Raw genomic sequence first — 60,948 nt, 5'->3', positions numbered from 1 at the left:
CTATGGTGCTTGGGCTGCTGCTGGGACAACTTGCCTGCTGGTAAAGCCCTTTTAGGTAGGTCAACGGGCATCAGACAAACTTGCATCCATCCAGCTGGTGGTAGGTGCCGGAAGGCAGCTCCTTACATAGAACTCATAAAATGGTGGCGTTCATATAACAAAGACGGACCCTCTGAAGATAATTTGATGAACGTAATTTTCTATAAATATCACAAGCTTGCATCTGGTCCTATTTTCCAGGGATATAAAAAACAGCTCCTCACGCGACCCAGGTGGGACTTGAACCCACAATCCCCAGCTCCGGAGGCTGATGCCTTATCCATTAGGCCACTGGGCCAGTTGTAAAAGGTTTTGGTGCAGGACATCTCGTGTCAGGGGTCGTCAGAGATAAAGTGACCAGTCACAGAGGCACCCTTTCTGGACTTTGTCAGTACATATCAGTTATCAGGTATCTTGTTCCAATTTGTCTAACCATGACTACAACTCCCAGAATGCACTACTTTAAATCAAAACATGAACTGGAAAAGCCGTGTCCCTGTGACATTGAGCATCTGGTCATCCTAAGCAGAGGCTTCTGAAAGTGACAGATGATGTTAGCAGAGGACGAGTCCTATGGAAACCTGAAGTAGGTAGATGTGTGCATGGATGTCGTATTGCACAACCGCTGGCACCTCTTTTTAGACGGATGTGATCATGTGGTCATGAAAATGCCCCCACTAACAGTAAAAGAGGGCCAATGCCTGAAGTGGGTGACCTACTGTCCCATGCTGTATCTGGTGGGAGGCACCCGAAAATACCAAAGGATAGGAGGGCTCACGCACAGCCATGCTATGAACATATCTTTGATTTAAAAGAAACCTTCCTACTGGCAGCTTTAGCTGTCTCATCAGCCGAATGCAATAATTGTAGAAAATAAAATCCCCCTAAAAATACTCACATGTATGCCGAGTGGCTTTATGCAAAGCATGACACCTACAACTAGTTCTGGCGCTTATTCCAACAACACCTTGTACGGTTTCAACCTTAAAATTGAAGCTGATATTTACAGAGCACTGTTTGCTATGTGCTAACAATGCAGGGCTGGATGAACATCCCATAAATGACAAGACTTCTAGTGGCAGATATGAAGATGCCGGATCATAAATGGACCCCCAGGTGATGCCATCAGGGATAAGCCATGCAAGTTTATATTGAGATGAACAGATCCACCGTAACCAGAAAGAAAACTGACCAAAACAAACATGAGTATGAAACACAAGGCAAGGAAAGACTGTGGAGAAGATTTAAGGGAAGATTTACGAGCCCCTAGTGCCTCCTTTCACCACATGAGCATCATATTTTTTATTACGCTCGTGTGGCCCAACAAGGACAAAATCACAGCGCCAAATTTACAAAGTGGAACAATACATGCATTGCGCCACTTTGTAACCCTTTGCGCCAGGCATAAAGTGTGCAAAGGGGGCGCTCCCCATTAGAGGGACCAAAAAAATGACACCAAGAAATCTAGGAGATTTCTTGGCGTCATTTTTCAGCACTTTTAACTCCTGCTCAAAGCAGGCGCTAAAAGGAGGAACACCATTGTTTGCAATGTGTGTCAATGGGCTCTGCAGGATTAGCGTCAACATTTTTATTGCTAATCCTGCAAAGCTTAGAACTAGTGTAAAAAAATGTCATTCTAATTCCGTAACTATCGCCATGGTGGACCGTGTCTTAGATGGGGCTCACACATTGTAGCGTTAGGGGGGTGCTAAGGGGGGCAAGGAAAGTGGTGCTGCACTGGGTGCAGTGCCATTTTCTTTAAATCAGGCCCAAATTTCTTCAAAAATAGACACTATATAACAAACTTCTCTTTTCTATCAGTGCAGTTTTCTTCTCTTGTTCTTCTCTTCCATCGCATCTACTGCTGCAAGCAGATGCTCAGTAACAATACCGTCTTCCACTCACCAACCGATGGGTAGCCAAAAATGACTATTTTTTGTAACTACAGCAAACTGCGAGCAGAGCAAGGCATTCAGGAGGATTCACAATGCCAAATGACTAGCTGAACCGGAGCAGGAGTGTATGGATGCTGGCTACGATAGCGACTTGTACCACCAACACTCACGCTTCTAATTCACAGACTAAGAAATCCCAAAGACCCAGTGCTCCTACTACATCCTTTTCGCTTCCAGCCTGCCATAAAGAACACCCCACTGGCTGCCTCACCCGTAGGATGTACATTCCGGTGTCCCATTGTCTGGAGAAAAGGGATGTAGAATGGACGGAACATCCGCAGTACAGCACGGGGCGACTATTCGTTCAATAATTTTAAGGCCATCGGCTAAGCTGGCAAGGGGGCGGTTCATCGGCCGAGACATTGTCGGTTAGCGCCGTAGTTGTGCACATCGTTGGTGGGCAGAAGCTGCTCTGTACTGTTTGCAAACAAAGCCATGTGAGGGGGGTAGGGTGGATGTGTGTGCTTGCTTGCCTCTTCAGATGAGGTGGAGCAGACTGGAGTGAGGCCACAGGGATGGCCTTTCATCTCTCAAGCAGGAGCATGTGAAAGGACACCAGTGGCCCATAGAACACCCTTGCAAATTAAAAATAAGTAGTTAAGTAAGTAATAAATGGAGGTGGCCGAGCCGTGCCGAACGTAAGAAAGGCGCGGCTGCCATATGTAAACATAAAACCCATCTGCCACCTTGCAATAATTAAAGGAACTGGAATGCCTTACACACTCTCCAAAAACCTGGTACCACAGGAAGAAGGTGTGGTGCAAAGTCTAGAACTGCAGACTTTAGAATCAAGGACCGGGGTTTGAGTCACAGCGTCAGCTCAACATCACTTAATCTCCCCGTGCCACCAAAAAATGAATATGCCCTTCTGTAATGTAGCTGTTACTCATTAAAGGTCTCCAATACCTTCCCAGAGTTAAAACAAGTACTTAACTAAAATCAACAAGTGAACCTCTGTTCTTGCTCAGCAGCCACACTCAATAGACTAGAGAAAATTAACTAGGCAGCTTAGAGAGGGCGCAGAGAGCCCACAAAACCAAAGGTGACCAAGATAACAGCCTGATTTATAGCCTTGTTTACAGCTAAACTAAGATCAAGAATGCTTTGAGAAGCTTCCCTGAACACAAACAGGAAACAACATAAAAAAGCAGTCCCCTAAAGACAAGATACTCAGGACAAAGCATAATTATACAGTAGTTGGTGCCTGCTCCCAAAGAGAAAAAGGAGGGACTAATAGGCATGATTGACCGCTATCAAAGGAACTATTTTTAAATGACACTGAAACCAGAAAATGAAATCTCTTTAAGCCCACATACAAGTATACTAAAGTATACAAGAGGCCGTACACTTATGCTCAACCTAAAAATGAACGAGCACGAATCAGATAAAGAGATGAGAAAACCTTTCATATTTCAGATGCACAAACGTAAAGATCTAGAAAAGAGTGGGTGGCGCCCACAGGCAGGTGAGGGGTGATCAACTGTAACATTGGCACTACAGGGTCTGTGCAGGGGGTTCTGTGGGCATAGCAGTCGTGCTCGCAGCTCGTGGTGCTAAGAACCATGTCCCCTATGGTGCTTGGGCTGCTGCTGGGACAACTTGCCTGCTGGTAAAGCCCTTTTAGGTAGGTCAACGGGCATCAGACAAACTTGCATCCATCCAGCTGGTGGTAGGTGCCGGAAGGCAGCTCCTTACATAGAACTCATAAAATGGTGGCGTTCATATAACAAAGACGGACCCTCTGAAGATAATTTGATGAAAGTAATTTTCTATAAATATCACAAGCTTGCATCTGGTCCTATTTTCCAGGGATATAAAAAACAGCTCCTCACGCGACCCAGGTGGGACTTGAACCCACAATCACCAGCTCCAGAGGCAGATGCCTTATCCATTAGGCCACTGGGCCAGTTGTAAAAGGTTTTGGTGCAGGACATCTCGTGTCAGGGGTCGTCAGAGATAAAGTGACCAGTCACAGAGGCACCCTTTCTGGACTTTGTCAGTACATATCAGTTATCAGGTATCTTGTTCCAATTTGTCTAACCATGACTACAACTCCCAGAATGCACTACTTTAAATCAAAACATGAACTGGAAAAGCCGTGTCCCTGTGACATTGAGCATCTGGTCATCCTAAGCAGAGGCTTCTGAAAGTGACAGATGATGTCAGCAGAGGACGAGTCCTATGGAAACCTGAAGTAGGTAGATGTGTGCATGGATGTCGTATTGCACAACCGCTGGCACCTCTTTTTAGACGGATGTGATCATGTGGTCATGAAAATGCCCCCACTAACAGTAAAAGAGGGCCAATGCCTGAAGAGGGTGACCTACTGTCCCATGCTGTATCTGGTGGGAGGCACCCGAAAATACCAAAGGATAGGAGGGCTCACGCACAGCCATGCTATGAACATATCTTTGATTTAAAAGAAACCTTCCTACTGGCAGCTTTTGCTGTCTCGTCAGCCGAATGCAATAATTGTAGAAAATAAAATCCCCCTAAAAATACTCACATGTATGCCGAGTGGCTTTATGCAATGCATGACACCTACAACTAGTTCTGGCGCTTATTCCAACAACACCTTGTACGGTTTCAACCTTAAAATTGAAGCTGATATTTACAGAGCACTGTTTGCTATGTGCTAACAATGCAGGGCTGGATGAACATCCCATAAATGACAAGACTTCTAGTGGCAGATATGAAGATGCCGGATCATAAATGGACCCCTAGGTGATGCCATCAGGGATAAGCCATGCAAGTTTATAATGAGATGAACAGATCCACCATAACCAGAAAGAAAACTGACCAAAACAAACATGAGTATGAAACACAAGGCAAGGAAAGACTGTGGAGAAGATTTAAGGGAAGATTTACGAGCCCCTAGTGCCTCCTTTCACCACATGAGCATCATATTTTTTATTACGCTCGTGTGGCCCAGCAAGGACAAAATCACAGCGCCAAATTTACAAAGTGGAACAATACATGCATTGCGCCACTTTGTAACCCTTTGCGCCAGGCATAAAGTGTGCAAAGGGGGCGCTCCCCATAAGAGGGATAAAAAAAATGACACCAAGAAATCTAGGAGATTTCTTTGCGTCTTTTTTCGGCACTTTTAACCCCTGCTCAAAGCAGGCGCTAAAAGGAGGAACACCATTGTTTGCAATGGGTGTCAATGGGCTTTGCAGGATTAGTGTCAACATTTTTGTTGCTAATCCTGCAAAGCTTAGAGCTAGTGTAAAGAAAATTGATTCTAATTCCCTAACTATCGCCATGGTGGACCGTGTCTTAGATGGGGCTCATACATTGTAGCGTTAGGGGGGCGCTAAGGGGGGCAAGGTAAGTGGTGCTGCACTGGGTGCAGTGGCATTTTCCTTAAATCAGGCCCAAATTTCTTCAAAACATAGACACTATGTAACAAACTCCTCTTTTCTATCAGTGCAGTTTTCTTCTCTTGTTCTTCTCTTCCATCGCATCTACTGCTGGAAGCGGGTGCACAGTAACAATACCGTCTTCCACTCACCAACCGATGGGTAGCCAAAGATGACTATTTTTTGTAACTGCAGCAAACTGCAAGCAGAGCACGGCATTCAGGAGGATTCACAATGCCAAATGACTAGCTGAACCGGAGCAGGAGTGTATGGATGCTGGCTACGATAGCGACTCGTACCACCAACACTCACGCTTCTAATTCACAGACTAAGAAATCCCAAAGACACAGTGCTCCTACTACATCATTTTCGCTTCCAGCCTGCCATAAAGAACACCCCACTGGCTGCCTCACCCGTAGGATGTACATTCCGGTGTCCCATTGTCTGGAGGAAAGGGATGTAGAATGGACGGAACATCCGCAGTACAGCACGGGGCTACTATTCGTTCAATAATTTTAAGGGCATCGCCTAAGCTGGCAAGGGGGCGGTTCATCGGCCGAGAGATTGTCGGTTAGCGCCGTAGTTGTGCACATCGTTGGTGGGCAGAAGCTGCTCTGTACTGTTTGCAAACAAAGCCATGTGAGGGGGGTAGGGTGGATGTGTGTGCTTGCTTGCCTCTTCAGATGAGGTGGAGCAGACTGGAGTGAGGCCACAGGGATGGCCTTTCATCTCTCAAGCAGGAGCATGTGAAAGGACACCAGTGGCCCATAGAACACCCTTGCAAATTAAAAATAAGTAGTTAAGTAAGTAATAAATGGAGGTGGCCGAGCCGTGCCGAACGTAAGAAAGGCGCGGCTGCCATATGTAAACATAAAACCCATCTGCCACCTTGCAATAATTAAAGGAACTGGAATGCCTTACGCACTCTCCAAAAACCTGGTACAACAGGGAGAAGGTGTGGTGCAAAGTCTAGAACTGCAGACTTTAGAATCAAGGACCGGGGTTTGAGTCACAGCGTCAGCTCAACATCACTTAATCTCCCCGTGCCACCAAAAAATGACTATGCCCTTCTGTAATGTAGCTGTTACTCATTAAAGGTCTCCAATACCTTCCCAGAGTTAAAACAAGTACTTAACTAAAATCAACAAGTGAACCTCTGTTCTTGCTCAGCAGCCACACTCAATAGACTAGAGAAAATTAACTAGGCAGCTTAGAGAGGGCGCAGAGAGCCCACAAAACCAAAGGTGACCAAGATAACAGCCTGATTTATAGCCTTGTTTACAGCTAAACTAAGATCAAGAATGCTTTGAGAAGCTTCCCTGAACACAAACAGGAAACAACATAAAAAAGCAGTCCCCTAAAGACAAGATACTCAGGACAAAGCATAATTATACAGTAGTTGGTGCCTGCTCCCAAAGAGAAAAAGGAGGGACTAATAGGCATGATTGACCGCTATCAAAGGAACTATTTTTAAATGACACTGAAACCAGAAAATGAAATCTCTTTAAGCCCACATACAAGTATACTAAAGTATACAAGAGGCCGTACACTTATGCTCAACCTAAAAATGAACGAGCACGAATCAGATAAAGAGATAAGAAAACCTTTCATATTTCAGATGCACAAATGTAAAGATCTAGAAAAGAGTGGGTGGCGCCCACAGGCAGGTGGGGGGTGATCAACTGTAACATTGGCACTACAGGGTCTGTGCAGGGGGTTCTGTGGGCACAGCAGTCGTGCTCGCAGCTCGTGGTGCTAAGAACCATGTCCCCTATGGTGCTTGGGCTGCTGCTGGGACAACTTGCCTGCTGGTAAAGCCCTTTTAGGTAGGTCAAGGGGCATCAGACAAACTTGCATCCATCCAGCTGGAGGTAGGTGCCGGAAGGCAGCTCCTTACATAGAACTCATAAAATGGTGGCGTTCATATAACAAAGACGGACCCTCTGAAGATAATTTGATGAACGTAATTTTCTATAAATATCACAAGCTTGCATCTGGTCCTATTTTCCAGGGATATAAAAAACAGCTCCTCACGCGACCCAGGTGGGACTTGAACCCACAATCTCCAGCTCCGGAGGCTGATGCCTTATCCATTAGGCCACTGGGCCAGTTGTAAAAGGTTTTGGTGCAGGACATCTCGTGTCAGGGGTCGTCAGAGATAAAGTGACCAGTCACAGAGGCACCCTTTCTGGACTTTGTCAGTACATATCAGTTATCAGGTATCTTGTTCCAATTTGTCTAACCATGACTACAACTCCCAGAATGCACTACTTTAAATCAAAACATGAACTGGAAAAGCCGTGTCCCTGTGACATTGAGCATCTGGTCATCCTAAGCAGAGGCTTCTGAAAGTGACAGATGATGTCAGCAGAGGACGAGTCCTATGGAAACCTGAAGTAGGTAGATGTGTGCATGGATGTCGTATTGCACAACCGCTGGCACCTCTTTTTAGACGGATGTGATCATGTGGTCATGAAAATGCCCCCACTAACAGTAAAAGAGGGCCAATGCCTGAAGAGGGTGACCTACTGTCCCATGCTGTATCTGGTGGGAGGCACCCGAAAATACCAAAGGATAGGAGGGCTCACGCACAGCCATGCTATGAACATAAAAGAAACCTTCCTACTGGCAGCTTTAGCTGTCTCGTCAGCCGAATGCAATAATTGTAGAAAATAAAATCCCCCTAAAAATACTCACATGTATGCCGAGTGGCTTTATGCAAAGCATGACACCTACAACTAGTTCTGGTGCTTATTCCAACAACACCTTGTACGGTTTCAACCTTAAAATTGAAGCTGATATTTACAGAGCACTGTTTGCTATGTGCTAACAATGCAGGGCTGGATGAACATCCCATAAATGACAAGACTTCTAGTGGCAGATATGAAGATGCCGGATCATAAATGGACCCCTAGGTGATGCCATCAGGGATAAGCCATGCAAGTTTATAATGAGATGAACAGATCCACCGTAACCAGAAAGAAAACTGACCAAAACAAACATGAGTATGAAACACAAGGCAAGGAAAGACTGTGGAGAAGATTTAAGGGAAGATTTACGAGCCCCTAGTGCCTCCTTTCACCACATGAGCATCATATTTTTAATTACGCTCGTGTGGCCCAACAAGGACAAAATCACAGCGCCAAATTTACAAAGTGGAACAATACATGCATTGCGCCACTTTGTAACCCTTTGCGCCAGGCATAAAGTGTGCAAAGGGGGCGCTCCACATTAGAGGGACCAAAAAAATGACACCAAGAAATCTAGGAGATTTCTTTGCGTCATTTTTCGGCACTTTTAACCGATGCTCAAAGCAGGCGCTAAAAGGAGGAACACCATTGTTTGCAATGTGTGTCAATGGGCTTTGCAGGATTAGCGTCAACATTTTTATTGCTAATCCTGCAAAGCTTAGAACTAGTGTAAAAAAATGTCATTCTAATTCCGTAGCTATCGCCATGGTGGACCGTGTCTTAGATGGGGCTCACACATTGTAGCGTTAGGGGGGCGCTAAGGGGGGCAAGGAAAGTGGTGCTGCACTGGGTGCAGTGCCATTTTCTTTAAATCAGGCCCAAATTTCTTCAAAAATAGACACTATATAACAAACTCCTCTTTTCTATCAGTGCAGTTTTCTTCTCTTGTTCTTCTCTTCCATCGCATCTACTGCTGGAAGCAGATGCTCAGTAACAATACCGTCTTCCACTCACCAACCGATGGGTAGCCAACAATGACTATTTTTTGTAACTGCAGCAAACTGCGAGCAGAGCAAGGCATTCAGGAGGATTCACAATGCCAAATGACTAGCTGAACCGGAGCAGGAGTGTATGGATGCTGGCTACGATAGCGACTCGTACCACCAACACTCACGCTTCTAATTCACAGACTAAGAAATCCCAAAGACCCAGTGCTCCTACTACATCCTTTTCGCTTCCAGCCTGCCATAAAGAACACCCCACTGGCTGCCTCACCCGTAGGATGTACATTCCGGTGTACCATTGTCTGGAGAAAAGGGATGTAGAATGGACGGAACATCCGCAGTACAGCACGGGGCGACTATTCGTTCAATAATTTTAAGGGCATGGCCTAAGCTGGCAAGGGGGCGGTTCATCGGCCGAGAGATTGTCGGTTAGCGCCGTAGTTGTGCACATCGTTGGTGGGCAGAAGCTGCTCTGTACTGTTTGCAAACAAAGCCATGTGAGGGGGGTAGGGTGGATGTGTGTGCTTGCTTGCCTCTTCAGATGAGGTGGAGCAGACTGGAGTGAGGCCACAGGGATGGCCTTTCATCTCTCAAGCAGGAGCATGTGAAAGGACACCAGTGGCCCATAGAACACCCTTGCAAATTAAAAATAAGTAGTTAAGTAAGTAATAAATGGAGGTGGCCGAGCCGTGCCGAACGTAAGAAAGGCGCGGCTGCCATATGTAAACATAAAACCCATCTGCCACCTTGCAATAATTAAAGGAACTGGAATGCCTTACGCACTCTCCAAAAACCTGGTACAACAGGAAGAAGGTGTGGTGCAAAGTCTAGAACTGCAGACTTTAGAATCAAGGACCGGGGTTTGAGTCACAGCGTCAGCTCAACATCACTTAATCTCCCCGTGCCACCAAAAAATGAATATGCCCTTCTGTAATGTAGCTGTTACTCATTAAAGGTCTCCAATACCTTCCCAGAGTTAAAACAAGTACTTAACTAAAATCAACAAGTGAACCTCTGTTCTTGCTCAGCAGCCACACTCAATAGACTAGAGAAAATTAACTAGGCAGCTTAGAGAGGGCGCAGAGAGCCCACAAAACCAAAGGTGACCAAGATAACAGCCTGATTTATAGCCTTGTTTACAGCTAAACTAAGATCAAGAATGCTTTGAGAAGCTTCCCTGAACACAAACAGGAAACAACATAAAAAAGCAGTCCCCTAAAGACAAGATACTCAGGACAAAGCATAATTATACAGTAGTTGGTGCCTGCTCCCAAAGAGAAAAAGGAGGGACTAATAGGCATGATTGACCACTATCAAAGGAACTATTTTTAAATGACACTGAAACCAGAAAATGAAATCTCTTTAAGCCCACATATAAGTATACTAAAGTATACAAGAGGCCGTACACTTATGCTCAACCTAAAAATGAACGAGCACGAATCAGATAAAGAGATAAGAAAACCTTTCATATTTCAGATGCACAAACGTAAAGATCTAGAAAAGAGTGGGTGGCGCCCACAGGCAGGTGGGGGGTGATCAACTGTAACATTGGCACTACAGGGTCTGTGCAGGGGGTTCTGTGGGCACATCAGTCGTGCTCGCAGCTCGTGGTGCTAAGAACCATGTCCCCTATGGTGCTTGGGCTGCTGCTGGGACAACTTGCCTGCTGGTAAAGCCCTTTTAGGTAGGTCAACGGCCATGAGACAAACTTGCATCCATCCAGGTGGTGGTAGGTGCCGGAAGGCAGCTCCTTACATAGAACTCATAAAATGGTGGCGTTCATATAACAAAGACAGACCCTCTGAAGATAATTTGATGAACGTAATTTTCTATAAATATCACAAGCTTGCATCTGGTCCTATTTTCCAGGGATATAAAAAACAGCTCCTCACGCGACCCAGGTGGGACTTGAACCCACAATCCCCAGCTCCAGAGGCTGATGCCTTATCCATTAGGCCACTGGGCCAGTTGTAAAAGGTTTTGGTGCAGGACATCTCGTGTCAGGGGTCGTCAGAGATAAAGTGACCAGTCACAGAGGCACCCTTTCTGGACTTTGTCAGTACATATCAGTTATCAGGTATCTTGTTCCAATTTGTCTAACCATGACTACAACTCCCAGAATGCACTACTTTAAATCAAAACATGAACTGGAAAAGCCGTGTCCCTGTGACATTGAGCATCTGGTCATCCTACGCAGAGGCTTCTGAAAGTGACAGATGATGTCAGCAGAGGACGAGTCCTATGGAAACCTGAAGTAGGTAGATGTGTGCATGGATGTCGTATTGCACAACCGCTGGCACCTCTTTTTAGACGGGTGTGATCATGTGGTCATGAAAATGCCCCCACTAACAGTAAAAGAGGGCCAATGCCTGAAGAGGGTGACCTACTGTCCCATGCTGTATCTGGTGGGAGGCACCCGAAAATACCAAAGGATAGGAGGGCTCACGCACAGCCATGCTATGAACATATCTTTGATTTAAAAGAAACCTTCCTACTGGCAGCTTTTGCTGTCTCGTCAGCCGAATGCAATAATTGTAGAAAATAAAATCCCCCTAAAAATACTCACATGTATGCCGAGTGGCTTTATGCAATGCATGACACCTACAACTAGTTCTGGCGCTTATTCCAACAACACCTTGTACGGTTTCAACCTTAAAATTGAAGCTGATATTTACAGAGCACTGTTTGCTATGTGCTAACAATGCAGGGCTGGATGAACATCCCATAAATGACAAGACTTCTAGTGGCAGATATGAAGATGCCGGATCATAAATGGACCCCTAGGTGATGCCATCAGGGATAAGCCATGCAAGTTTATAATGAGATGAACAGATCCACCATAACCAGAAAGAAAACTGACCAAAACAAACATGAGTATGAAACACAAGGCAAGGAAAGACTGTGGAGAAGATTTAAGGGAAGATTTACGAGCCCCTAGTGCCTCCTTTCACCACATGAGCATCATATTTTTTATTACGCTCGTGTGGCCCAGCAAGGACAAAATCACAGCGCCAAATTTACAAAGTGGAACAATACATGCATTGCGCCACTTTGTAACCCTTTGCGCCAGGCATAAAGTGTGCAAAGGGGGCGCTCCCCATAAGAGGGATAAAAAAAATGACACCAAGAAATCTAGGAGATTTCTTTGCGTCTTTTTTCGGCACTTTTAACCCCTGCTCAAAGCAGGCGCTAAAAGGAGGAACACCATTGTTTGCAATGGGTGTCAATGGGCTTTGCAGGATTAGTGTCAACATTTTTGTTGCTAATCCTGCAAAGCTTAGAGCAAGTGTAAAAAAAATTGATTCTAATTCCCTAACTATCGCCATGGTGGACCGTGTCTTAGATGGGGCTCATACATTGTAGCGTTAGGGGGGCGCTAAGGGGGGCAAGGTAAGTGGTGCTGCACTGGATGCAGTGCCATTTTCCTTAAATCAGGCCCAAATTTCTTCAAAACATAGACACTATGTAACAAACTCCTCTTTTCTATCAGTGCAGTTTTCTTCTCTTGTTCTTCTCTTCCATCGCATCTACTGCTGGAAGCGGGTGCACAGTAACAATACCGTCTTCCACTCACCAACCGATGGGTAGCCAAAAATGACTATTTTTTGTAACTGCAGCAAACTGCAAGCAGAGCAAGGCATTCAGGAGGATTCACAATGCCAAATGACTAGCTGAACCGGAGCAGGAGTGTATGGATGCTGGCTACGATAGCGACTCGTACCACCAACACTCACGCTTCTAATTCACAGACTAAGAAATCCCAAAGACCCAGTGCTCCTACTACATCATTTTCGCTTCCACCCTGCCATAAAGAACACCCCACTGGCTGCCTCACCCGTAGGATGTACATTCCGGTGTCCCATTGTCTGGAGGAAAGGGATGTAGAATGGACGGAACATCCGCAGTACAGCACGGGGCGACTATTCGTTCAATAATTTTAAGGGCATCGCCTAAGCTGGCAAGGGGGCGGTTCATCGGCCGAGAGATTGTCGGTTAGCGCCGTAGTTGTGCACATCGTTGGTGGGCAGAAGCTGCTCTGTACTGTTTGCAAACAAAGCCATGTGAGGGGGGTAGGGTGGATGTGTGTGCTTGCTTGCCTCTTCAGATGAGGTGGAGCAGACTGGAGTGAGGCCACAGGGATGGCCTTTCATCTCTCAAGCAGGAGCATGTGAAAGGACACCAGTGGCCCATAGAACACCCTTGCAAATTAAAAATAAGTAGTTAAGTAAGTAATAAATGGAGGTGGCCGAGCCGTGCCGAACGTAAGAAAGGCGCGGCTGCCATATGTAAACATAAAACCCATCTGCCACCTTGCAATAATTAAAGGAACTGGAATGCCTTACACACTCTCCAAAAACCTGGTACCACAGGAAGAAGGTGTGGTGCAAAGTCTAGAACTGCAGACTTTAGAATCAAGGACCGGGGTTTGAGTCACAGCGTCAGCTCAACATCACTTAATCTCCCCGTGCCACCAAAAAATGAATATGCCCTTCTGTAATGTAGCTGTTACTCATTAAAGGTCTCCAATACCTTCCCAGAGTTAAAACAAGTACTTAACTAAAATCAACAAGTGAACCTCTGTTCTTGCTCAGCAGCCACACTCAATAGACTAGAGAAAATTAACTAGGCAGCTTAGAGAGGGCGCAGAGAGCCCACAAAACCAAAGGTGACCAAGATAACAGCCTGATTTATAGCCTTGTTTACAGCTAAACTAAGATCAAGAATGCTTTGAGAAGCTTCCCTGAACACAAACAGGAAACAACATAAAAAAGCAGTCCCCTAAAGACAAGATACTCAGGACAAAGCATAATTATACAGTAGTTGGTGCCTGCTCCCAAAGAGAAAAAGGAGGGACTAATAGGCATGATTGACCGCTATCAAAGGAACTATTTTTAAATGACACTGAAACCAGAAAATGAAATCTCTTTAAGCCCACATACAAGTATACTAAAGTATACAAGAGGCCGTACACTTATGCTCAACCTAAAAATGAACGAGCACGAATCAGATAAAGAGATAAGAAAACCTTTCATATTTCAGATGCACAAACGTAAAGATCTAGAAAAGAGTGGGTGGCGCCTACAGGCAGGTGAGGGGTGATCAACTGTAACATTGGCACTACAGGGTCTGTGCAGGGGGTTCTGTGGGCATAGCAGTCGTGCTCGCAGCTCGTGGTGCTAAGAACCATGTCCCCTATGGTGCTTGGGCTGCTGCTGGGACAACTTGCCTGCTGGTAAAGCCCTTTTAGGTAGGTCAACGGGCATCAGACAAACTTGCATCCATCCAGCTGGTGGTAGGTGCCGGAAGGCAGCTCCTTACATAGAACTCATAAAATGGTGGCGTTCATATAACAAAGACGGACCCTCTGAAGATAATTTGATGAAAGTAATTTTCTATAAATATCACAAGCTTGCATCTGGTCCTATTTTCCAGGGATATAAAAAACAGCTCCTCACGCGACCCAGGTGGGACTTGAACCCACAATCACCAGCTCCAGAGGCAGATGCCTTATCCATTAGGCCACTGGGCCAGTTGTAAAAGGTTTTGGTGCAGGACATCTCGTGTCAGGGGTCGTCAGAGATAAAGTGACCAGTCACAGAGGCACCCTTTCTGGACTTTGTCAGTACATATCAGTTATCAGGTATCTTGTTCCAATTTGTCTAACCATGACTACAACTCCCAGAATGCACTACTTTAAATCAAAACATGAACTGGAAAAGCCGTGTCCCTGTGACATTGAGCATCTGGTCATCCTAAGCAGAGGCTTCTGAAAGTGACAGATGATGTCAGCAGAGGACGAGTCCTATGGAAACCTGAAGTAGGTAGATGTGTGCATGGATGTCGTATTGCACAACCGCTGGCACCTCTTTTTAGACGGATGTGATCATGTGGTCATGAAAATGCCCCCACTAACAGTAAAAGAGGGCCAATGCCTGAAGAGGGTGACCTACTGTCCCATGCTGTATCTGGTGGGAGGCACCCGAAAATACCAAAGGATAGGAGGGCTCACGCACAGCCATGCTATGAACATATCTTTGATTTAAAAGAAACCTTCCTACTGGCAGCTTTAGCTGTCTCGTCAGCCGAATGCAATAATTGTAGAAAATAAAATCCCCCTAAAAATACTCACATGTATGCCGAGTGGCTTTATGCAAAGCATGACACCTACAACTAGTTCTGGCGCTTATTCCAACAACACCTTGTACGGTTTCAACCTTAAAATTGAAGCTGATATTTACAGAGCACTGTTTGCTATGTGCTAACAATGCAGGGCTGGATGAACATCCCATAAATGACAAGACTTCTAGTGGCAGATATGAAGATGCCGGATCATAAATGGACCCCTAGGTGATGCCATCAGGGATAAGCCATGCAAGTTTATAATGAGATGAACAGATCCACCATAACCAGAAAGAAAACTGACCAAAACAAACATGAGTATGAAACACAAGGCAAGGAAAGACTGTGGAGAAGATTTAAGGGAAGATTTACGAGCCCCTAGTGCCTCCTTTCACCACATGAGCATCATATTTTTTATTACGCTCGTGTGGCCCAGCAAGGACAAAATCACAGCGCCAAATTTACAAAGTGGAACAATACATGCATTGCGCCACTTTGGAACCCTTTGCGCCAGGCATAAAGTGTGCAAAGGGGGCGCTCCCCATAAGAGGGATAAAAAAAATGACACCAAGAAATCTAGGAGATTTCTTTGCGTCTTTTTTCGGCACTTTTAACCCCTGCTCAAAGCAGGCGCTAAAAGGAGGAACACCATTGTTTGCAATGGGTGTCAATGGGCTTTGCAGAATTAGTGTCAACATTTTTGTTGCTAATCCTGCAAAGCTTAGAGCTAGTGTAAAGAAAATTGATTCTAATTCCCTAACTATCGCCATGGTGGACCGTGTCTTAGATGGGGCTCATACATTGTAGCGTTAGGGGGGCGCTAAGGGGGGCAAGGTAAGTGGTGCTGCACTGGGTGCAGTGCCATTTTCCTTAAATCAGGCCCAAATTTCTTCAAAACATAGACACTATGTAACAAACTCCTCTTTTCTATCAGTGCAGTTTTCTTCTCTTGTTCTTCTCTTCCATCGCATCTACTGCTGGAAGCGGGTGCACAGTAACAATACCGTCTTCCACTCACCAACCGATGGGTAGCCAAAGATGACTATTTTTTGTAACTGCAGCAAACTGCAAGCAGAGCACGGCATTCAGGAGGATTCACAATGCCAAATGACTAGCTGAACCGGAGCAGGAGTGTATGGATGCTGGCTACGATAGCGACTCGTACCACCAACACTCACGCTTCTAATTCACAGACTAAGAAATCCCAAAAACCCAGTGCTCCTACTACACCATTTTCGCTTCCAGCCTGCCATAAAGAACACCCCACTGGCTGCCTCACCCGTAGGATGTACATTCCGGTGTCCCATTGTCTGGAGGAAAGGGATGTAGAATGGACGGAACATCCGCAGTACAGCACGGGGCGACTATTCGTTCAATAATTTTAAGGGCATCGCCTAAGCTGGCAAGGGGGCGGTTCATCGGCCGAGAGATTGTCGGTTAGCGCCGTAGTTGTGCACATCGTTGGTGGGCAGAAGCTGCTCTGTACTGTTTGCAAACAAAGCCATGTGAGGGGGGTAGGGTGGATGTGTGTGCTTGCTTGCCTCTTCAGATGAGGTGGAGCAGACTGGAGTGAGGCCACAGGGATGGCCTTTCATCTCTCAAGCAGGAGCATGTGAAAGGACACCAGTGGCCCATAGAACACCCTTGCAAATTAAAAATAAGTAGTTAAGTAAGTAATAAATGGAGGTGGCCGAGCCGTGCCGAACGTAAGAAAGGCGCGGCTGCCATATGTAAACATAAAACCCATCTGCCACCTTGCAATAATTAAAGGAACTGGAATGCCTTACGCACTCTCCAAAAACCTGGTACAACAGGGAGAAGGTGTGGTGCAAAGTCTAGAACTGCAGACTTTAGAATCAAGGACCGGGGTTTGAGTCACAGCGTCAGCTCAACATCACTTAATCTCCCCGTGCCACCAAAAAATGACTATGCCCTTCTGTAATGTAGCTGTTACTCATTAAAGGTCTCCAATACCTTCCCAGAGTTAAAACAAGTACTTAACTAAAATTAACAAGTGAACCTCTGTTCTTGCTCAGCAGCCACACTCAATAGACTAGAGAAAATTAACTAGGCAGCTTAGAGAGGGCGCAGAGAGCCCACAAAACCAAAGGTGACCAAGATAACAGCCTGATTTATAGCCTTGTTTACAGCTAAACTAAGATCAAGAATGCTTTGAGAAGCTTCCCTGAACACAAACAGGAAACAACATAAAAAAGCAGTCCCCTAAAGACAAGATACTCAGGACAAAGCATAATTATACAGTAGTTGGTGCCTGCTCCCAAAGAGAAAAAGGAGGGACTAATAGGCATGATTGACCGCTATCAAAGGAACTATTTTTAAATGACACTGAAACCAGAAAATGAAATCTCTTTAAGCCCACATACAAGTATACTAAAGTATACAAGAGGCCGTACACTTATGCTCAACCTAAAAATGAACGAGCACGAATCAGATAAAGAGATAAGAAAACCTTTCATATTTCAGATGCACAAATGTAAAGATCTAGAAAAGAGTGGGTGGCGCCCACAGGCAGGTGGGGGGTGATCAACTGTAACATTGGCACTACAGGGTCTGTGCAGGGGGTTCTGTGGGCACAGCAGTCGTGCTCGCAGCTCGTGGTGCTAAGAACCATGTCCCCTATGGTGCTTGGGCTGCTGCTGGGACAACTTGCCTGCTGGTAAAGCCCTTTTAGGTAGGTCAAGGGGCATCAGACAAACTTGCATCCATCCAGCTGGTGGTAGGTGCCGGAAGGCAGCTCCTTACATAGAACTCATAAAATGGTGGCGTTCATATAACAAAGACGGACCCTCTGAAGATAATTTGATGAACGTAATTTTCTATAAATATCACAAGCTTGCATCTGGTCCTATTTTCCAGGGATATAAAAAACAGCTCCTCACGCGACCCAGGTGGGACTTGAACCCACAATCTCCAGCTCCGGAGGCTGATGCCTTATCCATTAGGCCACTGGGCCAGTTGTAAAAGGTTTTGGTGCAGGACATCTCGTGTCAGGGGTCGTCAGAGATAAAGTGACCAGTCACAGAGGCACCCTTTCTGGACTTTGTCAGTACATATCATGTCATGACTACAACTCCCAGAATGCACTACTTTAAATCAAAACATGAACTGGAAAAGCCGTGTCCCTGTGACATTGAGCATCTGGTCATCCTAAGCAGAGGCTTCTGAAAGTGACAGATGATGTCAGCAGAGGACGAGTCCTATGGAAACCTGAAGTAGGTAGATGTGTGCATGGATGTCGTATTGCACTACCGCTGGCACCTCTTTTTAGACGGATGTGATCATGTGGTCATGAAAATGCCCCCACTAACAGTAAAAGAGGGCCAATGCCTGAAGAGGGTGACCTACTGTCCCATGCTGTATCTGGTGGGAGGCACCCGAAAATACCAAAGGATAGGAGGGCTCACGCACAGCCATGCTATGAACATATCTTTGATTTAAAAGAAACCTTCCTACTGGCAGCTTTAGCTGTCTCGTCAGCCGAATGCAATAATTGTAGAAAATAAAATCCCCCTAAAAATACTCACATGTATGCCGAGTGGCTTTATGCAAAGCATGACACCTACAACTAGTTCTGGCGCTTATTCCAACAACACCTTGTACGGTTTCAACCTTAAAATTGAAGCTGATATTTACAGAGCACTGTTTGCTATGTGCTAACAATGCAGGGCTGGATGAACATCCCATAAATGACAAGACTTCTAGTGGCAGATATGAAGATGCCGGATCATAAATGGACCCCTAGGTGATGCCATCAGGGATAAGCCATGCAAGTTTATAATGAGATGAACAGATCCACCTTAACCAGAAAGAAAACTGACCAAAACAAACATGAGTATGAAACACAAGGCAAGGAAAGACTGTGGAGAAGATTTAAGGGAAGATTTACGAGCCCCTAGTGCCTCCTTTCACCACATGAGCATCATATTTTTAATTACGCTCGTGTGGCCCAACAAGGACAAAATCACAGCGCCAAATTTACAAAGTGGAACAATACATGCATTGCGCCACTTTGTAACCCTTTGCGCCAGGCATAAAGTGTGCAAAGGGGGCGCTCCACATTAGAGGGACCAAAAAAATGACACCAAGAAATCTAGGAGATTTCTTTGCGTCATTTTTCGGCACTTTTAACCGATGCTCAAAGCAGGCGCTAAAAGGAGGAACACCATTGTTTGCAATGTGTGTCAATGGGCTTTGCAGGATTAGCGTCAACATTTTTATTGCTAATCCTGCAAAGCTTAGAACTAGTGTAAAAAAATGTCATTCTAATTCCGTAGCTATCGCCATGGTGGACCGTGTCTTAGATGGGGCTCACACATTGTAGCGTTAGGGGGGCGCTAAGGGGGGCAAGGAAAGTGGTGCTGCACTGGGTGCAGTGCCATTTTCTTTAAATCAGGCCCAAATTTCTTCAAAAATAGACACTATATAACAAACTCCTCTTTTCTATCAGTGCAGTTTTCTTCTCTTGTTCTTCTCTTCCATCGCATCTACTGCTGGAAGCAGATGCTCAGTAACAATACCGTCTTCCACTCACCAACCGATGGGTAGCCAACAATGACTATTTTTTGTAACTGCAGCAAACTGCGAGCAGAGCAAGGCATTCAGGAGGATTCACAATGCCAAATGACTAGCTGAACCGGAGCAGGAGTGTATGGATGCTGGCTACGATAGCGACTCGTACCACCAACACTCACGCTTCTAATTCACAGACTAAGAAATCCCAAAGACCCAGTGCTCCTACTACATCCTTTTCGCTTCCAGCCTGCCATAAAGAACACCCCACTGGCTGCCTCACCCATAGGATGTACATTCCGGTGTACCATTGTCTGGAGAAAAGGGATGTAGAATGGACGGAACATCCGCAGTACAGCACGGGGCGACTATTCGTTCAATAATTTTAAGGGCATGGCCTAAGCTGGCAAGGGGGCGGTTCATCGGCCGAGAGATTGTCGGTTAGCGCCGTAGTTGTGCACATCGTTGGTGGGCAGAAGCTGCTCTGTACTGTTTGCAAACAAAGCCATGTGAGGGGGGTAGGGTGGATGTGTGTGCTTGCTTGCCTCTTCAGATGAGGTGGAGCAGACTGGAGTGAGGCCACAGGGATGGCCTTTCATCTCTCAAGCAGGAGCATGTGAAAGGACACCAGTGGCCCATAGAACACCCTTGCAAATTAAAAATAAGTAGTTAAGTAAGTAATAAATGGAGGTGGCCGAGCCGTGCCGAACGTAAGAAAGGCGCGGCTGCCATATGTAAACATAAAACCCATCTGCCACCTTGCAATAATTAAAGGAACTGGAATGCCTTACGCACTCTCCAAAAACCTGGTACAACAGGAAGAAGGTGTGGTGCAAAGTCTAGAACTGCAGACTTTAGAATCAAGGACCGGGGTTTGAGTCACAGCGTCAGCTCAACATCACTTAATCTCCCCGTGCCACCAAAAAATGAATATGCCCTTCTGTAATGTAGCTGTTACTCATTAAAGGTCTCCAATACCTTCCCAGAGTTAAAACAAGTACTTAACTAAAATCAACAAGTGAACCTCTGTTCTTGCTCAGCAGCCACACTCAATAGACTAGAGAAAATTAACTAGGCAGCTTAGAGAGGGCGCAGAGAGCCCACAAAACCAAAGGTGACCAAGATAACAGCCTGATTTATAGCCTTGTTTACAGCTAAACTAAGATCAAGAATGCTTTGAGAAGCTTCCCTGAACACAAACAGGAAACAACATAAAAAAGCAGTCCCCTAAAGACAAGATACTCAGGACAAAGCATAATTATACAGTAGTTGGTGCCTGCTCCCAAAGAGAAAAAGGAGGGACTAATAGGCATGATTGACCACTATCAAAGAAACTATTTTTAAATGACACTGAAACCAGAAAATGAAATCTCTTTAAGCCCACATATAAGTATACTAAAGTATACAAGAGGCCGTACACTTATGCTCAACCTAAAAATGAACGAGCACGAATCAGATAAAGAGATAAGAAAACCTTTCATATTTCAGATGCACAAACGTAAAGATCTAGAAAAGAGTGGGTGGCGCCCACAGGCAGATGGGGGGTGATCAACTGTAACATTGGCACTACAGGGTCTGTGCAGGGGGTTCTGTGGGCACAGCAGTCGTGCTCGCAGCTCGTGGTGCTAAGAACCATGTCCCCTATGGTGCTTGGGCTGCTGCTGGGACAACTTGCCTGCTGGTAAAGCCCTTTTAGGTAGGTCAACGGGCATCAGACAAACTTGCATCCATCCAGCTGGTGGTAGGTGCCGGAAGGCAGCTCCTTACATAGAACTCATAAAATGGTGGCGTTCATATAACAAAGACGGACCCTCTGAAGATAATTTGATGAACGTAATTTTCTATAAATATCACAAGCTTGCATCTGGTCCTATTTTCCAGGGATATAAAAAACAGCTCCTCACGCGACCCAAGTGGGACTTGAACCCACAATCCCCAGCTCCGGAGGCTGATGCCTTATCCATTAGGCCACTGGGCCAGTTGTAAAAGGTTTTGGTGCAGGACATCTCGTGTCAGGGGTCGTCAGAGATAAAGTGACCAGTCACAGAGGCACCCTTTCTGGACTTTGTCAGTACATATCAGTTATCAGGTATCTTGTTCCAATTTGTCTAACCATGACTACAACTCCCAGAATGCACTACTTTAAATCAAAACATGAACTGGAAAAGCCGTGTCCCTGTGACATTGAGCATCTGGTCATCCTAAGCAGAGGCTTCTGAAAGTGACAGATGATGTCAGCAGAGGACGAGTCCTATGGAAACCTGAAGTAGGTAGATGTGTGCATGGATGTCGTATTGCACAACCGCTGGCACCTCTTTTTAGACGGATGTGATCATGTGGTCATGAAAATGCCCCCACTAACAGTAAAAGAGGGCCAATGCCTGAAGAGGGTGACCTACTGTCCCATGCTGTATCTGGTGGGAGGCACCCGAAAATACCAAAGGATAGGAGGGCTCACGCACAGCCATGCTATGAACATATCTTTGATTTAAAAGAAACCTTCCTACTGGCAGCTTTAGCTGTCTCGTCAGCCGAATGCAATAATTGTAGAAAATAAAATCCCCCTAAAAATACTCACATGTATGCCGAGTGGCTTTATGCAAAGCATGACACCTACAACTAGTTCTGGCGCTTATTCCAACAACACCTTGTACGGTTTCAACCTTAAAATTGAAGCTGATATTTACAGAGCACTGTTTGCTATGTGCTAACAATGCAGGGCTGGATGAACATCCCATAAATGACAAGACTTCTAGTGGCAGATATGAAGATGCCGGATCATAAATGGACCCCTAGGTGATGCCATCAGGGATAAGCCATGCAAGTTTATAATGAGATGAACAGATCCACCGTAACCAGAAAGAAAACTGACCAAAACAAACATGAGTATGAAACACAAGGCAAGGAAAGACTGTGGAGGAGATTTAAGGGAAGATTTACGAGCCCCTAGTGCCTCCTTTCACCACATGAGCATCATATTTTTTATTACGCTTGTGTGGCCCAACAAGGACAAAATCACAGCGCCAAATTTACAAAGTGGAACAATACATGCATTGCGCCACTTTGTAACCCTTTGCGCCAGGCATAAAGTGTGCAAAGGGGGCGCTCCCCATTAGAGGGACCAAAAAAATGACACCAAGAAATCTAGGAGATTTCTTGGCGTCATTTTTCGGCACTTTTAACTCCTGCTCAAAGCAGGCGCTAAAAGGAGGAACACCATTGTTTGCAATGTGTGTCAATGAGCTTTGCAGGATTAGCGTCAACATTTTTATTGCTAATCCTGCAAAGCTTAGAACTAGTGTAAAATAATTTCATTCTAATTCCGTAACTATCGCCATGGTGGACTGTGTCTTAGATGGGGCTCACACATTGTAGCGTTAGGGGGGCGCTAAGGGGGGCAAGGAAAGTGGTGCTGCACTGGGTGCAGTGCCATTTTCTTTAAATCAGGCCCAAATTTCTTCAAAAATAGACACTATATAACAAACTCCTCTTTTCTATCAGTGCAGTTTTCTTCTCTTGTTCTTCTCTTCCATCGCATCTACTGCTGGAAGCGGGTGCACAGTAACAATACCGTCTTCCACTCACCAACCGATGGGTAGCCAAAAATGACTATTTTTTGTAACTGCAGCAAACTGCAAGCAGAGCAAGGCATTCAGGAGGATTCACAATGCCAAATGACTAGCTGAACCGGAGCAGGAGTGTATGGATTTTGGCTACGATAGCGACTCGTACCACCAACACTCACGCTTCTAATTCACAGACTAAGAAATCCCAAAGACCCAGTGCTCCTACTACATCATTTTCGCTTCCAGCCTGCCATAAAGAACACCCCACTGGCTGCCTCACCCGTAGGATGTACATTCCGGTGTCCCATTGTCTGGAGGAAAGGGATGGAGAATGGACGGAACATCCGCAGTACAGCACGGGGCGACTATTCGTTCAATAATTTTAAGGGCATCGCCTAAGCTGGCAAGGGGACGGTTCATCGGCCGAGAGATTGTCGGTTAGCGCCGTAGTTGTGCACATCGTTGGTGGGCAGAAGCTGCTCTGTACTGTTTGCAAACAAAGCCATGTGAGGGGGGTAGGGTGGATGTGTGTGCTTGCTTGCCTCTTCAGATGAGGTGGAGCAGACTGGAGTGAGGCCACAGGGATGGCCTTTCATCTCTCAAGCAGGAGCATGTGAAAGGACACCAGTGGCCCATAGAACACCCTTGCAAATTAAAAATAAGTAGTTAAGTAAGTAATAAATGGAGGTGGCCGAGCCGTGCCGAACGTAAGAAAGGCGCGGCTGCCATATGTAAACATAAAACCCATCTGCCACCTTGCAATAATTAAAGGAACTGGAATGCCTAACGCACTCTCCAAAAACCTGGTACAACAGGAAGAAGGTGTGGTGCAAAGTCTAGAACTGCAGACTTTAGAATCAAGGACCGGGGTTTGAGTCACAGCGTCAGCTCAACATCACTTAATCTCCCCGTGGCACCAAAAAATTAATATGCCCTTCTGTAATGTAGCTGTTACTCATTAAAGGTCTCCAATACCTTCCCAGAGTTAAAACAAGTACTTAACTAAAATCAACAAGTGAACCTCTGTTCTTGCTCAGCAGCCACACTCAATAGACTAGAGAAAATTAACTAGGCAGCTTAGAGAGGGCGCAGAGAGCCCACAAAACCAAAGGTGACCAAGATAACAGCCTGATTTATAGCCTTGTTTACAGCTAAACTAAGATCAAGAATGCTTTGAGAAGCTTCCCTGAACACAAACAGGAAACAACATAAAAAAGCAGTCCCCTAAAGACAAGATACTCAGGACAAAGCATAATTATACAGTAGTTGGTGCCTGCTCCCAAAGAGAAAAAGGAGGGACTAATAGGCATGATTGACCGCTATCAAAGGAGCTATTTTTAAATGACACTGAAACCAGAAAATGAAATCTCTTTAAGCCCACATATAAGTATACTAAAGTATACAAGAGGCCGTACACTTATGCTCAACCTAAAAATGAACGATCACGAATCAGATAAAGAGATAAGAAAACCTTTCATATTTCAGATGCACAAACGTAAAGATCTAGAAAAGAGTGGGTGGCGCCCACAGGCAGGTGGGGGGTGATCAACTGTAACATTGGCACTACAGGGTCTGTGCAGGGGGTTCTGTGGGCACAGCAGTCGTGCTCGCAGCTCGTGGTGCTAAGAACCATGTCCCCTATGGTGCTTGGGCTGCTGCTGGGACAACTTGCCTGCTGGTAAAGCCCTTTTAGGTAGGTCAACGGGCATCAGACAAACTTGCATCCATCCAGCTGGTGGTAGGTGCCGGAAGGCAGCTCCTTACATAGAACTCATAAAATGGTGGCGTTCATATAACAAAGACGGACCCTCTGAAGATAATTTGATGAACGTAATTTTCAATAAATATCACAAGCTTGCATCTGGTCCTATTTTCCAGGGATATAAAAAACAGCTCCTCACGCGACCCAGGTGGGACTTGAACCCACAATCCCCAGCTCCGGAGGCTGATGCCTTATCCATTAGGCCACTGGGCCAGTTGTAAAAGGTTTTGGTGCAGGACATCTCGTGTCAGGGGTCGTCAGAGATAAAGTGACCAGTCACAGAGGCACCCTTTCTGGACTTTGTCAGTACATATCAGTTATCAGGTATCTTGTTCCAATTTGTCTAACCATGACTACAACTCCCAGAATGCACTACTTTAAATCAAAACATGAACTGGAAAAGCCGTGTCCCTGTGACATTGAGCATCTGGTCATCCTAAGCAGAGGCTTCTGAAAGTGACAGATGATGTCAGCAGAGGACGAGTCCTATGGAAACCTGAAGTAGGTAGATGTGTGCATGGATGTCGTATTGCACAACCGCTGGCACCTCTTTTTAGACGGATGTGATCATGTGGTCATGAAAATGCCCCCACTAACAGTAAAAGAGGGCCAATGCCTGAAGAGGGTGACCTACTGTCCCATGCTGTATCTGGTGGGAGGCACCCGGAAATACCAAAGGATAGGAGGGCTCACGCACAGCCATGCTATGAACATATCTTTGATTTAAAAGAAACCTTCCTACTGGCAGCTTTAGCTGTCTCGTCAGCCGAATGCAATAATTGTAGAAAATAAAATCCCCCTAAAAATACTCACATGTATGCCGAGTGGCTTTATGCAAAGCATGACACCTACAACTAGTTCTGGCGCTTATTCCAACAACACCTTGTACGGTTTCAACCTTAAAATTGAAGCTGATATTTACAGAGCACTGTTTGCTATGTGCTAACAATGCAGGGCTGGATGAACATCCCATAAATGACAAGACTTCTAGTGGCAGATATGAAGATGCCGGATCATAAATGGACCCCTAGGTGATGCCATCAGGGATAAGCCATGCAAGTTTATAATGAGATGAACAGATCCACCGTAACCAGAAAGAAAACTGACCAAAACAAACATGAGTATGAAACACAAGGCAAGGAAAGACTGTGGAGAAGATTTAAGGGAAGATTTACGTGCCCCTAGTGCCTCCTTTCACCACATGAGCATCATATTTTTTATTACGCTCGTGTGGCCCAACAAGGACAAAATCACAGCGCCAAATTTACAAAGTGGAACAATACATGCATTGCGCCACTTTGTAACCCTTTGCGCCAGGCATAAAGTGTGCAAAGGGGGCGCTCCCCATAAGAGGGATCAAAAAAATGACACCAAGAAATCTAGGAGATTTCTTTGCGTCTTTTTTCGGCACTTTTAACCCCTGCTCAAAGCAGGCGCTAAAAGGAGGAACACCATTGTTTGCAATGGGTGTCAATGGGCTTTGCAGGATTAGTGTCAACATTTTTATTGCTAATCCTGCAAAGCTTAGAGCTAGTGTAAAAAAAATTGATTCTAATTCCCTAACTATCGCCATGGTGGACCGTGTCTTAGATGGGGCTCATACATTGTAGCATTAGGGGGGCGCTAAGGGGGGCAAGGTAAGTGGTGCTGCACTGGGTGCAGTGCCATTTTCCTTAAATCAGGCCCAAATTTCTTCAAAACATAGACACTATGTAACAAACTCCTCTTTTCTATCAGTGCAGTTTTCTTCTCTTGTTCTTCTCTTCCATCGCATCTACTGCTGGAAGCGGGTGCACAGTAACAATACCGTCTTCCACTCACCAACCGATGGGTAGCCAAAAATGACTATTTTTTGTAACTGCAGCAAACTGCAAGCAGAGCAAGGCATTCAGGAGGATTCACAATGCCAAATGACTAGCTGAACCGGAGCAGGAGTGTATGGATGCTGGCTACGATAGCGACTCGTACCACCAACACTCACGCTTCTAATTCACAGACTAAGAAATCCCAAAGACCCAGTGCTCCTACGACATCATTTTCGCTTCCAGCCTGCCATAAAGAACACCCCACTGGCTGCCTCACCCGTAGGATGTACATTCTGGTGTCCCATTGTCTGGAGGAAAGGGATGTAGAATGGACGGAACATCCGCAGTACAGCATGGGGCGACTATTCGTTCAATAATTTTAAGGGCATCGCCTAAGCTGGCAAGGGGGCGGTTCATCGGCCGAGAGATTGTCGGTTAGCGCCGTAGTTGTGCACATCGTTGGTGGGCAGAAGCTGCTCTGTACTGTTTGCAAACAAAGCCATATGAGGGGGGTAGGGTGGATGTGTGTGCTTGCTTGCCTCTTCAGATGAGGTGGAGCAGACTGGAGTGAGGCCACAGGGATGGCCTTTCATCTCTCAAGCAGGAGCATGTGAAAGGACACCAGTGGCCCATAGAACACCCTTGCAAATTAAAAATAAGTAGTTAAGTAAGTAATAAATGGAGGTGGCCGAGCCGTGCCGAACGTAAGAAAGGCGCGGCTGCCATATGTAAACATAAAACCCATCTGCCACCTTGCAATAATTAAAGGAACTGGAATGCCTTACGCACTCTCCAAAAACCTGGTACAACAGGGAGAAGGTGTGGTGCAAAGTCTAGAACTGCAGACTTTAGAATCAAGGACCGGGGTTTGAGTCACAGCGTCAGCTCAACATCACTTAATCTCCCCGTGCCACCAAAAAATGAATATGCCCTTCTGTAATGTAGCTGTTACTCATTAAAGGTCTCCAATACCTTCCCAGAGTTAAAACAAGTACTTAACTAAAATCAACAAGTGAACCTCTGTTCTTGCTCAGCAGCCACACTCAATAGACTAGAGAAAATTAACTAGGCAGCTTAGAGAGGGCGCAGAGAGCCCACAAAACCAAAGGTGACCAAGATAACAGCCTGATTTATAGCCTTGTTTACAGCTAAACTAAGATCAAGAATGCTTTGAGAAGCTTCCCTGAACACAAACAGGAAACAACATAAAAAAGTAGTCCCCTAAAGACAAGATACTCAGGACAAATCATAATTATACAGTAGTTGGTGCCTGCTCCCAAAGAGAAAAAGGAGGGACTAATAAGCATGATTGACCGCTATCAAAGGAACTATTTTTAAATGACACTGAAACCAGAAAATAAAATCTCTTTAAGCCCACATACAAGTATACTAAAGTATACAAGAGGCCGTACACTTATGCTCAACCTAAAAATGAACGAGCACGAATCAGATAAAGAGATAAGAAAACCTTTCATATTTCAGATGCACAAACGTAAAGATCTAGAAAAGAGTGGGTGGCGCCCACAGGCAGGTGGGGGGTGATCAACTGTAACATTGGCACTACAGGGTCTGTGCAGGGGGTTCTGTGGGCACAGCAGTCGTGCTCGCAGCTCGTGGTGCTAAGAACCATGTCCCCTGTGGTGCTTGGGCTGCTGCTGGGACAACTTGCCTGCTGGTAAAGCCCTTTTAGGTAGGTCAAGGGGCATCAGACAAACTTGCATCCATCCAGCTGGTGGTAGGTGCCGGAAGGCAGCTCCTTACATAGAACTCATAAAATGGTGGCGTTCATATAACAAAGACGGACCCTCTGAAGATAATTTGATGAACGTAATTTTCTATAAATATCACAAGCTTGCATCTGGTCCTATTTTCCAGGGATATAAAAAACAGCTCCTCACGCGACCCAGGTGGGACTTGAACCCACAATCCCCAGCTCCAGAGGCTGATGCCTTATCCATTAGGCCACTGGGCCAGTTGTAAAAGGTTTTGGTGCAGGACATCTCGTGTCAGGGGTCGTCAGAGATAAAGTGACCAGTCACAGAGGCACCCTTTCTGGACTTTGTCAGTACATATCAGTTATCAGGTATCTTGTTCCAATTTGTCTAACCATGACTACAACTCCCAGAATGCACTACTTTAAATCAAAACATGAACTGGAAAAGCCGTGTCCCTGTGACATTGAGCATCTGGTCATCCTACGCAGAGGCTTCTGAAAGTGACAGATGATGTCAGCAGAGGACGAGTCCTATGGAAACCTGAAGTAGGTAGATGTGTGCATGGATGTCGTATTGCACAACCGCTGGCACCTCTTTTTAGACGGGTGTGATCATGTGGTCATGAAAATGCCCCCACTAACAGTAAAAGAGGGCCAATGCCTGAAGAGGGTGACCTACTGTCCCATGCTGTATCTGGTGGGAGGCACCCGAAAATACCAAAGGATAGGAGGGCTCACGCACAGCCATGCTATGAACATATCTTTGATTTAAAAGAAACCTTCCTACTGGCAGCTTTTGCTGTCTCGTCAGCCGAATGCAATAATTGTAGAAAATAAAATCCCCCTAAAAATACTCACATGTATGCCGAGTGGCTTTATGCAATGCATGACACCTACAACTAGTTCTGGCGCTTATTCCAACAACACCTTGTACGGTTTCAACCTTAAAATTGAAGCTGATATTTACAGAGCACTGTTTGCTATGTGCTAACAATGCAGGGCTGGATGAACATCCCATAAATGACAAGACTTCTAGTGGCAGATATGAAGATGCCGGATCATAAATGGACCCCTAGGTGATGCCATCAGGGATAAGCCATGCAAGTTTATAATGAGATGAACAGATCCACGATAACCAGAAAGAAAACTGACCAAAACAAACATGAGTATGAAACACAAGGCAAGGAAAGACTGTGGAGAAGATTTAAGGGAAGATTTACGAGCCCCTAGTGCCTCCTTTCACCACATGAGCATCATATTTTTTATTACGCTCGTGTGGCCCAGCAAGGACAAAATCACAGCGCCAAATTTACAAAGTGGAACAATACATGCATTGCGCCACTTTGTAACCCTTTGCGCCAGGCATAAAGTGTGCAAAGGGGGCGCTCCCCATAAGAGGGATAAAAAAAATGACACCAAGAAATCTAGGAGATTTCTTTGCGTCTTTTTTCGGCACTTTTAACCCCTGCTCAAAGCAGGCGCTAAAAGGAGGAACACCATTGTTTGCAATGGGTGTCAATGGGCTTTGCAGGATTAGTGTCAACATTTTTGTTGCTAATCCTGCAAAGCTTAGAGCAAGTGTAAAAAAAATTGATTCTAATTCCCTAACTATCGCCATGGTGGACCGTGTCTTAGATGGGGCTCATACATTGTAGCGTTAGGGGGGCGCTAAGGGGGGCAAGGTAAGTGGTGCTGCACTGGATGCAGTGCCATTTTCCTTAAATCAGGCCCAAATTTCTTCAAAACATAGACACTATGTAACAAACTCCTCTTTTCTATCAGTGCAGTTTTCTTCTCTTGTTCTTCTCTTCCATCGCATCTACTGCTGGAAGCGGGTGCACAGTAACAATACCGTCTTCCACTCACCAACCGATGGGTAGCCAAAAATGACTATTTTTTGTAACTGCAGCAAACTGCAAGCAGAGCAAGGCATTCAGGAGGATTCACAATGCCAAATGACTAGCTGAACCGGAGCAGGAGTGTATGGATGCTGGCTACGATAGCGACTCGTACCACCAACACTCACGCTTCTAATTCACAGACTAAGAAATCCCAAAGACCCAGTGCTCCTACTACATCATTTTCGCTTCCACCCTGCCATAAAGAACACCCCACTGGCTGCCTCACCCGTAGGATGTACATTCCGGTGTCCCATTGTCTGGAGGAAAGGGATGTAGAATGGACGGAACATCCGCAGTACAGCACGGGGCGACTATTCGTTCAATAATTTTAAGGGCATCGCCTAAGCTGGCAAGGGGGCGGTTCATCGGCCGAGAGATTGTCGGTTAGCGCCGTAGTTGTGCACATCGTTGGTGGGCAGAAGCTGCTCTGTACTGTTTGCAAACAAAGCCATATGAGGGGGGTAGGGTGGATGTGTGTGCTTGCTTGCCTCTTCAGATGAGGTGGAGCAGACTGGAGTGAGGCCACAGGGATGGCCTTTCATCTCTCAAGCAGGAGCATGTGAAAGGACACCAGTGGCCCATAGAACACCCTTGCAAATTAAAAATAAGTAGTTAAGTAAGTAATAAATGGAGGTGGCCGAGCCGTGCCGAACGTAAGAAAGGCGCGGCTGCCATATGTAAACATAAAACCCATCTGCCACCTTGCAATAATTAAAGGAACTGGAATGCCTTACGCACTCTCCAAAAACCTGGTACAACAAGGAGAAGGTGTGGTGCAAAGTCTAGAACTGCAGACTTTAGAATCAAGGACCGGGGTTTGAGTCACAGCGTCAGCTCAACATCACTTAATCTCCCCGTGCCACCAAAAAATGACTATGCCCTTCTGTAATGTAGCTGTTACTCATTAAAGGTCTCCAATACCTTCCCAGAGTTAAAACAAGTACTTAACTAAAATCCACAAGTGAACCTCTGTTCTTGCTCAGCAGCCACACTCAATAGACTAGAGAAAATTAACTAGGCAGCTTAGAGAGGGCGCAGAGAGCCCACAAAACCAAAGGTGACCAAGATAACAGCCTGATTTATAGCCTTGTTTACAGCTAAACTAAGATCAAGAATGCTTTGAGAAGCTTCCCTGAACACAAACAGGAAACAACATAAAAAAGCAGTCCCCTAAAGACAAGATACTCAGGACAAAGCATAATTATACAGTAGTTGGTGCCTGCTCCCAAAGAGAAAAAGGAGGGACTAATAGGCATGATTGACCGCTATCAAAGGAACTATTTTTAAATGACACTGAAACCAGAAAATGAAATCTCTTTAAGCCCACATACAAGTATACTAAAGTATACAAGAGGCCGTACACTTATGCTCAACCTAAAAATGAACGAGCACGAATCAGATAAAGAGATAAGAAAACCTTTCATATTTCAGATGCACAAACGTAAAGATCTAGAAAAGAGTGGGTGGCGCCCACAGGCAGGTGGGGGGTGATCAACTGTAACATTGGCACTACAGGGTCTGTGCAGGGGGTTCTGTGGGCACAGCAGTCGTGCTCGCAGCTCGTGGTGCTAAGAACCATGTCCCCTATGGTGCTTGGGCTGCTGCTGGGACAACTTGCCTGCTGGTAAAGCCCTTTTAGGTAGGTCAACGGGCATCAGACAAACTTGCATCCATCCAGCTGGTGGTAGGTGCCGGAAGGCAGCTCCTTACATAGAACTCATAAAATGGTGGCGTTCATATAACAAAGACGGACCCTCTGAAGATAATTTGATGAACGTAATTTTCTATAAATATCACAAGCTTGCATCTGGTCCTATTTTCCAGGGATATAAAAAACAGCTCCTCACACGACCCAGGTGGGACTTGAACCCACAATCCCCAGCTCCGGAGGCTGATGCCTTATCCATTAGGCCACTGAGCCAGTTGTAAAAGGTTTTGGTGCAGGACATCTCGTGTCAGGGGTCGTTAGAGATAAAGTGACCAGTCACAGAGGCACCCTTTCTGGACTTTGTCAGTACATATCAGTTATCAGGTATCTTGTTCCAATTTGTCTAACCATGACTACAACTCCCAGAATGCACTACTTTAAATCAAAACATGAACTGGAAAAGCCGTGTCCCTGTGACATTGAGCATCTGGTCATCCTAAGCAGAGGCTTCTGAAAGTGACAGATGATGTCAGCAGAGGACGAGTCCTATGGAAACCTGAAGTAGGTAGATGTGTGCATGGATGTCGTATTGCACAACCGCTGGCACCTCTTTTTAGACGGATGTGATCATGTGGTCATGAAAATGCCCCCACTAACAGTAAAAGAGGGCCAATGCCTGAAGTGGGTGACCTACTGTCCCATGCTGTATCTGGTGGGAGGCACCCGAAAATACCAAAGGATAGGAGGGCTCACGCACAGCCATGCTATGAACATATCTTTGATTTAAAAGAAACCTTCCTACTGGCAGCTTTAGCTGTCTCGTCAGCCGAATGCAATAATTGTAGAAAATAAAATCCCCCTAAAAATACTCACATGTATGCCGAGTGGCTTTATGCAAAGCATGACACCTACAACTAGTTCTGGCGCTTATTCCAACAACACCTTGTACGGTTTCAACCTTAAAATTGAAGCTGATATTTACAGAGCACTGTTTGCTATGTGCTAACAATGCAGGGCTGGATGAACATCCCATAAATGACAAGACTTCTAGTGGCAGATATGAAGATGCCGGATCATAAATGGACCCCCAGGTGATGCCATCAGGGATAAGCCATGCAAGTTTATATTGAGATGAACAGATCCACCGTAACCAGAAAGAAAACTGACCAAAACAAACATGAGTATGAAACACAAGGCAAGGAAAGACTGTGGAGAAGATTTAAGGGAAGATTTACAAGCCCCTAGTGCCTCCTTTCACCACATGAGCATCATATTTTTTATTACGCTCGTGTGGCCCAACAAGGACAAAATCACAGCGCCAAATTTACAAAGTGGAACAATACATGCATTGCGCCACTTTGTAACCCTTTGCGCCAGGCATAAAGTGTGCAAAGGGGGCGCTCCCCATTAGAGGGACCAAAAAAATGACACCAAGAAATCTAGGAGATTTCTTGGCGTCATTTTTCAGCACTTTTAACTCCTGCTCAAAGCAGGCGCTAAAAGGAGGAACACCATTGTTTGCAATGTGTGTCAATGGGCTTTGCAGGATTAGCGTCAACATTTTTATTGCTAATCCTGCAAAGCTTAGAACTAGTGTAAAAAAATGTCATTCTAATTCCGTAACTATCGCCATGGTGGACCGTGTCTTAGATGGGGCTCACACATTGTAGCGTTAGGGGGGCGCTAAGGGGGGCAAGGAAAGTGGTGCTGCACTGGGTGCAGTGCCATTTTCTTTAAATCAGGCCCAAATTTCTTCAAAAATAGACACTATATAACAAACTTCTCTTTTCTATCAGTGCAGTTTTCTTCTCTTGTTCTTCTCTTCCATCGCATCTACTGCTGCAAGCAGATGCTCAGTAACAATACCGTCTTCCACTCACCAACCGATGGGTAGCCAAAAATGACTATTTTTTGTAACTACAGCAAACTGCGAGCAGAGCAAGGCATTCAGGAGGATTCACAATGCCAAATGACTAGCTGAACCGGAGCAGGAGTGTATGGATGCTGGCTACGATAGCGACTCGTACCACCAACACTCACGCTTCTAATTCACAGACTAAGAAATCCCAAAGACCCAGTGCTCCTACTACATCCTTTTCGCTTCCAGCCTGCCATAAAGAACACCCCACTGGCTGCCTCACCCGTAGGATGTACATTCCGGTGTCCCATTGTCTGGAGAAAAGGGATGTAGAATGGACGGAACATCCGCAGTACAGCACGGGGCGACTATTCGTTCAATAATTTTAAGGCCATCGGCTAAGCTGGCAAGGGGGCGGTTCATCGGCCGAGACATTGTCGGTTAGCGCCGTAGTTGTGCACATCGTTGGTGGGCAGAAGCTGCTCTGTACTGTTTGCAAACAAAGCCATGTGAGGGGGGTAGGGTGGATGTGTGTGCTTGCTTGCCTCTTCAGATGAGGTGGAGCAGACTGGAGTGAGGCCACAGGGATGGCCTTTCATCTCTCAAGCAGGAGCATGTGAAAGGACACCAGTGGCCCATAGAACACCCTTGCAAATTAAAAATAAGTAGTTAAGTAAGTAATAAATGGAGGTGGCCGAGCCGTGCCAAACGTAAGAAAGGCGCGGCTGCCATATGTAAACATAAAACCCACCTGCCACCTTGCAATAATTAAAGGAACTGGAATGCCTTACACACTCTCCAAAAACCTGGTACCACAGGAAGAAGGTGTGGTGCAAAGTCTAGAACTGCAGACTTTAGAATCAAGGACCGGGGTTTGAGTCACAGCGTCAGCTCAACATCACTTAATCTCCCCGTGCCACCAAAAAATGAATATGCCCTTCTGTAATGTAGCTGTTACTCATTAAAGGTCTCCAATACCTTCCCAGAGTTAAAACAAGTACTTAACTAAAATCAACAAGTGAACCTCTGTTCTTGCTCAGCAGCCACACTCAATAGACTAGAGAAAATTAACTAGGCAGCTTAGAGAGGGCGCAGAGAGCCCACAAAACCAAAGGTGACCAAGATAACAGCCTGATTTATAGCCTTGTTTACAGCTAAACTAAGATCAAGAATGCTTTGAGAAGCTTCCCTGAACACAAACAGGAAACAACATAAAAAAGCAGTCCCCTAAAGACAAGATACTCAGGACAAAGCATAATTATACAGTAGTTGGTGCCTGCTCCCAAAGAGAAAAAGGAGGGACTAATAGGCATGATTGACCGCTATCAAAGGAACTATTTTTAAATGACACTGAAACCAGAAAATGAAATCTCTTTAAGCCCACATACAAGTATACTAAAGTATACAAGAGGCCGTACACTTATGCTCAACCTAAAAATGAACGAGCACGAATCAGATAAAGAGATAAGAAAACCTTTCATATTTCAGATGCACAAACGTAAAGATCTAGAAAAGAGTGGGTGGCGCCTACAGGCAGGTGAGGGGTGATCAACTGTAACATTGGCACTACAGGGTCTGTGCAGGGGGTTCTGTGGGCATAGCAGTCGTGCTCGCAGCTCGTGGTGCTAAGAACCATGTCCCCTATGGTGCTTGGGCTGCTGCTGGGACAACTTGCCTGCTGGTAAAGCCCTTTTAGGTAGGTCAACGGGCATCAGACAAACTTGCATCCATCCAGCTGGTGGTAGGTGCCGGAAGGCAGCTCCTTACATAGAACTCATAAAATGGTGGCGTTCATATAACAAAGACGGACCCTCTGAAGATAATTTGATGAAAGTAATTTTCTATAAATATCACAAGCTTGCATCTGGTCCTATTTTCCAGGGATATAAAAAACAGCTCCTCACGCGACCCAGGTGGGACTTGAACCCACAATCACCAGCTCCAGAGGCAGATGCCTTATCCATTAGGCCACTGGGCCAGTTGTAAAAGGTTTTGGTGCAGGACATCTCGTGTCAGGGGTCGTCAGAGATAAAGTGACCAGTCACAGAGGCACCCTTTCTGGACTTTGTCAGTACATATCAGTTATCAGGTATCTTGTTCCAATTTGTCTAACCATGACTACAACTCCCAGAATGCACTAATTTAAATCAAAACATGAACTGGAAAAGCCGTGTCCCTGTGACATTGAGCATCTGGTCATCCTAAGCAGAGGCTTCTGAAAGTGACAGATGATGTCAGCAGAGGACGAGTCCTATGGAAACCTGAAGTAGGTAGATGTGTGCATGGATGTCGTATTGCACAACCGCTGGCACCTCTTTTTAGACGGATGTGATCATGTGGTCATGAAAATGCCCCCACTAACAGTAAAAGAGGGCCAATGCCTGAAGAGGGTGACCTACTGTCCCATGCTGTATCTGGTGGGAGGCACCCGAAAATACCAAAGGATAGGAGGGCTCACGCACAGCCATGCTATGAACATATCTTTGATTTAAAAGAAACCTTCCTACTGGCAGCTTTAGCTGTCTCGTCAGCCGAATGCAATAATTGTAGAAAATAAAATCCCCCTAAAAATACTCACATGTATGCCGAGTGGCTTTATGCAAAGCATGACACCTACAACTAGTTCTGGCGCTTATTCCAACAACACCTTGTACGGTTTCAACCTTAAAATTGAAGCTGATATTTACAGAGCACTGTTTGCTATGTGCTAACAATGCAGGGCTGGATGAACATCCCATAAATGACAAGACTTCTAGTGGCAGATATGAAGATGCCGGATCATAAATGGACCCCTAGGTGATGCCATCAGGGATAAGCCATGCAAGTTTATAATGAGATGAACAGATCCACCATAACCAGAAAGAAAACTGACCAAAACAAACATGAGTATGAAACACAAGGCAAGGAAAGACTGTGGAGAAGATTTAAGGGAAGATTTACGAGCCCCTAGTGCCTCCTTTCACCACATGAGCATCATATTTTTTATTACGCTCGTGTGGCCCAGCAAGGACAAAATCACAGCGCCAAATTTACAAAGTGGAACAATACATGCATTGCGCCACTTTGGAACCCTTTGCGCCAGGCATAAAGTGTGCAAAGGGGGCGCTCCCCATAAGAGGGATAAAAAAAATGACACCAAGAAATCTAGGAGATTTCTTTGCGTCTTTTTTCGGCACTTTTAACCCCTGCTCAAAGCAGGCGCTAAAAGGAGGAACACCATTGTTTGCAATGGGTGTCAATGGGCTTTGCAGGATTAGTGTCAAAATTTTTGTTGCTAATCCTGCAAAGCTTAGAGCTAGTGTAAAGAAAATTGATTCTAATTCCCTAACTATCGCCATGGTGGACCGTGTCTTAGATGGGGCTCATACATTGTAGCGTTAGGGGGGCGCTAAGGGGGGCAAGGTAAGTGGTGCTGCACTGGGTGCAGTGCCATTTTCCTTAAATCAGGCCCAAATTTCTTCAAAACATAGACACTATGTAACAAACTCCTCTTTTCTATCAGTGCAGTTTTCTTCTCTTGTTCTTCTCTTCCATCGCATCTACTGCTGGAAGCGGGTGCACAGTAACAATACCGTCTTCCACTCACCAACCGATGGGTAGCCAAAGATGACTATTTTTTGTAACTGCAGCAAACTGCAAGCAGAGCACGGCATTCAGGAGGATTCACAATGCCAAATGACTAGCTGAACCGGAGCAGGAGTGTATGGATGCTGGCTACGATAGCGACTCGTACCACCAACACTCACGCTTCTAATTCACAGACTAAGAAATCCCAAAAACCCAGTGCTCCTACTACACCATTTTCGCTTCCAGCCTGCCATAAAGAACACCCCACTGGCTGCCTCACCCGTAGGATGTACATTCCGGTGTCCCATTGTCTGGAGGAAAGGGATGTAGAATGGACGGAACATCCGCAGTACAGCACGGGGCGACTATTCGTTCAATAATTTTAAGGGCATCGCCTAAGCTGGCAAGGGGGCGGTTCATCGGCCGAGAGATTGTCGGTTAGCGCCGTAGTTGTGCACATCGTTGGTGGGCAGAAGCTGCTCTGTACTGTTTGCAAACAAAGCCATGTGAGGGGGGTAGGGTGGATGTGTGTGCTTGCTTGCCTCTTCAGATGAGGTGGAGCAGACTGGAGTGAGGCCACAGGGATGGCCTTTCATCTCTCAAGCAGGAGCATGTGAAAGGACACCAGTGGCCCATAGAACACCCTTGCAAATTAAAAATAAGTAGTTAAGTAAGTAATAAATGGAGGTGGCCGAGCCGTGCCGAACGTAAGAAAGGCGCGGCTGCCATATGTAAACATAAAACCCATTTGCCACCTTGCAATAATTAAAGGAACTGGAATGCCTTACGCACTCTCCAAAAACCTGGTACAACAGGGAGAAGGTGTGGTGCAAAGTCTAGAACTGCAGACTTTAGAATCAAGGACCGGGGTTTGAGTCACAGCGTCAGCTCAACATCACTTAATCTCCCCGTGCCACCAAAAAATGACTATGCCCTTCTGTAATGTAGCTGTTACTCATTAAAGGTCTCCAATACCTTCCCAGAGTTAAAACAAGTACTTAACTAAAATCAACAAGTGAACCTCTGTTCTTGCTCAGCAGCCACACTCAATAGACTAGAGAAAATTAACTAGGCAGCTTAGAGAGGGCGCAGAGAGCCCACAAAACCAAAGGTGACCAAGATAACAGCCTGATTTATAGCCTTGTTTACAGCTAAACTAAGATCAAGAATGCTTTGAGAAGCTTCCCTGAACACAAACAGGAAACAACATAAAAAAGCAGTCCCCTAAAGACAAGATACTCAGGACAAAGCATAATTATACAGTAGTTGGTGCCTGCTCCCAAAGAGAAAAAGGAGGGACTAATAGGCATGATTGACCGCTATCAAAGGAACTATTTTTAAATGACACTGAAACCAGAAAATGAAATCTCTTTAAGCCCACATACAAGTATACTAAAGTATACAAGAGGCCGTACACTTATGCTCAACCTAAAAATGAACGAGCACGAATCAGATAAAGAGATAAGAAAACCTTTCATATTTCAGATGCACAAATGTAAAGATCTAGAAAAGAGTGGGTGGCGCCCACAGGCAGGTGGGGGGTGATCAACTGTAACATTGGCACTACAGGGTCTGTGCAGGGGGTTCTGTGGGCACAGCAGTCGTGCTCGCAGCTCGTGGTGCTAAGAACCATGTCCCCTATGGTGCTTGGGCTGCTGCTGGGACAACTTGCCTGCTGGTAAAGCCCTTTTAGGTAGGTCAAGGGGCATCAGACAAACTTGCATCCATCCAGCTGGTGGTAGGTGCCGGAAGGCAGCTCCTTACATAGAACTCATAAAATGGTGGCGTTCATATAACAAAGACGGACCCTCTGAAGATAATTTGATGAACGTAATTTTCAATAAATATCACAAGCTTGCATCTGGTCCTATTTTCCAGGGATATAAAAAACAGCTCCTCACGCGACCCAGGTGGGACTTGAACCCACAATCTCCAGCTCCGGAGGCTGATGCCTTATCCATTAGGCCACTGGGCCAGTTGTAAAAGGTTTTGGTGCAGGACATCTCGTGTCAGGGGTCGTCAGAGATAAAGTGACCAGTCACAGAGGCACCCTTTCTGGACTTTGTCAGTACATATCAGTTATCAGGTATCTTGTTCCAATTTGTCTAACCATGACTACAACTCCCAGAATGCACTACTTTAAATCAAAACATGAACTGGAAAAGCCGTGTCCCTGTGACATTGAGCATCTGGTCATCCTAAGCAGAGGCTTCTGAAAGTGACAGATGATGTCAGCAGAGGACGAGTCCTATGGAAACCTGAAGTAGGTAGATGTGTGCATGGATGTCGTATTGCACAACCGCTGGCACCTCTTTTTAGACGGATGTGATCATGTGGTCATGAAAATGCCCCCACTAACAGTAAAAGAGGGCCAATGCCTGAAGAGGGTGACCTACTGTCCCATGCTGTATCTGGTGGGAGGCACCCGAAAATACCAAAGGATAGGAGGGCTCACGCACAGCCATGCTATGAACATATCTTTGATTTAAAAGAAACCTTCCTACTGGCAGCTTTAGCTGTCTCGTCAGCCGAATGCAATAATTGTAGAAAATAAAATCCCCCTAAAAATACTCACATGTATGCCGAGTGGCTTTATGCAAAGCATGACACCTACAACTAGTTCTGGCGCTTATTCCAACAACACCTTGTACGGTTTCAACCTTAAAATTGAAGCTGATATTTACAGAGCACTGTTTGCTATGTGCTAACAATGCAGGGCTGGATGAACATCCCATAAATGACAAGACTTCTAGTGGCAGATATGAAGATGCCGGATCATAAATGGACCCCTAGGTGATGCCATCAGGGATAAGCCATGCAAGTTTATAATGAGATGAACAGATCCACCTTAACCAGAAAGAAAACTGACCAAAACAAACATGAGTATGAAACACAAGGCAAGGAAAGACTGTGGAGAAGATTTAAGGGAAGATTTACGAGCCCCTAGTGCCTCCTTTCACCACATGAGCATCATATTTTTAATTACGCTCGTGTGGCCCAACAAGGACAAAATCACAGCGCCAAATTTACAAAGTGGAACAATACATGCATTGCGCCACTTTGTAACCCTTTGCGCCAGGCATAAAGTGTGCAAAGGGGGCGCTCCACATTAGAGGGACCAAAAAAATGACACCAAGAAATCTAGGAGATTTCTTTGCGTCATTTTTCGGCACTTTTAACCGATGCTCAAAGCAGGCGCTAAAAGGAGGAACACCATTGTTTGCAATGTGTGTCAATGGGCTTTGCAGGATTAGCGTCAACATTTTTATTGCTAATCCTGCAAAGCTTAGAACTAGTGTAAAAAAATGTCATTCTAATTCCGTAGCTATCGCCATGGTGGACCGTGTCTTAGATGGGGCTCACACATTGTAGCGTTAGGGGGGCGCTAAGGGGGGCAAGGAAAGTGGTGCTGCACTGGGTGCAGTGCCATTTTCTTTAAATCAGGCCCAAATTTCTTCAAAAATAGACACTATATAACAAACTCCTCTTTTCTATCAGTGCAGTTTTCTTCTCTTGTTCTTCTCTTCCATCGCATCTACTGCTGGAAGCAGATGCTCAGTAACAATACCGTCTTCCACTCACCAACCGATGGGTAGCCAACAATGACTATTTTTTGTAACTGCAGCAAACTGCGAGCAGAGCAAGGCATTCAGGAGGATTCACAATGCCAAATGACTAGCTGAACCGGAGCAGGAGTGTATGGATGCTGGCTACGATAGCGACTCGTACCACCAACACTCACGCTTCTAATTCACAGACTAAGAAATCCCAAAGACCCAGTGCTCCTACTACATCCTTTTCGCTTCCAGCCTGCCATAAAGAACACCCCACTGGCTGCCTCACCCATAGGATGTACATTCCGGTGTACCATTGTCTGGAGAAAAGGGATGTAGAATGGACGGAACATCCGCAGTACAGCACGGGGCGACTATTCGTTCAATAATTTTAAGGGCATGGCCTAAGCTGGCAAGGGGGCGGTTCATCGGCCGAGAGATTGTCGGTTAGCGCCGTAGTTGTGCACATCGTTGGTGGGCAGAAGCTGCTCTGTACTGTTTGCAAACAAAGCCATGTGAGGGGGGTAGGGTGGATGTGTGTGCTTGCTTGCCTCTTCAGATGAGGTGGAGCAGACTGGAGTGAGGCCACAGGGATGGCCTTTCATCTCTCAAGCAGGAGCATGTGAAAGGACACCAGTGGCCCATACAACACCCTTGCAAATTAAAAATAAGTAGTTAAGTAAGTGATAAATGGAGGTGGCCGAGCCGTGCCGAACGTAAGAAAGGCGCGGCTGCCATATGTAAACATAAAACCCATCTGCCACCTTGCAATAATTAAAGGAACTGGAATGCCTTACGCACTCTCCAAAAACCTGGTACAACAGGAAGAAGGTGTGGTGCAAAGTCTAGAACTGCAGACTTTAGAATCAAGGACCGGGGTTTGAGTCACAGCGTCAGCTCAACATCACTTAATCTCCCCGTGCCACCAAAAAATGAATATGCCCTTCTGTAATGTAGCTGTTACTCATTAAAGGTCTCCAATACCTTCCCAGAGTTAAAACAAGTACTTAACTAAAATCAACAAGTGAACCTCTGTTCTTGCTCAGCAGCCACACTCAATAGACTAGAGAAAATTAACTAGGCAGCTTAGAGAGGGCGCAGAGAGCCCACAAAACCAAAGGTGACCAAGATAACAGCCTGATTTATAGCCTTGTTTACAGCTAAACTAAGATCAAGAATGCTTTGAGAAGCTTCCCTGAACACAAACAGGAAACAACATAAAAAAGCAGTCCCCTAAAGACAAGATACTCAGGACAAAGCATAATTATACAGTAGTTGGTGCCTGCTCCCAAAGAGAAAAAGGAGGGACTAATAGGCATGATTGACCACTATCAAAGAAACTATTTTTAAATGACACTGAAACCAGAAAATGAAATCTCTTTAAGCCCACATATAAGTATACTAAAGTATACAAGAGGCCGTACACTTATGCTCAACCTAAAAATGAACGAGCACGAATCAGATAAAGAGATAAGAAAACCTTTCATATTTCAGATGCACAAACGTAAAGATCTAGAAAAGAGTGGGTGGCGCCCACAGGCAGATGGGGGGTGATCAACTGTAACATTGGCACTACAGGGTCTGTGCAGGGGGTTCTGTGGGCACAGCAGTCGTGCTCGCAGCTCGTGGTGCTAAGAACCATGTCCCCTATGGTGCTTGGGCTGCTGCTGGGACAACTTGCCTGCTGGTAAAGCCCTTTTAGGTAGGTCAACGGGCATCAGACAAACTTGCATCCATCCAGCTGGTGGTAGGTGCCGGAAGGCAGCTCCTTACATAGAACTCATAAAATGGTGGCGTTCATATAACAAAGACGGACCCTCTGAAGATAATTTGATGAACGTAATTTTCTATAAATATCACAAGCTTGCATCTGGTCCTATTTTCCAGGGATATAAAAAACAGCTCCTCACGCGACCCAAGTGGGACTTGAACCCACAATCCCCAGCTCCGGAGGCTGATGCCTTATCCATTAGGCCACTGGGCCAGTTGTAAAAGGTTTTGGTGCAGGACATCTCGTGTCAGGGGTCGTCAGAGATAAAGTGACCAGTCACAGAGGCACCCTTTCTGGACTTTGTCAGTACATATCAGTTATCAGGTATCTTGTTCCAATTTGTCTAACCATGACTACAACTCCCAGAATGCACTACTTTAAATCAAAACATGAACTGGAAAAGCCGTGTCCCTGTGACATTGAGCATCTGGTCATCCTAAGCAGAGGCTTCTGAAAGTGACAGATGATGTCAGCAGAGGACGAGTCCTATGGAAACCTGAAGTAGGTAGATGTGTGCATGGATGTCGTATTGCACAACCGCTGGCACCTCTTTTTAGACGGATGTGATCATGTGGTCATGAAAATGCCCCCACTAACAGTAAAAGAGGGCCAATGCCTGAAGAGGGTGACCTACTGTCCCATGCTGTATCTGGTGGGAGGCACCCGAAAATACCAAAGGATAGGAGGGCTCACGCACAGCCATGCTATGAACATATCTTTGATTTAAAAGAAACCTTCCTACTGGCAGCTTTAGCTGTCTCGTCAGCCGAATGCAATAATTGTAGAAAATAAAATCCCCCTAAAAATACTCACATGTATGCCGAGTGGCTTTATGCAAAGCATGACACCTACAACTAGTTCTGGCGCTTATTCCAACAACACCTTGTACGGTTTCAACCTTAAAATTGAAGCTGATATTTACAGAGCACTGTTTGCTATGTGCTAACAATGCAGGGCTGGATGAACATCCCATAAATGACAAGACTTCTAGTGGCAGATATGAAGATGCCGGATCATAAATGGACCCCTAGGTGATGCCATCAGGGATAAGCCATGCAAGTTTATAATGAGATGAACAGATCCACCGTAACCAGAAAGAAAACTGACCAAAACAAACATGAGTATGAAACACAAGGCAAGGAAAGACTGTGGAGGAGATTTAAGGGAAGATTTACGAGCCCCTAGTGCCTCCTTTCACCACATGAGCATCATATTTTTTATTACGCTTGTGTGGCCCAACAAGGACAAAATCACAGCGCCAAATTTACAAAGTGGAACAATACATGCATTGCGCCACTTTGTAACCCTTTGCGCCAGGCATAAAGTGTGCAAAGGGGGCGCTCCCCATTAGAGGGACCAAAAAAATGACACCAAGAAATCTAGGAGATTTCTTGGCGTCATTTTTCGGCACTTTTAACTCCTGCTCAAAGCAGGCGCTAAAAGGAGGAACACCATTGTTTGCAATGTGTGTCAATGAGCTTTGCAGGATTAGCGTCAACATTTTTATTGCTAATCCTGCAAAGCTTAGAACTAGTGTAAAATAATTTCATTCTAATTCCGTAACTATCGCCATGGTGGACTGTGTCTTAGATGGGGCTCACACATTGTAGCGTTAGGGGGGCGCTAAGGGGGGCAAGGAAAGTGGTGCTGCACTGGGTGCAGTGCCATTTTCTTTAAATCAGGCCCAAATTTCTTCAAAAATAGACACTATATAACAAACTCCTCTTTTCTATCAGTGCAGTTTTCTTCTCTTGTTCTTCTCTTCCATCGCATCTACTGCTGGAAGCGGGTGCACAGTAACAATACCGTCTTCCACTCACCAACCGATGGGTAGCCAAAAATGACTATTTTTTGTAACTGCAGCAAACTGCAAGCAGAGCAAGGCATTCAGGAGGATTCACAATGCCAAATGACTAGCTGAACCGGAGCAGGAGTGTATGGATTTTGGCTACGATAGCGACTCGTACCACCAACACTCACGCTTCTAATTCACAGACTAAGAAATCCCAAAGACCCAGTGCTCCTACTACATCATTTTCGCTTCCAGCCTGCCATAAAGAACACCCCACTGGCTGCCTCACCCGTAGGATGTACATTCCGGTGTCCCATTGTCTGGAGGAAAGGGATGGAGAATGGACGGAACATCCGCAGTACACAACGGGGCGACTATTCGTTCAATAATTTTAAGGGCATCGCCTAAGCTGGCAAGGGGACGGTTCATCGGCCGAGAGATTGTCGGTTAGCGCCGTAGTTGTGCACATCGTTGGTGGGCAGAAGCTGCTCTGTACTGTTTGCAAACAAAGCCATGTGAGGGGGGTAGGGTGGATGTGTGTGCTTGCTTGCCTCTTCAGATGAGGTGGAGCAGACTGGAGTGAGGCCACAGGGATGGCCTTTCATCTCTCAAGCAGGAGCATGTGAAAGGACACCAGTGGCCCATAGAACACCCTTGCAAATTAAAAATAAGTAGTTAAGTAAGTAATAAATGGAGGTGGCCGAGCCGTGCCGAACGTAAGAAAGGCGCGGCTGCCATATGTAAACATAAAACCCATCTGCCACCTTGCAATAATTAAAGGAACTGGAATGCCTAACGCACTCTCCAAAAACCTGGTACAACAGGAAGAAGGTGTGGTGCAAAGTCTAGAACTGCAGACTTTAGAATCAAGGACCGGGGTTTGAGTCACAGCGTCAGCTCAACATCACTTAATCTCCCCGTGGCACCAAAAAATTAATATGCCCTTCTGTAATGTAGCTGTTACTCATTAAAGGTCTCCAATACCTTCCCAGAGTTAAAACAAGTACTTAACTAAAATCAACAAGTGAACCTCTGTTCTTGCTCAGCAGCCACACTCAATAGACTAGAGAAAATTAACTAGGCAGCTTAGAGAGGGCGCAGAGAGCCCACAAAACCAAAGGTGACCAAGATAACAGCCTGATTTATAGCCTTGTTTACAGCTAAACTAAGATCAAGAATGCTTTGAGAAGCTTCCCTGAACACAAACAGGAAACAACATAAAAAAGCAGTCCCCTAAAGACAAGATACTCAGGACAAAGCATAATTATACAGTAGTTGGTGCCTGCTCCCAAAGAGAAAAAGGAGGGACTAATAGGCATGATTGACCGCTATCAAAGGAGCTATTTTTAAATGACACTGAAACCAGAAAATGAAATCTCTTTAAGCCCACATATAAGTATACTAAAGTATACAAGAGGCCGTACACTTATGCTCAACCTAAAAATGAACGATCACGAATCAGATAAAGAGATAAGAAAACCTTTCATATTTCAGATGCACAAACGTAAAGATCTAGAAAAGAGTGGGTGGCACCCACAGGCAGGTGGGGGGTGATCAACTGTAACATTGGCACTACAGGGTCTGTGCAGGGGGTTCTGTGGGCACAGCAGTCGTGCTCGCAGCTCGTGGTGCTAAGAACCATGTCCCCTATGGTGCTTGGGCTGCTGCTGGGACAACTTGCCTGCTGGTAAAGCCCTTTTAGGTAGGTCAACAGGCATCAGACAAACTTGCATCCATCCAGCTGGTGGTAGGTGCCGGAAGGCAGCTCCTTACATAGAACTCATAAAATGGTGGCGTTCATATAACAAAGACGGACCCTCTGAAGATAATTTGATGAACGTAATTTTCAATAAATATCACAAGCTTGCATCTGGTCCTATTTTCCAGGGATATAAAAAACAGCTCCTCACGCGACCCAGGTGGGACTTGAACCCACAATCCCCAGCTCCGGAGGCTGATGCCTTATCCATTAGGCCACTGGGCCAGTTGTAAAAGGTTTTGGTGCAGGACATCTCGTGTCAGGGGTCGTCAGAGATAAAGTGACCAGTCACAGAGGCACCCTTTCTGGACTTTGTCAGTACATATCAGTTATCAGGTATCTTGTTCCAATTTGTCTAACCATGACTACAACTCCCAGAATGCACTACTTTAAATCAAAACATGAACTGGAAAAGCCGTGTCCCTGTGACATTGAGCATCTGGTCATCCTAAGCAGAGGCTTCTGAAAGTGACAGATGATGTCAGCAGAGGACGAGTCCTATGGAAACCTGAAGTAGGTAGATGTGTGCATGGATGTCGTATTGCACAACCGCTGGCACCTCTTTTTAGACGGATGTGATCATGTGGTCATGAAAATGCCCCCACTAACAGTAAAAGAGGGCCAATGCCTGAAGAGGGTGACCTACTGTCCCATGCTGTATCTGGTGGGAGGCACCCGGAAATACCAAAGGATAGGAGGGCTCACGCACAGCCATGCTATGAACATATCTTTGATTTAAAAGAAACCTTCCTACTGGCAGCTTTAGCTGTCTCGTCAGCCGAATGCAATAATTGTAGAAAATAAAATCCCCCTAAAAATACTCACATGTATGCCGAGTGGCTTTATGCAAAGCATGACACCTACAACTAGTTCTGGCGCTTATTCCAACAACACCTTGTACGGTTTCAACCTTAAAATTGAAGCTGATATTTACAGAGCACTGTTTGCTATGTGCTAACAATGCAGGGCTGGATGAACATCCCATAAATGACAAGACTTCTAGTGGCAGATATGAAGATGCCGGATCATAAATGGACCCCTAGGTGATGCCATCAGGGATAAGCCATGCAAGTTTATAATGAGATGAACAGATCCACCGTAACCAGAAAGAAAACTGACCAAAACAAACATGAGTATGAAACACAAGGCAAGGAAAGACTGTGGAGAAGATTTAAGGGAAGATTTACGTGCCCCTAGTGCCTCCTTTCACCACATGAGCATCATATTTTTTATTACGCTCGTGTGGCCCAACAAGGACAAAATCACAGCGCCAAATTTACAAAGTGGAACAATACATGCATTGCGCCACTTTGTAACCCTTTGCGCCAGGCATAAAGTGTGCAAAGGGGGCGCTCCCCATAAGAGGGATCAAAAAAATGACACCAAGAAATCTAGGAGATTTCTTTGCGTCTTTTTTCGGCACTTTTAACCCCTGCTCAAAGCAGGCGCTAAAAGGAGGAACACCATTGTTTGCAATGGGTGTCAATGGGCTTTGCAGGATTAGTGTCAACATTTTTATTGCTAATCCTGCAAAGCTTAGAGCTAGTGTAAAAAAAATTGATTCTAATTCCCTAACTATCGCCATGGTGGACCGTGTCTTAGATGGGTCTCATACATTGTAGCGTTAGGGGGGCGCTAAGGGGGGCAAGGTAAGTGGTGCTGCACTGGGTGCAGTGCCATTTTCCTTAAATCAGGCCCAAATTTCTTCAAAACATAGACACTATGTAACAAACTCCTCTTTTCTATCAGTGCAGTTTTCTTCTCTTGTTCTTCTCTTCCATCGCATCTACTGCTGGAAGCGGGTGCACAGTAACAATACCGTCTTCCACTCACCAACCGATGGGTAGCCAAAAATGACTATTTTTTGTAACTGCAGCAAACTGCAAGCAGAGCAAGGCATTCAGGAGGATTCACAATGCCAAATGACTAGCTGAACCGGAGCAGGAGTGTATGGATGCTGGCTACGATAGCGACTCGTACCACCAACACTCACGCTTCTAATTCACAGACTAAGAAATCCCAAAGACCCAGTGCTCCTACGACATCATTTTCGCTTCCAGCCTGCCATAAAGAACACCCCACTGGCTGCCTCACCCGTAGGATGTACATTCTGGTGTCCCATTGTCTGGAGGAAAGGGATGTAGAATGGACGGAACATCCGCAGTACAGCATGGGGCGACTATTCGTTCAATAATTTTAAGGGCATCGCCTAAGCTGGCAAGGGGGCGGTTCATCGGCCGAGAGATTGTCGGTTAGCGCCGTAGTTGTGCACATCGTTGGTGGGCAGAAGCTGCTCTGTACTGTTTGCAAACAAAGCCATATGAGGGGGGTAGGGTGGATGTGTGTGCTTGCTTGCCTCTTCAGATGAGGTGGAGCAGACTGGAGTGAGGCCACAGGGATGGCCTTTCATCTCTCAAGCAGGAGCATGTGAAAGGACACCAGTGGCCCATAGAACACCCTTGCAAATTAAAAATAAGTAGTTAAGTAAGTAATAAATGGAGGTGGCCGAGCCGTGCCGAACGTAAGAAAGGCGCGGCTGCCATATGTAAACATAAAACCCATCTGCCACCTTGCAATAATTAAAGGAACTGGAATGCCTTACGCACTCTCCAAAAACCTGGTACAACAGGGAGAAGGTGTGGTGCAAAGTCTAGAACTGCAGACTTTAGAATCAAGGACCGGGGTTTGAGTCACAGCGTCAGCTCAACATCACTTAATCTCCCCGTGCCACCAAAAAATGAATATGCCCTTCTGTAATGTAGCTGTTACTCATTAAAGGTCTCCAATACCTTCCCAGAGTTAAAACAAGTACTTAACTAAAATCAACAAGTGAACCTCTGTTCTTGCTCAGCAGCCACACTCAATAGACTAGAGAAAATTAACTAGGCAGCTTAGAGAGGGCGCAGAGAGCCCACAAAACCAAAGGTGACCAAGATAACAGCCTGATTTATAGCCTTGTTTACAGCTAAACTAAGATCAAGAATGCTTTGAGAAGCTTCCCTGAACACAAACAGGAAACAACATAAAAAAGTAGTCCCCTAAAGACAAGATACTCAGGACAAATCATAATTATACAGTAGTTGGTGCCTGCTCCCAAAGAGAAAAAGGAGGGACTAATAAGCATGATTGACCGCTATCAAAGGAACTATTTTTAAATGACACTGAAACCAGAAAATAAAATCTCTTTAAGCCCACATACAAGTATACTAAAGTATACAAGAGGCCGTACACTTATGCTCAACCTAAAAATGAACGAGCACGAATCAGATAAAGAGATAAGAAAACCTTTCATATTTCAGATGCACAAACGTAAAGATCTAGAAAAGAGTGGGTGGCGCCCACAGGCAGGTGGGGGGTGATCAACTGTAACATTGGCACTACAGGGTCTGTGCAGGGGGTTCTGTGGGCACAGCAGTCGTGCTCGCAGCTCGTGGTGCTAAGAACCATGTCCCCTATGGTGCTTGGGCTGCTGCTGGGACAACTTGCCTGCTGGTAAAGCCCTTTTAGGTAGGTCAACGGGCATCAGACAAACTTGCATCCATCCAGCTGGTGGTAGGTGCCGGAAGGCAGCTCCTTACATAGAACTCATAAAATGGTGGCGTTCATATAACAAAGACGGACCCTCTGAAGATAATTTGATGAACGTAATTTTCAATAAATATCACAAGCTTGCATCTGGTCCTATTTTCCAGGGATATAAAAAAACAGCTCCTCACGCGACCCAGGTGGGACTTGAACCCACAATCCCCAGCTCCAGAGGCTGATGCCTTATCCATTAGGCCACTGGGCCAGTTGTTAAAGGTTTTGGTGCAGGACATCTCGTGTCAGGGGTCGTCAGAGATAAAGTGACCAGTCACAGAGGCACCCTTTCTGGACTTTGTCAGTACATATCAGTTATCAGGTATCTTGTTCCAATTTGTCTAACCATGACTACAACTCCCAGAATGCACTACTTTAAATCAAAACATGAACTGGAAAAGCCGTGTCCCTGTGACATTGAGCATCTGGTCATCCTAAGCAGAGGCTTCTGAAAGTGACAGATGATGTCAGCAGAGGACGAGTCCTATGGAAACCTGAAGTAGGTAGATGTGTGCATGGATGTCGTATTGCACAACCGCTGGCACCTCTTTTTAGACGGATGTGATCATGTGGTCATGAAAATGCCCCCACTAACAGTAAAAGAGGGCCAATGCCTGAAGAGGGTGACCTACTGTCCCATGCTGTATCTGGTGGGAGGCACCCGAAAATACCAAAGGATAGGAGGGCTCACGCACAGCCATGCTATGAACATATCTTTGATTTAAAAGAAACCTTCCTACTGGCAGCTTTAGCTGTCTCGTCAGCCGAATGCAATAATTGTAGAAAATAAAATCCCCCTAAAAATACTCACATGTATGCCGAGTGGCTTTATGCAAAGCATGACACCTACAACTAGTTCTGGCGCTTATTCCAACAACACCTTGTACGGTTTCAACCTTAAAATTGAAGCTGATATTTACAGAGCACTGTTTGCTATGTGCTAACAATGCAGGGCTGGATGAACATCCCATAAATGACAAGACTTCTAGTGGCAGATATGAAGATGCCGGATCATAAATGGACCCCTAGGTGATGCCATCTTGGATAAGCCATGCAAGTTTATAATGAGATGAACAGATCCACCGTAACCAGAAAGAAAACTGACCAAAACAAACATGAGTATGAAACACAAGGCAAGGAAAGACTTTGGAGAAGATTTAAGGGAAGATTTACGAGCCCCTAGTGCCTCCTTTCACCACATGAGCATCATATTTTTTATTACGCTCGTGTGGCCCAACAAGGACAAAATCACAGCGCCAAATTTACAAAGTGGAACAATACATGCATTGCGCCACTTTGTAACCCTTTGCGCCAGGCATAAAGTGTGCAAAGGGGGCGCTCCCCATTAGAGGGACCAAAAAAATGACACCAAGAAATCTAGGAGATATCTTTGCGTCATTTTTCGGCACTTTTAACCCCTGCTCAAAGCAGGCGCTAAAAGGAGGAACACCATTGTTTGCAATGTGTGTCAATGGGCTTTGCAGGATTAGCGTCAACATTTTTATTGCTAATCCTGCAAAGCTTAGAACTAGAGTAAAAAAATTTCATTCTAATTCCGTAACTATCGCCATGGTGGACCGTGTCTTAGATGGGGCTCACACATTGTAGCGTTAGGGGGGCGCTAAGGGGGGCAAGGAAAGTGGTGCTGCACTGGGTGCAGTGCCATTTTCTTTAAATCAGGCCCAAATTTCTTCAAAAATAGACACTATATAACAAACTCCTCTTTTCTATCAGTGCAGTTTTCTTCTCTTGTTCTTCTCTTCCATCGCATCTACTGCTGCAAGCGGATGCTCAGTAACAATACCGTCTTTCACTCACCAACCGATGGGTAGCCAAAAATGACTATTTTTTGTAACTACAGCAAACTGCGAGCAGAGCAAGGCATTCAGGAGGATTCACAATGCCAAATGACTAGCTGAACCGGAGCAGGAGTGTATGGATGCTGGCTACGATAGCGACTCGTACCACCAACACTCACGCTTCTAATTCACAGACTAAGAAATCCCAAAGACCCTGTGCTCCTACTACATCCTTTTTGCTTCCAGCCTGCCATAAAGAACACCCCACTGGCTGCCTCACCCGTAGGATGTACATTCCGGTGTCCCATTGTCTGGAGAAAAGGGATGTAGAATGGACGGAACATCCGCAGTACAGCACGGGGCGACTATTCGTTCAATAATTTTAAGGCCATCGCCTAAGCTGGCAAGGGGGCGGTTCATCGGCCGAGACATTGTCGGTTAGCGCCGTAGTTGTGCACATCGTTGGTGGGCAGAAGCTTCTCTGTACTGTTTGCAAACAAAGCCATGTGAGGGGGGTAGGGTGGATGTGTGTGCTTGCTTGCCTCTTCAGATGAGGTGGAGCAGACTGGAGTGAGGCCACAGGGATGGCCTTTCATCTCTCAAGCAGGAGCATGTGAAAGGACACCAGTGGCCCATAGAACACCCTTGCAAATTAAAAATAAGTAGTTAAGTAAGTAATAAATGGAGGTGGCCGAGCCGTGCCGAACGTAAGAAAGGCGCGGCTGCCATATGTAAACATAAAACCCATCTGCCACCTTGCAATAATTAAAGGAACTGGAATGCCTTACGCACTCTCCAAAAACCTGGTACAACAGGGAGAAGGTGTGGTGCAAAGTCTAGAACTGCAGACTTTAGAATCAAGGACCGGGGTTTGAGTCACAGCGTCAGCTCAACATCACTTAATCTCCCCGTGCCACCAAAAAATGAATATGCCCTTCTGTAATGTAGCTGTTACTCATTAAAGGTCTCCAATACCTTCCCAGAGTTAAAACAAGTACTTAACTAAAATCAACAAGTGAACCTCTGTTCTTGCTCAGCAGCCACACTCAATAGACTAGAGAAAATTAACTAGGCAGCTTAGAGAGGGCGCAGAGAGCCCACAAAACCAAAGGTGACCAAGATAACAGCCTGATTTATAGCCTTGTTTACAGCTAAACTAAGATCAAGAATGCTTTGAGAAGCTTCCCTGAACACAAACAGGAAACAACATAAAAAAGCAGTCCCCTAAAGACAAGATACTCAGGACAAAGCATAATTATACAGTAGTTGGTGCCTGCTCCCAAAGAGAAAAAGGAGGGACTAATAAGCATGATTGACCGCTATCAAAGGAACTATTTTTAAATGACACTGAAACCAGAAAATGAAATCTCTTTAAGCCCACATACAAGTATACTAAAGTATACAAGAGGCCGTACACTTATGCTCAACCTAAAAATGAACGAGCACGAATCAGATAAAGAGATAAGAAAACCTTTCATATTTCAGATGCACAAACGTAAAGATCTAGAAAAGAGTGGGTGGCGCCCACAGGCAGGTGGGGGGTGATCAACTGTAACATTGGCACTACAGGGTCTGTGCATAGGGTTCTGTGGGCACAGCAGTCGTGCTCGCAGCTCGTGGTGCTAAGAACCATGTCCCCTATGGTGCTTGGGCTGCTGCTGGGACAACTTGCCTGCTGGTAAAGCCCTTTTAGGTAGGTCAACGGGCATCAGACAAACTTGCATCCATCCAGCTGGTGGTAGGTGCCGGAAGGCAGCTCCTTACATAGAACTCATAAAATGGTGGCGTTCATATAACAAAGACGGACCCTCTGAAGATAATTTGATGAACGTAATTTTCTATAAATATCACAAGCTTGCATCTGGTCCTATTTTCCAGGGATATAAAAAAACAGCTCCTCTCGCGACCCAGGTGGGACTTGAACCCACAATCCCCAGCTCCGGAGGCTGATGCCTTATCCATTAGGCCACTGGGCCAGTTGTAAAAGCTTTTGGTGCAGGACATCTCGTGTCAGGGGTCGTCAGAGATAAAGTGACCAGTCACAGAGGCACCCTTTCTGGACTTTGTCAGTACATATCAGTTATCAGGTATATTGTTCCAATTTGTCTAACCATGACTACAACTCCCAGAATGCACTACTTTAAATCAAAACATGAACTGGAAAAGCCGTGTCCCTGTGACATTGAGCATCTGGTCATCCTAAGCAGAGGCTTCTGAAAGTGACAGATGATGTCAGCAGAGGACGAGTCCTATGGAAACCTGAAGTAGGTAGATGTGTGCATGGATGTCGTATTGCACAACCGCTGGCACCTCTTTTTAGACGGGTGTGATCATGTGGTCATGAAAATTCCCCCACTAACAGTAAAAGAGGGCCAATGCCTGAAGAGGGTGACCTACTGTCCCATGCTGTATCTGGTGGGAGGCACCCGAAAATACCAAAGGATAGGAGGGCTCACGCACAGCCATGCTATGAACATATCTTTGATTTAAAAGAAACCTTCCTACTGGCAGCTTTAGCTGTCTCGTCAGCCGAATGCAATAATTGAAGAAAAATAAAATCCCCCTAAAAATACTCACATGTATGCCGAGTGGCTTTATGCAATGCATGACACCTACAACTAGTTCTGGCGCTTATTCCAACAACACCTTGTACGGTTTCAACCTTAAAATTGAAGCTGATATTTACAGAGCACTGTTTACTATGTGCTAACAATGCAGGGCTGGATGAACATCCCATAAATGACAAGACTTCTAGTGGCAGATATGAAGATGCCGGATCATAAATGGACCCCTAGGTGATGCCATCAGGGATAAGCCATGCAAGTTTATAATGAGATGAACAGATCCACCGTAACCAGAAAGAAAACTGACCAAAACAAACATGAGTATGAAACACAAGGCAAGGAAAGACTGTGGAGAAGATTTAAGGGAAGATTTACGAGCCCCTAGTGCCTCCTTTCACCACATGAGCATCATATTTTTTATTACACTCGTGTGGCCCAACAAGGACAAAATCACAGCGCCAAATTTACAAAGTGGAACAATACATGCATTGCGCCACTTTGTAAGCCTTTGCGCCAGGCATAAAGTGTGCAAAGGGGGCGCTTCCCATTAGAGGGACCAAAAAAATGACACCAAGAAATCTAGGAGATTTCTTTGCGTCATTTTTCGGCACTTTTAACCCCTGCTCAAAGCAGGCGCTAAAAGGAGGAACACCATTGTTTGCAATGTGTGTCAATGGGCTTTGCAGGATTAGCGTCAACATTTTTATTGCTAATCCTGCAAAGCTTAGAACTAGTGTAAAAAAATGTCATTCTAATTCCGTAACTATCGCCATGGTGGACCGTGTCTTAGATGGGGCTCACACATATTAGCGTTAGGGGGGCGCTAAGGGGGGCAAGGAAAGTGGTGCTGCACTGGGTGCAGTGCCATTTTCTTTAAATCAGGCCCAAATTTCTTCAAAAATAGACACTATATAACAAACTCCTCTTTTCTATCAGTGCAGTTTTCTTCTCTTGTTCTTCTCTTCCATCGCATCTACTGCTGCAAGCAGATGCTCAGTAACAATACCGTCTTCCACTCACCAACCGATGGGTAGCCAAAAATGACTATTTTTTGTAACTACAGCAAACTGCGAGCAGAGCAAGGCATTCAGGAGGATTCACAATGCCAAATGACTAGCAGAACCGGAGCAGGAGTGTATGGATGCTGGCTACGATAGCGACTCGTACCACCAACACTCACGCTTCTAATTCACAGACTAAGAAATCCCAAAGACCCAGTGCTCCTACTACATCCTTTTCGCTTCCAGCCTGCCATAAAGAACACCCCACTGGCTGCCTCACCCGTAGGATGTACATTCCGGTGTCCCATTGTCTGGAGAAAAGGGATGTAGAATGGACGGAACATCCGCAGTACAGCACGGGGCGACTATTCGTTCAATAATTTTAAGGCCATCGCCTAAGCTGGCAAGGGGGCGGTTCATCGGCCGAGACATTGTCGGTTAGCGCCGTAGTTGTGCACATCGTTGGTGGGCAGAAGCTGCTCTGTACTGTTTGCAAACAAAGCCATGTGAGGGGGGTAGGGTGGATGTGTGTGCTTGCTTGCCTCTTCAGATGAGGTGGAGCAGACTGGAGTGAGGCCACAGGGATGGCCTTTCATCTCTCAAGCAGGAGCATGTGAAAGGACACCAGTGGCCCATAGAACACCCTTGCAAATTAAAAATAAGTAGTTAAGTAAGTAATAAATGGAGGTGGCCGAGCCGTGCCGAACGTAAGAAAGGCGCGGCTGCCATATGTAAACATAAAACCCATCTGCCACCTTGCAATAATTAAAGGAACTGGAATGCCTTACGCACTCTCCAAAAACCTGGTACAACAGGAAGAAGGTGTGGTGCAAAGTCTAGAACTGCAGACTTTAGAATCAAGGACCGGGGTTTGAGTCACAGCGTCAGCTCAACATCACTTAATCTCCCCGTGCCACCAAAAAATTAATATGCCCTTCTGTAATGTAGCTGTTACTCATTAAAGGTCTCCAATACCTTCCCAGAGTTAAAACAAGTACTTAACTAAAATCAACAAGTGAACCTCTGTTCTTGCTCAGCAGCCACACTCAATAGACTAGAGAAAATTAACTAGGCAGCTTAGAGAGGGCGCAGAGAGCCCACAAAACCAAAGGTGACCAAGATAACAGCCTGATTTATAGCCTTGTTTACAGCTAAACTAAGATCAATAATGCTTTGAGAAGCTTCCCTGAACACAAACAGGAAACAACATAAAAAAGCAGTCCCATAAAGACAAGATACTCAGGACAAAGCCTAATTATACAGTAGTTGGTGCCTGCTCCCAAAGAGAAAAAGGAGGTACTAATAGGCATTATTGACCACTATCAAAGGAACTATTTTTAAATGACACTGAAACCAGAAAATGAAATCTCTTTAAGCCCACATATAAGTATACTAAAGTATACAAGAGGCCGTACACTTATGCTCAACCTAAAAATGAACGATCACGAATCAGATAAAGAGATAAGAAAACCTTTCATATTTCAGATGCACAAACGTAAAGATCTAGAAAAGAGTGGGTGGCGCCCACAGGCAGGTGGGGGGTGATCAACTGTAACATTGGCACTACAGGGTCTGTGCAGGGGGTTCTGTGGGCACAGCAGTCGTGCTCGCAGCTCGTGGTGCTAAGAACCATGTCCCCTATGGTGCTTGGGCTGCTGCTGGGACAACTTGCCTGCTGGTAAAGCCCTTTTAGGTAGGTCAACGGGCATCAGACAAACTTGCATCCATCCAGCTGGTGGTAGGTGCCGGAATGGAGCTCCTTACATAGAACTCATAAAATGGTGGCGTTCATATAACAAAGACGGACCCTCTGAAGATAATTTGATGAACGTAATTTTCTATAAATATCACAAGCTTGCATCTGGTCCTATTTTCCAGGGATATAAAAAACAGCTCCTCACGCGACCCAGGTGGGACTTGAACCCACAATCCCCAGCTCCGGAGGCTGATGCCTTATCCATTAGGCCACTGGGCCAGTTGTAAAAGGTTTTGGTGCAGGACATCTCGTGTCAGGGGTCGTCAGAGATAAAGTGACCAGTCACAGAGGCACCCTTTCTGGACTTTGTCAGTACATATCAGTTATCAGGTATCTTGTTCCAATTTGTCTAACCATGACTACAACTCCCAGAATGCACTACTTTAAATCAAAACATGAACTGGAAAAGCCGTGTCCCTGTGACATTGAGCATCTGGTCATCCTAAGCAGAGGCTTCTGAAAGTGACAGATGATGTCAGCAGAGGACGAGTCCTATGGAAACCTGAAGTAGGTAGATGTGTGCATGGATGTCGTATTGCACAACCGCTGGCACCACTTTTTAGACGGGTGTGATCATGTGGTCATGAAAATGCCCCCACTAACAGTAAAAGAGGGCCAATGCCTGAAGAGGGTGACCTACTGTCCCATGCTGTATCTGGTGGGAGGCACCCGAAAATACCAAAGGATAGGAGGGCTCACGCACAGCCATGCTATGAACATATCTTTGATTTAAAAGAAACCTTCCTACTGGCAGCTTTAGCTGTCTCGTCAGCCGAATGCAATAATTGTAGAAAATAAAATCCCCCTAAAAATACTCACATGTATGCCGAGTGGCTTTATGCAAAGCATGACACCTACAACTAGTTCTGGCGCTTATTCCAACAACACCTTGTACGGTTTCAACCTTAAAATTGAAGCTGATATTTACATAGCACTGTTTGCTATGTGCTAACAATGCAGGGCTGGATGAACATCCCATAAATGACAAGACTTCTAGTGGCAGATATGAAGATGCCGGATCATAAATGGACCCCTAGGTGATGCCATCAGGGATAAGCCATGCAAGTTTATAATGAGATGAACAGATCCACCGTAACCAGAAAGAAAACTGACCAAAACAAACATGAGTATGAAACACAAGGCAAGGAAAGACTGTGGAGAAGATTTAAGGGAAGATTTACGAGCCCCTAGTGCCTCCTTTCACCACATGAGCATCATATTTTTTATTACGCTCGTGTGGCCCAACAAGGACAAAATCACAGCACCAAATTTACAAAGTGGAACAATACATGCATTGCGCCACTTTGTAACCCTTTGCGCCAGGCATAAAGTGTGCAAAGGGGGCGCTCCCCATTAGAGGGACCAAAAAAATGACACCAAGAAATCTAGGAGATTTATTTGCGTCATTTTTCGGCACTTTTAACCCCTGCTCAAAGCAGGCGCTAAAAGGAGGAACACCATTGTGTGCAATGGGTGTCAATGGGCTTTGCAAGATTAGTGTCAACATTTTTGTTGCTAATCCTGCAAAGCTTAGAACTAGTGTAAAAAAATTTGATTCTAATTCCCTAACTATCGCCATGGTGGACCGTGTCTTAGATGGGGCTCATACATTGTAGCGTTAGGGGGGCGCTAAGGGGGGCAAGGAAAGTGGTGCTGCACTGGGTGCAGTGCCATTTTCCTTAAATCAGGCCCAAATTTCTTCAAAACATAGACACTATGTAACAAACTCCTCTTTTCTATCAGTGCAGTTTTCTTCTCTTGTTCTTCTCTTCCATCGCATCTACTGCTGCAAGCGGATGCACAGTAACAATACCGTCTTCCACTCACCAACCGATGGGTAGCCAAAAATGACTATTTTTTGTAACTGCAGCAAACTGCGAGCAGAGCAAGGCATTCAGGAGCATTCACAATGCCAAATGACTAGCTGAACCGGAGCAGGAGTGTATGGATGCTGGCTACGATAGCGACTCGTACCACCAACACTCACGCTTCTAATTCACAGACTAAGAAATCCCAAAGACCCAGTGCTCCTACTACATCCTTTTCGCTTCCAGCCTGCCATAAAGAACACCCCACTGGCTGCCTCACCCGTAGGATGTACATTCCGGTGTCCCATTGTCTGGAGGAAAGGGATGTAGAATGGACGGAACATCCACAGGACAGCACGGGGCGACTATTCGTTCAATAATTTTAAGGGCATCGCCTAAGCTGGCAAGGGGGCGGTTCATCGGCCGAGAGATTGTCGGTTAGCGCCGTAGTTGTGCACATCATTGGTGGGCAGAAGCTGCTCTGTACTGTTTGCAAACAAAGCCATGTGAGGGGGTAGGGTGGATGTGTGTGCTTGCTTGCCTCTTCAGATGAGGTGGAGCAGACTGGAGGGAGGCCACAGGGATGGCCTTTCATCTCTCAAGCAGGAGCATGTGAAAGGACACCAGTGGCCCATAGAACACCCTTGCGAATTAAAAATAGGTAGTTAAATAAATAATAAATGGAGGTGGCCGAGCCGTGCCGAACGTAAGAAAGGCGCGGCTGCCATATGTAAACATAAAACCCATCTGCCACCTTGCAATAATTAAAGGAACTGGAATGCCTTACACACTCTCCAAAAACCTGGTACAACAGGAAGAAGGTGTGGTGCTAAGTCTAGAACTGCAGACTTTAGAATCAAGGACCGGGGTTTGAGTCACAGCGTCAGCTCAACATCACTTAATCTCCCCGTGCCACCAAAAAATGAATATGCCCTTCTGTAATGTAGCTGTTACTCATTAAAGGTCTCCAATACCTTCCCAGAGTTAAAACAAGTACTTAACTAAAATCAACAAGTGAACCTCTGTTCTTGCTCAGCAGCCACACTCAATAGACTAGAGAAAATTAACTAGGCAGCTTAGAGAGGGTGCAGAGAGCCCACAAAACCAAAGGTGACCAAGATAACAGCCTGATTTATAGCCTTGTTTACAGCTAAACTAAGATCAAGAATGCTTTGAGAAGCTTCCCTGAACACAAACAGGAAACAACATAAAAAAGCAGTCCCCTAAAGACAAGATACTCAGGACAAAGCATAATTATACAGTAGTTGGTACCTGCTCCCAAAGAGAAAAAGGAGGGACTAATAGGCATGATTGACCACTATCAAAGGAACTATTTTTAAATGACACTGAAACCAGAAAATGAAATCTCTTTAAGCCCACATATAAGTATACTAAAGTATACAAGAGGCCGTACACTTATGCTCAACCTAAAAATGAACGAGCAGGAATCAGATAAAGAGATAAGAAAACCTTTCATATTTCAGATGCACAAACGTAAAGATCTAGAAAAGAGTGGGTGGCGCCCACAGGCAGGTGGGGGGTGATCAACTGTAACATTGGCACTACAGGGTCTGTGCAGGGGGTTCTGTGGGCACAGCAGTCGTGCTCGCAGCTCGTGGTGCTAAGAACCATGTCCTCTATGGTGCTTGGGCTGCTGCTGGGACAACTTGCCTGCTGGTAAAGCCCTTTTAGGTAGGTCAACGGGCATCAGACAAACTTGCATCCATCCAGCTGGTGGTAGGTGCCGGAAGGCAGCTCCTTACATAGAACTCATAAAATGGTGGCGTTCATATAACAAAGACGGACCCTCTGAAGATAATTTGATGAACGTAATTTTCTATAAATATCACAAGCTTGCATCTGGTCCTATTTTCCAGGGATATAAAAAACAGCTTCTCACATGACCCAGGTGGGACTTGAACCCACAATCCCCAGCTCCAGAGGCTGATGCCTTATCCATTAAGCCACTGGGCCAGTTGTAAAAGGCTCTGGAGCAGGACATCTCGTGTCAGGGGTCGTCAGAGATAAAGTGACCAGTCACAGA

General features: G+C 45.5%; 18 non-coding genes across 18 annotated transcripts; all 18 read right to left on the bottom strand.

Annotated features, from left to right (window-relative positions):
- Positions 1–264: 264 nt before the first annotated feature.
- TRNAR-CCG (transfer RNA arginine (anticodon CCG)) lies at positions 265–337 on the bottom strand. The gene has a single exon. It is a non-coding gene; the product is annotated as a tRNA-Arg (tRNA).
- A 3,490-nt stretch (positions 338–3,827) lies between these two features.
- TRNAQ-CUG (transfer RNA glutamine (anticodon CUG)) lies at positions 3,828–3,900 on the bottom strand. The gene has a single exon. It is a non-coding gene; the product is annotated as a tRNA-Gln (tRNA).
- A 3,491-nt stretch (positions 3,901–7,391) lies between these two features.
- Positions 7,392–7,464, bottom strand: TRNAR-CCG (transfer RNA arginine (anticodon CCG)). The gene has a single exon. It is a non-coding gene; the product is annotated as a tRNA-Arg (tRNA).
- Positions 7,465–10,943: 3,479 nt separating this feature from the next.
- On the bottom strand, positions 10,944–11,016 carry TRNAQ-CUG (transfer RNA glutamine (anticodon CUG)). The gene has a single exon. It is a non-coding gene; the product is annotated as a tRNA-Gln (tRNA).
- Positions 11,017–14,507: 3,491 nt separating this feature from the next.
- TRNAQ-CUG (transfer RNA glutamine (anticodon CUG)) lies at positions 14,508–14,580 on the bottom strand. The gene has a single exon. It is a non-coding gene; the product is annotated as a tRNA-Gln (tRNA).
- Positions 14,581–18,071: 3,491 nt separating this feature from the next.
- On the bottom strand, positions 18,072–18,144 carry TRNAR-CCG (transfer RNA arginine (anticodon CCG)). Its single transcript has one exon. It is a non-coding gene; the product is annotated as a tRNA-Arg (tRNA).
- A 3,461-nt stretch (positions 18,145–21,605) lies between these two features.
- Positions 21,606–21,678, bottom strand: TRNAR-CCG (transfer RNA arginine (anticodon CCG)). Its single transcript has one exon. It is a non-coding gene; the product is annotated as a tRNA-Arg (tRNA).
- A 3,490-nt stretch (positions 21,679–25,168) lies between these two features.
- TRNAR-CCG (transfer RNA arginine (anticodon CCG)) lies at positions 25,169–25,241 on the bottom strand. Its single transcript has one exon. It is a non-coding gene; the product is annotated as a tRNA-Arg (tRNA).
- Positions 25,242–28,732: 3,491 nt separating this feature from the next.
- On the bottom strand, positions 28,733–28,805 carry TRNAQ-CUG (transfer RNA glutamine (anticodon CUG)). Its single transcript has one exon. It is a non-coding gene; the product is annotated as a tRNA-Gln (tRNA).
- A 3,491-nt stretch (positions 28,806–32,296) lies between these two features.
- Positions 32,297–32,369, bottom strand: TRNAR-CCG (transfer RNA arginine (anticodon CCG)). The gene has a single exon. It is a non-coding gene; the product is annotated as a tRNA-Arg (tRNA).
- Positions 32,370–35,859: 3,490 nt separating this feature from the next.
- Positions 35,860–35,932, bottom strand: TRNAQ-CUG (transfer RNA glutamine (anticodon CUG)). The gene has a single exon. It is a non-coding gene; the product is annotated as a tRNA-Gln (tRNA).
- A 3,491-nt stretch (positions 35,933–39,423) lies between these two features.
- TRNAR-CCG (transfer RNA arginine (anticodon CCG)) lies at positions 39,424–39,496 on the bottom strand. Its single transcript has one exon. It is a non-coding gene; the product is annotated as a tRNA-Arg (tRNA).
- A 3,490-nt stretch (positions 39,497–42,986) lies between these two features.
- Positions 42,987–43,059, bottom strand: TRNAR-CCG (transfer RNA arginine (anticodon CCG)). The gene has a single exon. It is a non-coding gene; the product is annotated as a tRNA-Arg (tRNA).
- Positions 43,060–46,549: 3,490 nt separating this feature from the next.
- TRNAR-CCG (transfer RNA arginine (anticodon CCG)) lies at positions 46,550–46,622 on the bottom strand. The gene has a single exon. It is a non-coding gene; the product is annotated as a tRNA-Arg (tRNA).
- A 3,492-nt stretch (positions 46,623–50,114) lies between these two features.
- On the bottom strand, positions 50,115–50,187 carry TRNAQ-CUG (transfer RNA glutamine (anticodon CUG)). The gene has a single exon. It is a non-coding gene; the product is annotated as a tRNA-Gln (tRNA).
- Positions 50,188–53,678: 3,491 nt separating this feature from the next.
- On the bottom strand, positions 53,679–53,751 carry TRNAR-CCG (transfer RNA arginine (anticodon CCG)). The gene has a single exon. It is a non-coding gene; the product is annotated as a tRNA-Arg (tRNA).
- A 3,491-nt stretch (positions 53,752–57,242) lies between these two features.
- Positions 57,243–57,315, bottom strand: TRNAR-CCG (transfer RNA arginine (anticodon CCG)). The gene has a single exon. It is a non-coding gene; the product is annotated as a tRNA-Arg (tRNA).
- Positions 57,316–60,805: 3,490 nt separating this feature from the next.
- On the bottom strand, positions 60,806–60,878 carry TRNAQ-CUG (transfer RNA glutamine (anticodon CUG)). Its single transcript has one exon. It is a non-coding gene; the product is annotated as a tRNA-Gln (tRNA).
- Between the last annotated feature and the right edge of the window lie 70 nt (positions 60,879–60,948).

The sequence above is a fragment of the Pleurodeles waltl genome, chromosome 9 (genome assembly GCF_031143425.1).
Source record: "Pleurodeles waltl isolate 20211129_DDA chromosome 9, aPleWal1.hap1.20221129, whole genome shotgun sequence".
NCBI lineage: Eukaryota > Metazoa > Chordata > Amphibia > Caudata > Salamandridae > Pleurodeles > Pleurodeles waltl.
This window is presented reverse-complemented; position numbering and strand designations above follow the sequence as displayed.